General features: G+C 42.0%; 1 protein-coding gene and 3 long non-coding RNA genes across 4 annotated transcripts; 2 read left to right on the top strand and 2 right to left on the bottom strand.

Annotated features, from left to right (window-relative positions):
• Positions 1-3820: 3820 nt before the first annotated feature.
• LOC136508977 (uncharacterized) lies at positions 3821-4217 on the top strand. The gene is made up of 3 exons (XR_010772169.1): positions 3821-3923; positions 4008-4121; positions 4207-4217. It is a non-coding gene; the product is annotated as an uncharacterized lncRNA (long non-coding RNA).
• Positions 4218-10902: 6685 nt separating this feature from the next.
• On the bottom strand, positions 10903-12298 carry LOC136507868 (uncharacterized). The gene is made up of 3 exons (XR_010771759.1): positions 12269-12298; positions 11861-11926; positions 10903-11140 (listed from the first exon to the last, which is right to left on the bottom strand). It is a non-coding gene; the product is annotated as an uncharacterized lncRNA (long non-coding RNA).
• Positions 12299-22705: 10407 nt separating this feature from the next.
• LOC136506635 (uncharacterized) lies at positions 22706-23656 on the top strand. Its single transcript, XM_066501536.1, has 3 exons — positions 22706-22900; positions 22998-23187; positions 23278-23656. The coding sequence occupies exons 1-3, from the start codon at positions 22869-22871 to the stop codon at positions 23467-23469; spliced, it is 414 nt and encodes a 137-aa protein (XP_066357633.1). The 5' UTR covers positions 22706-22868; the 3' UTR covers positions 23470-23656.
• Positions 23657-28386: 4730 nt separating this feature from the next.
• Positions 28387-28876, bottom strand: LOC136508921 (uncharacterized). Its single transcript, XR_010772144.1, has 3 exons — positions 28730-28876; positions 28517-28589; positions 28387-28403 (listed from the first exon to the last, which is right to left on the bottom strand). It is a non-coding gene; the product is annotated as an uncharacterized lncRNA (long non-coding RNA).
• Positions 28877-60948: the final 32072 nt, after the last annotated feature.

Genomic DNA, 60948 nt, shown 5'->3' with positions numbered 1-60948 from the left:
CAATGTGTTCACCCACCCCTTGCTTTTTTTAATGCTTGCTCCACCGGCAGCATCTTGCCATGAGTGCAGGTTCATTTGCTTGGTGCGATCTAAATAGTGCTAAATTGTGTTTGCTTGTGTGCTGATCTTACAAATTTCATCAGGCTAATTAGAATATGTGTTCATTTTTGCAACAAAAGATTTGTGGCTTAAAATGTGATTTATACGGTTCAACTATACTCAGTTGTACTGCACACCTTAGCCTGACATATGAATGATTGATTGCCTTTGTCTTCAGCTTTGAGCTGAACTCAGTTACCTGGCTAGCTTGGAGCCAAGCAACGACTTGCACATCTGTAGAAGTAGCAGCTTGATTCAGCTTCACTTGCCAGAACTCATTCTGATATCGATTATTCATTAACTCATCGTATCATCAGATTTAGATGCTTTCTATTTATATTTTCTACACATAGCATTTGTTGATGATTTCTTTCTCATCTGTTCACATGCAGCAGGGTCAAGAATTGGTGAATCGATGGGCCTTGGGCAGCAACAGGAAGCTGAAGAGCTGGAACTTCAGCGCTGCATTTTTGCAGCCAACAAACGAGAGCGACGGGCGTTGGCGTCGGCATTAGTGTCACGCTGCCGGATGCTACTGCTACCGAGAGAGCGCAAAATGTATCTGTGGGATGCTACTGCACCCAAGCTGGCCATGGAGCTCTAGGATGGACGTTGCACTGCTGGAAACTCGAATTATTCTATGGGTGATGAATTTTTCTATGCGTTTTTTCGGCACACATAGAAAAATTATGATTTTCTGTCGGTTTTAAAATATCCCAACAGAAAAATACGAAAACCCACAGAATAATTGTATAATTTTTCTGTGCGTGACAATACACATGGAAAAAATCAGCACTCACAGAAAAATGCAACTTATTCTGTCGGTTCTTTAAAAACACACAGAAAAAATATATACACGCACAGAAAAAATATTATTATTCTGTCGGTTATTTTAAAACGCACAGGAAAAACATACGCATGCACGGAAAAATTCATACGACCAGGACCCCTCCTTCTTCTTACCCCAGCGCCCCCTCCCCCTCCCTTCTTCTTCCTCCGCACCCGCGTCTTCCTCAGCATCCGAACCCCAGCGCCCCCTCCCTCTCCCTTCTTCCTCCGCACCCGGACCCCAGCGCCCCCTCCCTTCTTCTTCCCCGGCACCCGGCCCCCAGCGCCCCTCCCCTTCTTCTCCCCTTCTTCCCTGGCGCCGCCCTTCCCCGGCCTTCTTCTCCGGCGCCGCCCCTCCCTCTCCCGGATCCGGCCCTCCCTCTCCCGGATCCGGCTAGTGGAGGCCGGTGGCTGCCGGATCTGGGCTCTAGTGGTGGCTGGCGGCGGGAGGCGTGGCGGCAGGCTTCGTGGTGCTGGCGTGGTGGTGGTGGTCCCCGGCGCCGCCCCTCCCCGGCCTTCTTCTTCCCCGGCGCCGACCCTCCCCGACCTTCTTCCCCAGTGCCGCCCCTCCCTCTCCCGGATCCGGCCCTCCCTCTCCCAGGTCTGGCCGGTGGCGGCCGGATCTGGGCTCTGGGCTCTGGCGGTGGAGGCTGGTGGCGGCCTTTTTTTTAATTCCATACTTTGCACAACATTGCAAATCTGATTACACTCATTTCCAATCTGGTTGATCACATTCTGGATATAGGCTTGTTGTGTGCTCCAATGGTAAGATATCGACTCCATGTAGTTTGAAGTTTTTTAGTGTCAAATTCGTATTGAAGGCTAAGATCACCGTCAAAATTGGCAATTATCCCATCATATTGTCAATCTCATTTTAGAATTAGATGTGGTATGTAATGTGCAGTCAATATGAATTCTTTATTTCTCCAATATCACATGATTGTCGTCCTACATGCATTTTTTTCTACTGCCTATAGTTAGCCACTTTATAGCTGCTCCGAAAATGTTGGTTGAATTTTTAGAGCTGCACATGAATGATTGTTCCATTATATATCCTGATATGGGCTGCAGTAGCAAGTTCCATGCATAAAAGTTGTCAAGTGTTAGCTAAAACAGCACTGAAAAAATATTTGGTTTGATAAGATTTGGGAGGCTAGCATGTTGTTTAACTATTTATTTGCATGAATCTTAATTCATTGTTTACACATGTCTTTAGGACCATTTTAGTGTTTTGCACAACACTATAGATATGCTTTAGAGTTTCAGGAGTATACTTATTTCAAGTTCCATACTAATCTGGCTTCGAAAACTGTTTTTAGTGTACATTTCTTGTTAAGTATGTACAGCTGTTAGGCTTCACTGATTGATGCAGTCCTTTAATCATCGAACAGATAAGCGAGTGGGGAAAGTTGGATATCAATATTTTTTTATCATGTGCTGCAGACACAACAATAAAGCGATAGGCTGCTGGTGGCAGAAAGCACCACACTGCTAGGTACCCCACCATCTCCACCTTCAAAATTACAGATATCCTGTATTGGGCAGTAGTGGTATTGGTGCGTCTGAAATAGTTGCTAGTCACATATATTCTAACAACCGGTTTTGTGGTCTTCTAAGTGAATAATATATGCGTTGTAGAAGGCTAGGCTTTAGTGTTTTATTAGGAGTGTGCTTCTTTCCAATTCCATATTTTTTTACTTTGTGCAACACTGCAAATCAAGAGCTGAGTTACAAAACTGATTTTTATTGTACAGTTCTTTAAGTATGCACTATTGTCATTCAGCAAGTCAGATCATGGAATGCAGTCCTGACTTATCAAAATGTTTGTTTGCAATCAATGCTCCAAAAATAACCGTCATGTTGGTTCTTACTTTTTGTTGGTCATTGCAGTCCTGACTATAGTGGCTTGGTAAGATTATTCTGTGCACTTCATTTTTGCTCTAGTTGACTTGTATATCATCTGATTGTAGGTGCACTATTAATTTTTTTGCATAATTTTGTAAGTATGGATCAGATTGTTTTGGGTAATTTATTTATCCTTCAATAAAGTGCTAGAACATTCAATTTTATTTGCATAACCTTGCTGGTTATTTGTTCTTAAGTTATTGCACAACAATTAGCAGTTGTCATCTTTCAGCAACGGAATTGTTTGGATTAGTACGAGGTGCTAGAGCACCACAATAATCAGTATTCAATTGTTAGGATTAATATGAGCATGCTTGGGATTGATGGCTTTTTTGCTGTTGTTTTTTCCTTCCCCGAGTATGCATGCCTGCTTGGCTGCTTCTACTATAATATTTTCAGCATTCAAATATCTTTTGACAGTCTCGTGCCGCGCTGCTCTCCCCTTCCCTAACTATGCCTTGTGACTTTTTTTGTTTTGTACTACTCTTGAGTGGCTGTGATGAATCAAGTTTCCATTAGAGAACTTCTATACTTTAGCACCTTATGAGCTGGTACTTGGGATATTTTGTTCTGTTTGCTGCTTAACTAGGATGGCTTGTACCAGTACAAGCAACCAGTTCTGTGGCCAGTTCAATTCCCATTAGAGAGAGAGAATTAAATTAAGCTCTAGGAAAAATTATTGTCTTGTAACAGTTATTTCTCAATCTATCTTGGGTTAGCGTTTCACATTACTTAATTCTCTGTTGTACTGAAATGCTATGTATGTGTAGTCATTTCCAATTCCATCTCCAGCATTCCAAGCATTGCCTGATGGTGGCATCACATTGTTATAGGAGGAATCATGATCAGCATTTGTCTTCTTCCGTTTGTAAGTGCTTGGCTGCTCCTCCCATTGGCAGTTACCATCTGCCTTCTTTTTGCCCCTGGCATTTCCCCACGTGTTCTGATCTACATTCAAACTCTGCCCATTCCAGTTGCTAGGACGAGGTGGAGAGGTACCTCAGCGGCTTCACCAAGCTGGAGGACAACCGCTACTCCATAAAGATCTTCTTTGAGATCCGCAAGCAGAAGTACCTCGAGGCCCTTGATAGGTGACCGACTCATCACTACGCTACTCTTGGTCCCTTGTTGTTCTCAAGGTTGTTTTTTTGCTGAATTTGTTGTCGGTGTCACAGGCATGATAGGGCCAAGGCTGTGGAGATTCTCGTGAAGGATCTGAAGGTGTTCGCCTCCTTCAATGAGGAGCTGTTCAAGGAGATAACACAGCTGCTGGCCTTGGAGAATTTTAGGTACGGTAACTTTCCTTTTAGAAGCATAATGTTTAGTGCATTGGGCCGGTGCATCCAGATGTGATTGTGTATTGATGATCTATAGGCAAAATGAGCAGATGTGATTTTTATGGTTTAATTTTGATATGTTTAATAACAATTGGGATTTCTCTACTTGTTATACCTACAAGTCTAACAGTGCTTCCAGAAGCACATTTCGTGCATGTAAAAGGTGAGGCTAACTGGGCTTTATTTCTTTGTTTCTAATGGCTTTCAGTTTGAACTGGCAACATCAGCTCTGCAAGAACCCCAGACCAAACCCTGTCATCAAGACACTCTTTACTGATCACTCTTGTGCTGCTCCTGCCAATGGAGCAAGAGCACCTCCACCTACCAATGGTCCGCTATTGGTCCGCTTGTTGGATCCATCCCTAAGTCAGCTGGATTTCCACCAATGGGTGCTCATGCTGTAAGTATTATCACAAGCAGGCCATTTAACTTATCCTGACTATTGATTGCTTATACTGGTTCAATGTTGCAGCCACACCAATGGGGATCTTCATGCTGCAAACATTGACAACAATCAAGGTTCCGACAACAATAGCAATCATGCATCGATAATGTGATGGTTGTGTTTAGTTGCAAAACATGGATGTGATAGTGGTTTCTTCTTTTGTAGAGTTGTGCTTTTGCACATTAACTAGTAGTGGCTCTAATCTGTTAGCTTTAGTTTTAGCTATAATATGACTCAATGATACATGCTGGTACTTTACTCATCTTGACTGAGACTTGAACTGTTGAGATGAGATGGTAATGCTTTTGAATGTATTGATGCCGGACCATTTGAACATCATTTATATGTAGCCCGGATGCCATTAATGAATGTGCTGAACATTTGGATCTTTATATGTATGCTATCTATTATGTTGTGATGAAATTATAGTATAGACAGTCCATATTTAATATGTTGTTTCTACTGTTCTGTTTTTATATAATTATTGTATCCAATATGCTGCATGGTTAAGTGTTTTTTTCTGTCGGTGCTCTGTTATTTTTCTGTGCGTTAACCGAGACCGACAGAAAAATAAAAAAATTCCTGTGAGTTAACATAATTTTTCTGTGCGTGTAACACCCATAGAAAAATCATTTTTTTGTCGGGCTTTTCTTTTTCTGTGAGGATCAACGCACACAACATTTAAATTTAATCTGGGCTAACGTAATTTTTCTGTGCGTGTAACACCCACAGAAAAATTGTTTCTGACGGCGAACACACAGAACAATTGAATTTTTCTGTCATTATATTTCTGTGGGTATTTTTCTGAGGATACACCATCAGAAAAATATTTTTTTGACGGTATTCGTATTTTTCTGTGTGTTTTCGCACACACAAAAAAATGAGAGATTCCAGTAGTGATCATATATTCAGATACTGTATGTATGTACGTGTATCTCCGATCCAGTCATATATATGTGGCGCCTGGCGGCCGAGACAACGACACAACACACAGGCACACGGATTCATCCATATCCATCTCTTTTTTTTTAAAAAAAAAGAGATTTTACTAGGCTTCTAACCAAAGGCGCGTTTAGTTTCGAAAATTTTTGGCTTTTGGCTACTGTAGCACTTTCGTTTGTATTTGGCAAAAATTATCCAATTATAGACTATTTAGGCTTAAAAGATCCGTCTCGTCAATTACAGGTAAAGTGTGCAATTAGTTATTCTTTTTACCTACATTTAATGCTCCATACATGTGCCGCAAGATTTGATGTGACGGAAAATCTTGAAAATTTTTAGTTTTTGGGTGGGATCTAAACAGGGCCTAAGAAACACAATATAAAGGTCGTTCGTACAGACTGGGGTTACCGGTTCCAACTCAAAAGCAAAAGCAACACGCTTCAACCCCTGGAGAACAGAAACCTGACAAACACAAAGGTTCTGAAAAAAACAGCAAACATAACAGCCCAGCTATTACATGACTACAATGTCAGAACAGAAGCCTAGCTAGATGCTGTTCCTTCTTCCCCATCCAGCAGGTTAAGCACTGCACCAGCTCCCTCATCGCCGCGTGTTCGGCTGGGGCTGGCTAGCTGACTGGCTGGGCTGGGCTGGCCAGCCCCCTCACATGGATATTGTTCACATGAACCAGTCAGCAGTACTTTTCTTTTATATAAACGAACCAGCCACGATACGAACCAGCCAACCGAACAGGCTGCTTGTCGGCCTTCTTTTGTAAATCTATCCAAATCTGCATCATCCGTATCCATCTCTGCATCTGTGCAAAGATGAACATGGTATACTTCGACGCGCAGCCGTACGTGCAAAAAAACGCTCCCGCGGGACGGAGATAGCAGGACAGAGCAGGCAGGCTGGCTAGGCTAACACATGCACAGGCATGCATGCGGATGGACGGAGAACGTGTACGCGTTCACATCCCAGGCAGGGCAGGCCAGCCAGCCAGAGCCAGCATGCGTGCCCTACCAGTTGGCCAAGAAAGCCCGGTGCCAGTGGCGTTGGTCGCCGCTGGCCTGCATCCCGACGGCCGGAATTGACCGGCACGGGCTCCTACTCTCTTATGTTGCAAATATATGTTTTAAGTGTTTCAGATGTTTTAGAGGTACGTTACAGTTGTTTCATATGGATATTACAAAAGTAGGTCGGGGATGTTACACATGTTGCATACGTTGCAAGTGTTTCAGCGACATGTTGCAAGAGTTTGTTCAAAATGTTTCGCCTGTTCCATACGTATGTTGCAAGTGTTTTAATCTGGATGTTGCATATGTTTCACACGTATGTTGCAACAGTATGTTCGAAATGTTTCATCTGTTTCAGTATTTCGTTGCAGCAAGTGTTTCCATGTTGTAAGTTGCAAGTGTTCTATCTGGACGTTGCATATGTTTTTACACATATATTGCAAGTGTATATTTCAGATGTTTCATCTGTTCTAGAAGTATGTTGTATTCAAGCGTTTTATGTTGCATGTGTTTCATGCTGTCTGGAGAACCAGGGGACGCGGGGAGTGATGGTGGCATGGCACAGGCGCCGAGGAATGGGGTATGACGATCCGATGGCTAGCCGACGTGGCGCGCGGCGTGTTGGGGCCGGCTGTCAGGGGACGAGGCGAGGTGCAAACGGATGGGACGGGTCGAATCAAGGTGACGGGGCGGATTGCGAGCGAGTCGTACGGACGCAACGACGGCGCGATGCGTATACGGGCAAGACGAATTAGCGGACATGGGGCAGGCTGTGCAGGCACGCACATATGCCGTCTGACGGTCTGAGCGCCAGCACGTCCCTAGAGACTTGGTTATTTCGGCCGTACATGCGTGCGTGCAAGGGACTCGGACAAATTAGAGGTAACAAAGTGCGCGCGTGCCCCCATTTGCCACCAATGCTCGATCGGATCTCGACGAGATAGACGGTTAGGGCAGTCCCAATGGTGTATTGATGATGGTTTCTATCCTCATTAAATGTCTTGCCACGTAGGCAAAACGCTGACATGGCAACGTAATTAATGAAGAAAGAGAGCAAAAATCCTAGAAATTGTTTCCTCATGAAGAAATCAGGTCTTCTCTTGACCCAATACACCAAGAAACCATGAAATCGTCATTGGGGGAGAAACCACAAGTTTTTAGGGGTCTCGTGCCGCACTCCCATTGGAGGAAGAAGATAGAGTTGGGAGAGAGAAAGATAAAATAATTATTACTCATAGAAACCATGGGTTGGAAAGCAATAGTTTTTTGGTGCGGTATCCTATGTTATAGAAATTACTAGTTTTTTTTCATTGGAACTGCCCTTAGTCGTCGTGGTGGTGACCTCATTGACCTGGTGCTGGTGGGGTGGGGGAAACCGTACGTACACAATTACTATGTCTTAATTTCTTCTTAATTCCCTTCGTTCCGCCATTCTTCCCTAATTTTCTTCCTCCACCACGAGCAAAATATGCGCGCACAAATAAAGCAGACAGACCGTCCGCATGCATGCAGAGGAAGAAATTCGGTCGACACAGCAAGCAAACAACTCTCAGAGCATGTATAATAGCTAGCTATAAGCTAGCTAAATGCTGAGGTGGAGGAGAGAGCAGAGGAAAGAGATGAGAAGTGGACTGTAAGGTTACAGTCGACTTAGGCACAAGAACCAAGAAACTTTGTGAGAGAGATAAGTGTGCCATATATTAATAGTGAAGAGCTAACTATTATATGAGTGGGCTGAGGGAAAGCTGCAAAAAAGCCTTACAGCCAGCAGCCGGCTGTATTATTATTCTTGCTCTGAGAATCGAATTTTCATTTTTCATATGCTTGCAGTGCCGGCCAAGCAATCAACTCGATTTTTACATGGAAGAAAAAAGTCATCATAAGCTTCTAGAGATCCATGCCTGGTATCTAGAGATCTTTTCAGCAACTATTTGGTCTTCAAGTGCATGTGGTTAATTAAGAAAGGCATTCCCCTTTATCATGCAAATTAAGTTGAACTATGTATTATGTATATAAACCATTCCAAAACAAAATAGGAAAAAGGCAACATGGTACTCCCACAGTCCTGAAAAGACTTAATGTCAAACTATCTATGATTTATTTGACCAAGCTTATACAAAATAAACATTAGCATTATATTACCAAATAACCAATATTGGATTTGTCATGCATGGACATATTTTCATCGCATACATATTTGTGTCATAAGTATTGATATCTTCTCTATAAATTTAGTAAAGCTTTTAAAAAAACTTTGACTTAGGATAAAACTAAAACATCAAGTGTGTTTTTTTTTTGGAAAGGGGGAGTATTTTATTTGGGCGTCAGTGAGTGATGCCATGCCGGGCGCCGGCGCCGCACAAGAAAAAAAAGAGCAATGGCACACAAACTAAACGTGGCTTGGTGAATGTATCAAAGACAAGATTAAGGTAGGAGTATCGTGGGTTAATTTGGCCGTCCGTCGCCGTCCCCATCCACATTCTCGATCGTCGGTCCGCAAAGCACGCATGGTGCCGGCCGGCCGGCGGCGAAGCGATGAACATGTGTTGCTCCAAGAACATGTGCATAGTACTCTGCAATGGATATCACAGGAGTCGAGTGGATCACGCACAATCGGCTGATCAAACCGAGTATGCGTGAGATGAGATGACGGGAGGTGATGGTGAACTGACAATATAGTTGGCGGCGGCCATGATGGCTAAGAAGCGATGTGGGATGGTCTCCCTCGGCATCACGTGCCCGGCCTAGCCACACAATACAGTCGAGGAGGTAGAGGCTGGTTTAGTTGATGTCTATGTTGAAGTAGATACGTGTGAGGTCGACAAGTAGTGACTCAACTTAGATCAGCCATCAGAAAAAAAAGACATGAACCTATTCCTGTCCCTGAACATGATCCTCCTCCCCGTCATCTCCAACACCAGCTTCAGCACGGCGTGGCAGTCGGCGCACACCAGGAGGTTCTTGACGATCTTGATCGCCGTCCCAGGCGGCGTGCTAATGAGCTTGAATGCTAGGGCGAGCTTCTCGCCGACACAGGCCCACGAGGAGGAGAAGCTCCACGGCTCTATCGTGGGGGCCAATTTCCACGCCGAGGTGACAGGGCTTCGTGGGCTAGGATAGAATCTAGCCCATGGATGATCAGGCCACAAAGCTGGTTAGGAAGGGCCGAACCGAACAAAGACGCCCTCAAGAATGTGTGACAAATGTTCCTACAGTAGAAGAGAAGTGCAGCTTTTAAGTGTTGCCGGCTGCGTACCTGATCTATTGTCAAAGGGTCACCCTCTAGAAGACGACTTTGTAATCAGTTAAAAAATGGTCGCCCATGTATCCTGGCACTATCGCTGATGGGCAAGGGAGTCGGAATTTTAAGTTTTGAAATCCTAGTTCGTTTCACGGATGATATCCTCAAATTTGACGTTGGTGATATCACCGGGCACAAGTATGGCTGCTTTCTCCTCACTCCAATTCTCACTTTTTAAGAGCCTGCATGTAATTTGTTTGACATGTACGGCAGGGGGCTCCCCGTTCATGACATTATATGAACTGCTGCCAAAAGAAGGAAAAGGTCGTTCGTCGGGCTGTGGCACTACAAGGTTTTACCCCTGATGCAACGGCCTAAAAGCGTTGCAATATATCAAAAATAGTTGCGATAGACAAAATTACAACACTTTTTTTTTGTTAGCAGGCGTTGCCATAGTAACCGTGCCAAAAGGTTTGCCCAACGACTCATTTTGGTGTTGTAGTAGTTTTTCCCCTATTACAACACCAAGGAGTATTGTTGCAACGCCATATAGTGTTGCAACCCATAGTATAGGCAAACATCGTGGGTGTTGCAATAGTTACCCAGTGTTGCCAGAAATACCTATTGCCACGTACCCAAAACGTGGCAATAGGTGCACTAGCAACGACAATGGGTGTTGCAATAAACCTTATTGCCACGCATCAATAGCATTGCAATAGATGGACCCTCTATTGCCATGCTATCTCGGTGATTGCTATAGGTGGAACCCTCTATTGCCACGATAAATATTTGGTTGCTAGAGGTAGCCTCTCTATTGCCACACTAAACATTGTGGTTGCTATAGGTGTGTCCGTCTATTGCCACGATAAATATTTGGTTGCTAGAGGTTGTCTTTCTATTGCCACACTAAACATTATGGTTGCTATAGATGCAACCGTCTATTGTCACGATAAATGTTTGCTGCTATATCGCATATTGCAACGCCAAATTATTATGTCGATAGTCCATATTGCAACGCCTTATTTGCTTCAAACAATAATTGCATGCCGAACAATATATGATGAAAGAAACATTTAGACATCTATTAATCCAAAATATGCTTTGTTCGTACAACTAAAACACATAAGGTATCCGACTCATAGTAGCTAGTTTGAACACATCAAAATGTAATAAGCTATGTCTAGCACTGTAGCAAAGGTTGGCTTGGCATTGACCATCCCATCACTTGTGCGCTCCACTCAAACTCTATCTTGCTCCGACCAGTACTTGTACCTGCCGCTGTGGTAGCTACGAGTTGTGTTTGTGGCGGGCTGCTATCTTGGTTTTCCTGCAAATCAATAGATGGAGGGAAAATTAGGCCCCATACTAAGGACTATCATATGACAACATTAAACACTCTTCAGTTCTCAAACTACAAACATTGACTTTGAGGATACAAGAAATACAATGATCTCTACATTGTATGAGCAATATTGTGAACCAATTTTTAAGCATCTTGTACATGTTACGCTGCTACCTAGAAAATGATATACCACACTACTCAAGTGCATCTTGTACTAGTAACCTTATAACATGGCAGGTAACTATCCTTGGCACTTTTACCATGAGCTTTCAAAATATTGATGCTCTGAAGATAAGATAAAACCCATAGTTACAAGCTAAATTTATGAAAGAACTCAACAATAAGAATAATTAACACCAAACCTAGGAGATTAAAGAGAACAATAATACATGTTTAAAAGTTGTTGTCCATGCACTACTAAGCAACCAATCATCAAGGTCTGACCCAGCATGGGCAGAAGGACCACCTAGGTGGTCCAAAGCAGTTCATGCTATAGTTAACATCAAACATCCTAATTGAATGTTTTGGTAGAGCACATTGTCCAGACAATAATATGGCAACAAGTACCACTACACAGTATGTAAGCAGTGGAAAAGTAAATTGATCAATAGGATATCCCAGAGATATCTTATTCACAACATAACAAATCCATATGATAGAATAGATTTGGTGGAACAGTGTTGTAACCAAACATCATTGACTCACCTTGATTGGATACTTCACTTCTCCCTTGGCATTTGTAATCTTCACACCTTGAACTGCCTCAACAACCTAAGAAATAAAAGTCAGGATGACTTACATCAACTAGTTCAAAGCAATGCCAATAGAAAGGCAGTGAAACCATAGCAGTTAGCTACTGGGATTAATTCTGTGAGGCAGAAACCATAACAGCACATTATTACTGATCTCAAGAGAATTATAAGAGCACAAATGCAGATAACCACTAAAGGCATGTACTTACTTTATGTTAAATAAATACAACTAAAACAGTCCTGTGACTAAAGCATTTTACAGTTAGTATTCACACACGCAAAATTAAAGCAATACCAACAAGGAAAATGAACCAACAAAAGAATCTCCTAAACTAAATGCTAAATGACCGTAGGAACTTACCATAGCAGCAAAGAAATCACTGTCAGTAGTGATCAATTTTGAAGACATGCTAGTTTTTGCAGAATTGATCAGGGAGTCTTTTCCAAGTTTATCAACCGGAAAATGTAGATAAATATTCAAATCAGTATACCAATAGGCATGGGATGGGACAACATTCTTCTAAAAATTTCTTAGGAGACAACATTTTCTTACCTTGACTGCCAACTTTTCCTCAACATATTTGTAGGCTTGACGCATAGCAAGCTGGTAGAATGTGAAGGAAAACATTCCAAAATGTCAACTACAGTAATCCTACCACTGAAATGACCATTGAACATTCAAATGCTACTACGGCTTGTAGGATCGAAAACTCACCCTGTAGCCACTGATTATATAGGTTGGATGGATCTTATTCTTCACAAGATCATTGCCTCTCTGAAACAGAACAGTGTGAGTGTATCTGAAAACTGGTTGGGAAATTGACAAGAGTGGGAAAAGGAAAAAGGAAAACATCTATTACCTTCAGCAACTCTGCTGCTATGATGACAACTAAAGTTGTTCCATCTCCTACTCAACAGTCTGTTTCATAGATTCAATGCAGCCCACTGAACTCGACAGTCCCATGTACATTCAGATCACAATTGAGGGGAATGTGATCTCACCATTGTCCCATGTTTCCTTGGCAATGTTAATCTAGCCATCATCATTCCATGAATGCAATCAAGTTGACACTGTCTAGAGAGACTCAGTATTAACAGTAGTACAATCCAAACAAAAAAAGAAACAGAGATTACTGGATGCCATCTCACCTACAAGGTGTCCTAACAAGACCATTTAAATTGTTACAATCAGGAACCATAATCTGTAATATCAGTTACTACATAGATAGATATATTACCATTTAAAGTAGCCTAATTGCAAATAGTGTTATGTGTGGACACAAAAACTTAAATTGTACATCCAATTCTTTCCGGACTAGCAAATGATGATTTATATGTGTGCAAAAACCTAAAGTATTTATAATCAAGTGATGTTGAGCCAATATTGGTGTGTGGCGAACCTGGCACACGGTGGTTCCGCGAAGCTCTTCGTGGTGGTGGCTTTGTCACGCGGGCTCGGGATGCGGCTGGTCTAAGGCAGAAATAGAAGGCCGCCATGGCGTGGATCTGGTCGAGGGAGAGCAAATGCGGCGGCCACCAGGTGGTGAAGTCTTGATCTATCGGTCAGGGTAGGGAGAGGATCAGAGGAAGGGGTGAGGCCATGAGGGCGCCCATCGTTCGAAGAGGTTGGGATTTGGGGCGGCGGCCGGAGAGGAAGGGGATGAGGGGCTCCCATCCACCCAAGAGGCAGAAGTGGGGGCATGGGTGGTGGACTAGAAAGGAGCGATTTTGATGGAGGGCAGAGAGGGAGGGATTGAACTTACAAAAGCTGAGTTCATCCTTGTTGTTCTGTCCATCAGCATCTTCCGCTAACTGTGCACCAGATCCTAGACCACCAGTGCCACTGAAGAGGATGTAGGTGGAGGTGAAGGTCAGAGGGAACGGGATGAGGGAGATGTCTGTCCTGGTCGGCGGTGAGGAAGGAGGTTCGGCGGCTGTACGGTTGTAGAGTGCCCGCGACCGCGAGGACAGAGCGGGTTTAGGGGCCATGGCCAAACCACTGCTCCCGCCATACCGCCACCTCCTTTGCCGCCGGGGACAACAAATTGCCGCCGGGGCCTATTGTTTCGCTCGCTCACCGCTGCCGCCTTGCAAGTCTTGCACAGGGGGTCGGCGCCTCGCAAGATCGAGGACGGATGGATTGGTGTGCGGCAGGGGGAGCTTAGGGGCGGCGGCAGGTGAGTGGGCGTGGTGGAGGGATGACGAGATGGGCCGGATAAGGCTTTGGGTTTCTATTCATATGTGGCCTACTGTTGTAATGGACTCTTTTCCAAATTTTCACAAGACGAGATAGCGGGAGTTCTCCTGCCCAATTCTCTAGTATACAATTTTAGAATTTTGAGACCAAATTTGTGTATTCTTATATTTAAATTTTATTACGCGCTGCTCCTGCTGCCATTGCCGCTGATGCCTTCCCTGGATCTGCAGCCATAGGATTTGGCCAGAGGAGCGCGGAGATGTGTTTTGGGCTGGGCCAGCAGGAATCAAAGGCGGGTGGTGAAATTTGACTGAAATTTTTTAAAGGGTATACAAGTTATTTTCACCCGCTCAATGTTTTATGATAAAAAAATCACTATTTTTGAAAAATATAAAATATTTAGAACATTAGAATTTTAGCATTCAAAATTATATATATAGATATAGACTTGCTCAGTATATATATAAAAAGTCTATGGGGGCATGAGCATGACAAGTATAAAGATTACACTTATATCAGTAAATAAATAGATAAAAATTCAAACTAGAAAAAATTATATTAAAATATCAAATATGAGGTTCATGTTCCCTAAAAGACAAAAATCATGTTTTCAACTTTTCTGTATGATTTTTTCGTATTAGACCTAAAATTGTCATTTCCCTATGAACTTTTCTAATGTGGGTTTGAATTTCAACTTTTACATGTGAGTACATATTTATATACACTATGGATGTGCTAAGTTTCAAAAAAAATTTGAACGCCCGAAATATGTTTTTTGAATTGGTTTCCATGTTTCCACCTAGTTTGTGGTAGGACAAGTGGCATGGAAATACACCTATGAGTGAACAACATCCTTGCTTATATTGTTGAACAACTATGCATCGATGATTTGGACACCTCGCCGCCTATATATCATACCAATATGGATAGGATCGGCCAAATACGATGAGGATGAGGCCTGCCAAAACTAGGGTACGTCGTTAGATGTGGCGGACAAGAAACCTACGAGGAAGATTTGAACGTCGGCTCCTATAGATTGTTTGTTATACTTTCCATGTAACCAATTAGAAAACATATATGTAAACCGATTGGATCTTGTAACCCTATCCAACTAGACTATAGAAGGCAGGGTAGGGAACCCTCGATCTGAACATTGCAAGCTACAATCAGCGCCCCTGTAACTTGAGCATACGAGACAAAAAGATCTACCTCAAACTAGACGTATAGGGTACCATGTACCCGAACCAGTATAAACCCTTGTGCCATCGTGTGGTACACATCTGATTTCTTGTACGTAATACGCTGATCCGTATTGACAGAGCTAATACTTCTGATACTATGTCTCTAGCTAGAAAAAACCAGCATGATTTATTATTTCAAACGGAAGGAGCAGTTCAAATGTGAAGTAATTCCCATAAATACATTGTAATTACTCAAAATGTACCTTATTGCCAAAATATTGAAGTTATTTAAAAATATATGAAATAAAAGTTTTGTTATTTTCATATAGGAATTAGTGCTTTTAGTTAGAAGTCAAATGGAGCACATGACTATCTTAGTTACACTTTTTTTGAAATGTTATGAAGATGAATTTCAGTCCACCATGAAATTTCAAAAATTTCAAATAAGATTTGGATTATTAAATTTTGGAAAATGTAAAGTACTTTTCTAGATACACAACTTTGCTATGTATTTAGATATACACTATGTCTAGATCCATACTAACATCAATGTATTAAAAAAGTAAAAAACATCTTATAATTTAGAACAGAAGGAGTAACAATGTTACTAGAGTGTGCAGTCCATCTATCCTCTCTAGTCCTCATTTTTTACATGTGGGATCTGTATGTCAGTTTGTGGACTGTGATGACACCGCACCAAGTTTAAAGACTGGCGAATAGAGTGGGTTAGGCAGATGAGACTCAAACCAAGTTTAGGGGTTCAGAATGACACCAGTGTCGATAGTGCCCTGCGGCTGTTGAATGGGATGGCGGTGTAGTCTGCGCCTATCAGGCTCTTTCTGGCTAACATATTCTAAAACTGGCACCCAGATCATGACAAGTGTAGCTCTCGAGCCCTGGCTGTTTCGCAGAGTTAGGCGGAGTGTTAGTCGGACTATCGAGTCCTCGACCCGGGACTTAACATACCAATGTTAAGACTTGCCAATGCTCTTAGAGCATATCTAAGAGTTTTGTAAAATAAATAACTCCCAAAAGTCCCCTCTAATAATTTGGGTAAGAGAGCTTATTAATTAAAAATAAAAAGTTATGAAATACCCTCTCTAACTCGTAAGAGGTGATTAATAATAAAGTCTAACCCTTTTGCTTGAAAGTATAGTATAACCTTTGATTCACATATTTGTTTATGTAGTTTCAAAAAAAAAATTAGTTGTCTTTTTTTGTTCGATAGTATCTTTTCAAACTTTAAAACAAATTAAATAGAGGACCTATAAATTGGAAACCTATGTAAAATTTAGTTACCAGGTGATATTGGTTTTCAGTTCACTGACTGGGAAATAAATATTACACCGCTGGTAAGTTGACTACGAACAAGATAATTACATGACCACAAAAAAAAAACAATTTCCCAGTGTTTGTCGCCCATCTACAAGGAAATTCACTTTTTTCTGTTGGCTTACATATTTTCTGTCAGTTTTTTACACGTAGAAAATTTACAAAAAAGAATTAGTCCACAGGACCCTTGGCGGGTCGAGCGTGGGTGCAAAACAGAGGACCTGAACCCCATCTCCCATGTTGGAAAAAATTCCTCCCGCGAGGACTTCGCCTCCGCGCACCTGCCTCTGCCTTTTAAAAAAATTGCTGGCCGAGAAAAAAGTAAAAAACCTCCTGCACACCCTCCCCCAAGCATCCGCTCCTCCCCTGTTCGACCTCCGTCACCGCTCACCCTTCCCCCGCCTGGACCTCCACACCGCCCACTACACTCCTCGGGTCAGGTGGCCAGCCACTGCCTTTACGCCGTCGGCATCTAGCCCGTCACCTCCATGATGTCGGCCACCGTTGCCTCCACATCTCCAAGGGCTGCGTGCTTCCTGCATCATTACCAACTGCCGACTGTCGCCTCCAAGCCTCCACGGGTCCAGGCGCGCCTCCTCTTCAGGGACGAGCCCCACATCTAGGGTTTGTGCTACCCGCAGTCACCTCCTGTTTGGAGAATCACGGCGCCCCCAATGCTCCGGTTGTCTACCATACACCAAGGTAATTGCACGTCTCCAGCCCTCCCTCGAACCCTCCCCTTCCGTGCAATAACGCATTTGCAGAGACAGTGCATAAATTTTAGATCTAGCAGTTAGTCCTTTCCTTGGTTATACTTTGAAGACAGGTGTGGTGCATCGTTCAGTCAATAACATATCATTCTGAATATATTGTGGCAAAATGGAACACATTTGCAATTTCTGAATGCAGAAGTTGGCTAGAAATCCACAAAAGAAGAAGAAATTTACATTTAGAAATTGATTTGAGCATGTCACTAGCTACAAAATTGTTCCTTTTCTATACAGAAAGGACTAGTGTTTATGAAAATAACAAGTCTAATAAACTCTTAACATGATGAAATCCATACCCTTGTGCGGTATAATATTACTGCAGAATCGAACCAAGTTCAGATAATCCATTTTATCGTGTATGTATGATTTTTAGTTTATGCATTTTCCCTGTTTAATTGGTGCTTAGAATTCATAAACACAAGCCCATTATATGATTCCATTCAATATGGTTTCAAGATGATGCATTAACTTTTAATCTTATGCAACTTTTATGTTAGGTCTGTTAGGGAGCTGTAATTATGTATATGTTGATAAGTTCTGTCACTGCTCATACGTGCCTTCACGTATTCTCTATTTGTAATGTTAATTTGGTTTCTAGGATAACTAAGTTTATGCATGTTAACCTGACTTTCTGCTGTTGATGTGATAATGTTAAATGCCACAATGTTCCCTTCTGTTATTGCTCACCAACTGCACAATTTTTTTAAGGAGTCCAACTGCATAATTTTTATATGGAAATCAATCGGCTTTGTATTGTTGTGTTTGAATGACACATTTATGTCCTGCTATCTGATAGAATTTTATATTCTTTTTGTTGGTCTCTTAAATTCGAAAGATGACAAACCACCAAGGCTGTGGAGAATATTAACCTTACTTAACGGTTCTGTATTCTCTAGTATTCCTTTCTTGTTTTTTTTGCTAGGTACCAGGTTTTCTTTTCTACTGTAATTTATTTCAATGTTAACTTGTTACAGTAATTTTCACAAAAAAGGAGCAGCATATTTTATTGTCTCTCTCCTTGGTGGGGTGAGGTCATAGCTATGTGATTTAATATATTATTTCCCTTACCATTACTTCCAGCCACCTGAAAGAGATGTCATTTGTCTTTGAGAAGTCCAAATTTTTTATCAGGTATTCCTTTTTTGCCTCCATTTTTTTAGTACAAGTGAAAATTAGACCTTTAGGGCCTGTTTGGTTTACAGGATTTTCAAAGGAATTATAAAGGAATCAGAATCCTATAGTTTAAAACACTGTAGCGGCGTTTGGAATAGAGGATTCGTGAGTTCCTTTCCAGAGGAAAGGCTCCTGCATACGCTCGTTTCAAAGGAAAAAAAGAATCCACTCAGATCTCTGGTTTTGATTTTCTTCAGCTGCGCAGTGTTACTTGCTGCGTTTTTCCTGTGTTATGGATTCCTGCGTTCCAAACACCCCTTCTAGTTATTTCTCGCGTTTTTTCTTTCCTCTGTTTTACCACTACACACTCACCTCATTCCTGCGTTTTTTTCTATTCCCGTGTTTTTTATTCCTGCGTTCCAAACCGGCCCTTACTTGCAGAATGATAGTTATTCATTAAGAAGAGGACCATGGCCACTATTATGGATCTACTACTTGCTTGAACTATCTCCTATCGACAATAATTTAACTACTTATAGCCTACTCTAGCAATTCTGTAACTTATGATTTTTCTAGAAAATTCTGTAACTTGTAGGATTCACAAATCAGCCAGCCACATAGATGTTCAGATATCTTGACACTTTAGGAGATCAGGAGTGATATATATGAATGCCACACTTACAAAATTGTGGTGTTGTTTCTATGCAGGATGAGTGATGAAATGAACAAAGATTGCCAAGATCCTTTAATAAGAGTTCTATCTGAAGATTTGGAAACATGGGTTTCTAGTACTACTTTAGACATGATTGGAGCTTTTCTATTTTCAAGGCGGTGTAGAATGGAAAGTGACCATATTTGGACCCTTGCAACGTTGATATAGGCTTTTAGCAACACATATATGGGTTGCAAAAGGGAGTTTCATCTTTTAGTGGTAATGTAGGATAATACCTTCGACTTGGCTTTTAGCAACACTTTAGAGGATCGCCCAAGGTGTGTTTGGCAGATACGACAATGGAAGCCGAAGTGGTAGAGGAAGCTCGTCTCCTAGTTGGGACTTTTGTGCCACAATTTGAAGCTAGTTTTTTGGACCTCACCTAGTAGTTTAAAAGATGAGTTTAGATTGGAACACCTGATATGGTTTTTTAGAAGTATTTTGTGATGCCAACAAAAAAAATATCTGATGTACTAGGAGATATACAATCATGAGCAAGCAACACAGTTATGATATTTTGTGACTATACTACTATGGATTGCTTTGATGAATTATATGGCATGTACATGGCGTTGATGACTTTCGCCGAAGCTTCCTGATGATGGGCATTGGCCTCTCCTGATGATGGTTGCCAGCCTAGCCTCCCACGATGCCGGGCGAAGGCTGATGGCTGCGTGCTCACCCTCCAGATGACAATGAGCGACGGCGTTTCACATGATCATCTAGGGTGTGGGGTTTCTTGCAAGATCAATGTAGCCTGAACTGCGATCGAGCGAACAAACGATGCTCACGTAATGCTGCTGTCACTGAAAGGCTCACCAAATATATTATCTATAGCAACACAAAACTGTAGCAATAGTAACATGATATTGCGTCCATTTAGAGTTGCAAAAGTACCTAACAATTGCAACGCCACTGAAGATGATTACAACCCCAAAAACCGTGGCAATAGAAACATGCCATTGCATCCATTCGGAAATCTTGTCGAACACACCTCAGTAGCCCTGTGGTAGATGAGTGTTTGCTTGTACTTTAGTTCCTAGGATCAAATCCTCTGTGGAACATTTTTTTTGTCAATACAATACATTATTCAGAAATGCGTGGAGCATTTTGTCTATTGCAACCATTTTTGGTATATTGCAACACTTTTAGACCGTTGCTATAAGGGTAGTCTAATGCGTGGAGCATTTTGTATATTGCAACCAATTTTGTATATTACAACACTTTTAGGCCGTTGCATCAGCGGTAGCCTATAGCAACACAAAAAAGCTGTGGCAATATTAACATGATATTGCGACCATTTAGGATTGTAGTTGTAATAAGTACTTAACAATTGCAACGCCACAAAAAATTATTACAACCCTAGAAAATTGTGGCAATAGGAATATGCTATTGCATCCATTTGGAAATCTTGTTGCAATAACCACCCTAGCAATTGCAACACCATGGAACATTATTGCAACCCATAATAACCGTGGCAATAGTTACAAGCAAAAGCAACCAAATTCAATATAGTTGCAATAACACCATGTAATTGCAACGAAAACCAATACTATTGCAACTTAAAAATGCCATTGCAATAATGCCAACTAATTGCAACATAATTCTTAAATGGTTGCAGTAGCACAAGCCTGTTGCAACGACAAACCACACATATTACAACAAATTTAGTCCGTTGCATTATAGGCACATATTGCAATCATTTTTTGAAAAGATTGCAATACGACCCACCTATGGCAACCAAATTAGTGGTGTTACAATCATGTGGCGTGACATTAGAGGTAGAACCTTGTAGTGTCCCCCCCACAACCCCCCCCCCCCACACACACACACATCATTTCTGCATGTGTTCGTCGAGCCTGTTGTCTGTGGAGTTTGCTTTGTCTCGATGTTTTTGGTTGAGATTCATCGTGGGAAGTCAAAGCTGCTATGTCGCTTTTGCGCCAATGCTCAGCAACGATTACGCTTGGTGGGGCACCATTTGTGTGTTTATCGATAAGTGCTATCGTCCGTGGTATTGTACAGGTGTATCACATATTTGTATGAATATTTTTTCTACTTAATTTAGCGGCAGATCTCCTACCCTTCCGTTCAAAAAAAAGATGCAAAAGGCATTTTCAGAGGCAAGCAATTATTGGACCTGTCTCTAATTTCATAGTAGCAGCAATCGTCCAAAGAAATGCAGGACGATCTGGATTTTTAAAATTTGTCAATAAATGTAAGGGCTTCTGGCTAGCCTAATCCACCTAAGGTCTTGTTGGATACGTATGTATTCATCTCAATCCACATGTGTTGAAGTGGATTAGAGTGAAATTAAACTAAATTTCATCCATTCCATTCCAACACATGTGGATTAAAGTAAATACGCATACATTCAAACCGGGCCTAAATGAATAGAAAGTCGGCAGTGGGCACTCGGCACTCGGCACTCGATGCCAAACACGGTCTGTTTTTGTATTTTGGTCCCTTTTGAAAACATTTTTTACAAAAAGACCTACGCCAAAACGTTTGCTGAAAATAGACCATTTTTAGGCGTCTTAGAACATGACGCCGATGTATGAGGATCGGCGTCGACTGCCACGATGTTGAGGTCTTGCCACGTCACGGACGACCCCGGTCGATGGCGACACGGTGGCGCGTGGGGTCCGACACGTCGGCGTCGTGTCAGCCAACGCCACGGGCCCAACCTCGGCGCGGCGGGACAACACGCCGAGCTATTGGCACCATCCGGCGCGTGGCCTAGGCGGCCCAACAACGCATCGTGGTCCAATAGCTCGGCGCGGGGTCACTTAACGCCGAGCCACCAGACTCGGCGCGGCCCGATTCAACGCCGAGGTCTAGTCCCTTGAAGCCACGCTGAGGCCCCCTTCTTCTTCCTCCCTCCATTCTGAAGACCGCCGGCTCTCTGTCTCCCAAATCCCCCACGGCCCCCACGAAACTCTAACCCCCAAATGCGACCCTAGGTGCCCGGATCTCGTCTCCCGAAGCTTCCTCGAGGTAATGGTCCCTCCCCTCCTCCAATCTATCCGCGTAGATGTGCTTGCATTGTCTCTAATCATGTGGAATCATGGGTGTATGGTGTTTTGGTATATGTGTGTTTGCATTTGCAAAATGTATGGCTTAGGATGATTGAGTGCATTGTTGTTTAACTGTTTTATGTGCTGAACATGTTAGGTTAGTTTGGTTTCTAGTTATTTTGGTCATTAGGGTTCTTTGTTTATTGTAGGTGTCATTAGGGTTAGTTATTTGTTGGTCATTAGGGTTAGTATGTATTTTAGTTATTTGTTGGTCATTACATTTCAATTTTTTATGACCAAGGCGTTTTGCCAAGGTACTCCTCTTTCCCCTCTTTCATTTCATCCATTTAGATTCGGTTGTTTTTTAACTTGGCATTATAGGTTTGGTTCATGTTCATGTCATTCGTGCAATGTTTGGTGGTTCAAATGATTGAATGACCCAAATGTATGATTGTTGTTGTTGTTGTTGTATATGTTCTGGTTTATAATCATTGAGTTAAATTTTGTGTTTGTTGGGATTCAAATTTGCTTAGGGTTTGTAATGAAAAGCTTATTTGGGAGGTATGGTGATTTAGTGTTAGTAGCTTTACATTCGTTGCAAGGTACTTTGGATTGATTTTTTTTCTACGTAATGTTAGGATGCCAAGGCGTGGTAAAGCTCGTATTCCAAGGTAATCCCAATGTTTATTCATTATTTGTGCAACAAATAGAAAACCCTAGGTTTAGGTTTGGTTCTCCGTTAATATGACTAAATTCTTTCAATTGTAGCTATGGTCGCCAGAGGGCAAATCCCTACGACCTAAAGCCTCTCCCTGAAGGTGTTCCTCGACCAATGTGCTTTTGTGGTGATCCTTGCAAGGTAGACATCTCTGAAGATGAGGAAACATATAGACAGAGGTACTGGATGTGTCCCAATTATGCATGGGAACCTACAAAGCAACAGCGCCGTGCATCGTTTGTGAGGAATTTTTATTGTGTGTTAATTAATTTCTTGTGATATTAAGTATTGCTTATTTATTTGTTTTGTAACAATTTGTTTTTCTTGCAGACCGTTCCACCACTGTGTGACTTTGAGCAGTGGATTGACACTGAGATCAAGGAGTCGGACAAGCAGCATCTAGAAGGCCTGAAGGAGTGGGATGCGGAGGTTAAGGAGAGGTTTGAGCAGAGACGCAGACAGGAGGCTATAGAAAAGGAGCATAAGGAAGAGGAGGAAAGGAGGCGTGTTGCTGCGTACTAGGGCGGAGAGGGAGAAGAAGCTTGAGCGTGTGCGCCGAGCGAAGGCAGCGATGGAGGAGAATCCCGATGCCCAGAGGAAGGGAAAGTGGCCTCGTTGCACTCAGTAGGTATTTGGTTTATTCATGAGCGATGTCGTGTAGCCCTGGACTTTTTTTACTATGTTGTAATGCACTCTGCTTTTATTTCAGATGAACTTATTCCCTGGACTTTTTTTATTATGTTGTAATGCTACTATGCTTTTATTTCAGATGGTCTTATGCCCTGTACTTCGTTAACTATCCTAGGACTGTAGTGCTACTGTTTGTATCACTGAAAAGGCTACTTGTGCTGTTGCAGTCACTGAAAGGGCTACAAGTACTGTTGTAGTCAATGAAAAGTCTATTTGAAAACTCACTGAAAAGCCTAGATTCGTTTACTGTTGTATCCGTATACGCAATGAATTAATATCAGAGTGATGTACTGCATTTAGATGAAGTGACAAAACACAGGTGTAGCCTTTTCAGATGAAATGACCAGTCATGGTTGTAGGCTTTTCAGATGAAGCATCTAGCCTTTGCAGATTCAATAAATGAGTACGCACACAAGTTTTTTGTCAAGTAGCATTCATGGTGAACCTGCCTTCATCTCTATATATAGTGCTCCATGTCTTGCTCCACATCCACACAACTTGTTTTCTGGTTTAGTTTTAGCAAATGTCGAGCGGAGGTTCCTCGAGTGGAAAGGGTTTCGGCGGAGGGAGAGGAAAGGGGGTGAGGAAGGGACCTCCGATTGTGTGGGAGGGTTCTCTGGGTCCTGATTCTTTTGAAGAACCAATAGAGGAATTTCCTTTGGAGAGGAAGAGTGACTTCACCCGTGAGAGACCTCTTAGATCATACGACAAGCGCATTGAAGATTGGCCAAAATGCCGCCACGGTTTGGATTGCGTTGTGCAGATGTACAACGACTGTGACGGTGGAGGCCGTCGTTTCTTCAGATGCCCGCGAGGATTTGTATTTCCTTTGAACTCTCTCCTTTTTTAGATTTGCATTTGGTTTGTAGTAGTACTTATTGGTAGATGGGTTTTCAGGATTCAAGCTGTCCAGATAACTGTGGCTTCACTAGATGGGTCGACCCTCCTCCTATCTATCCCCATCAACAGTACATCACATATCTACAGGGACGCATCTTTGCACCTAGAGTATGGCCCTGGAAGTGGTAACAGGGACAAGTCGGACGACGACAACAGCAATGATGCAGAGGAGGCACTATGCAATAATCCGTACTGCGAGTGCCCGTACCATAAGAAGGACGGGCCTCCTTCTCCACCGCCACCGCCGCCGTCAGCTGGAGGATACTATGGGGAAGGCGCAACTCAGTTCAATATGTGGCAGCATTATTAGGACCAACCTTTGTTAGTCAATCCGAATGTGGAATGCTTGTATGAGTTGTTCTTTTCAATCTCCTAAGGCATGCTAGGTTTAGTTTGCAACATGCCATTGTTAGTTTTCATGTGAGTGTGTAATCGTAGTACCTTTGCAACGTCTGTATCACTTGTTTCTTTCAATCCCCTAAGGCATGCTAGGTTTAGTTTGCGACATGCCATTGTTAGTTTTGATGTGAGTGTAATCGTTGTGCATTCGCTATTTCATAAATTGCAGTTTACCTATCTCTAAGTTTCATGTACTATGGTTGATTCCCAAACTGAAAAAAAGATTTGACTCTCTCTAAAAATAGGGGATTGAAATCGAACCAACCTTCGGTTTTTCCTGCAGGAACAAACATACAAACATAAATATAGCATGTCCACTCTTATTAGTATAACTCGTGTTAGTAGAAGAGGAATCGTTGAGAAAGATTTTTCATTTGAATCATGCAAATAGGATTTCAACCTATACCAAAGGTTTGGAAGACCTCTGTCTTTAATACTTTATTCATTCTTTTTTATGATTTATAGGCTCGGCGTCAAGTCGGACGACGCCGAGGTAGATGACCAAGGCGTTGATTCGGCCCACGCCAACCCTAGGGTTTGGCTCGGCCGTTTACGTGAAGTGTTGGGCTGAGGCTCGGCGTCAAGTCGGCCCACGCCAACCCTAGGGATCACCATGGCCCGCACTAGGTTTGGGCCGAACCTCGGCGCTGAGTCGGCCCACGCCGAGATTAAAGGCTCGGCGTCAATTTACGGAACGCCGAGCTTGGGCACCTCGTCGCTTCAAGGCAAAGGATTCCAGTATGCACCAGGGGTCAGCGTCAATTGACTAAACGCCAAGGTGCCCACACTCGGTGTGTGTTCAATTGACGCCGAGCTCCTGGGTTCACCAAAAAACAGTTAACTGAGCATACACATAACACATAATACACAAAATACATGAGCATACAGAATTTCACATAACAAATGACCACACCGACATACACATTCATTCAACATCCATACATACATAAGGTCCAACACATTCAACATCCAACATAGTCCAACACATTCAACATCCAACATAGTCCATACATATGCTTCATCAATCATCCAACATAGTCCAAACATAGTACAAGGTCCATACATAGTGCATTACATAAGGTCCAATGCATACATAGTCCATGCACAAAATATAGCATATGAAGTCTTTGGATCTTTTAGCTCGCTCCTTGTACCTTAACGTGGACGGCGAGCGTAACGCTTTCCCCTCCCAAACGGATAGGTACCTGGAGTGTACCTGTCCACTGGTCTGAGCATCCTCTGTGGACGTCTAGAACCGGAGGGGCCTTGAGTTCCTTGGGGTGCATCTCTAAGCTGGGACATGCCAATCTCATCATACTCATGATCATAGTACTCTCCCTGTCCTTCATCATCTTCATCATCATAAGGACCATGTCCTTGACCACCCTCTGCACTAGTTGCTGCACCATGTGAAGAAGAAGTCCTGCCAACATGTGCACCATGTGAAGATGAAGTCCCTCCAACATGTGCAGTAGAAGGTCCAGCACCAAGCTGTTGTGGGACTACCACATTCGGGGAACGTCTACATCCAAGGCGTGCAGCTACCTTTCAGAGGCGATGCATGGCACGCTGCATTTTGAAAGCACTATTAGTAAGTGGGGTTGGTCGCAAAACTATATAAAGATGTAACATCAACTGAATGAGAGGAGACTACCTGAATGTGCTGTCGTAACATGGAGGCCTCATTAGGATCGCCCACAGGAATCATCAATGCCCTTCCTTGCTCGGCCACTGTCCTCATTATCTCCGTGCTCTATGCAACAAAAACAAGAATTTAAGTCTCCATCACAGTAAAGACCTCAGAGATGGAAATAGTTGTATCACTTATAGCTCTGGCTAACGCAGGGGCGATCTCAACTTGCCTGCCTTCTCGGGTAGCTTGGTCATATGGGTTGTTGCCCTCATCCTCGCTCGCAATGTCAGCAATGTCTTGCTCCGTCCAAGCGGGCCTCAATTGAAGCCTTGTTCGTTGACCAAACCAAACAAGGTAATCATCGAATGCCTTGTCACGATGGACGACGTGGATGCCCATGTTGTTCTGCTCCATCAACATCCACTCATCAATGTAGCGCTAGGTGCTCCAGCTGCTAGTTGGTGATCTTCTTATTTTTTTGTCTGCTGAACCTACAAATTTTACACCATAGCGGCAATATGAAGGCCTACTCAATGATTCATTCATGTGAAACAAACAAAATATTGCATGTTACGTACTTGTGGAGCTGCCAACCGGTGGAGAAATCCTCGGGTGGAGAAGGCTGCAGCCTACCAAACTGTCGTGCTACACGGTGAGGGAGATGGTACTCCACTGCATAGAAACAAATAAGGGGGGTCCTCATCGTCCATACGTCCTCGTCTGCCATGCACAAGGAGCTCAAGTTGAGATCCGTGACTTGCCTCCACCGATATGGGCGCCATTGAAACCTGTACACAACGTCGTCATCAACTAGTCGACGCTCAATTTGTGCACATATCCTCGATTAGGCCAAAAGGGTGGGAAACTTACATGCTGTGGCAAAAGGGTGTCCAGCTCGTTGGTGAAGCTGATGTACGCGTGGCGTGACATGTGGTAAGTTCCGTGGGCTCGCTCATAGAGGTGTGCCATGGTAGGGGCGACAACTGCTGTCTCCTTGAGGAAACCAAGGTTGTGGGGGATCAAGCTGATGAGGTCTCCCAACTGGAAGCCTCTCCCACATCCAAATCTACAAAAAAGAGTGGAAACTTGCATGTTAATCACTTTTGTTAAGAAAAAACATTGAATTGTAGTGGAAACTTGTACAACTTTGCTTTATTACCTGCAACAGTGTGATGCACCCTGACATTGTAGTGTGCGTGCCTCTAGGACGGCGGCAAGCCTCGCAAAGCTGACGGTACAGGAAGGCAAGTATAGCCAAGCCCCAACTCCTATTGCCGGCATCCTCCCAGTTCCAAAGGCAAGGGATGTACATCCAGGACGTCGTGTCTCCAGTGCCGTCAGGGAAGAGAACCGTACCAAACATGTGCAGGACGTAGGCCCGATAGTAGTATGTCATGGTCTGGGCGTCTACGTTGGGTGGGCACTCCCGAAACTGCTGACGAAGCCACCTCAGGGACACCCCACTGCTACGCCGTTTCTTGCCAGCCTCAACTGCCGCTAGGGGACGTCCCAAGAAGTGCTCAACCCACTACTGCCATCCTTCAGACTCCGTGTCTCCTATCACTGGGAATCCTTGGATTTTGACTCCAAGGATCATGGCAACATCCTCGAGAGTGACCATCATCTCCCCGCACGGTAGGTGAAAGCTGTGTGTCTCCGGACGCCACCGATCTATCAACGCCGTCAGCGCCGCTGGGTTGAAAGGTGGCGTGCCTCGACGACAAACACGAGCAACGGTAGCAAGGTTCGCCAGCTTCAGGAGGGGCGTGTACCTCTCGTTGTAGACCATGGTCGTAGAGGCCTCATGTGTCATTGGCCTCAGCACATTCAAAACCTGCAAAAAAAGACAAGCATGAAAAAGTATTAGTTCATGTCACTTTATAAAGAGCATGGACTATAGAGCAAAAGATGAACAATGCACTGTTTCATACAAATTATTGAATATACCTCTCCGTTCTCGATCCTCCGAGCCCGGTGGTGCTCATCGAACCTTGGATCAAGAAGGGGGAACCGATCCATCCTGCAACTTAAGCAATGCTGAAGCATTAGTATAAGTTAAAGCATGTGTATGTGGTACGAAGTAACATAAAAATAAAAAAAACAAAAGTAAACCAATGTACTATTACACAAAGCAATTCAAGTAGCTAGCTTGGCGGATACCTGTTGTCTAAGTAGTTCAGGACATTTTCTCTTATTGTGGCCCGTCTTATGGCAACCAGAGCAACGGCTCTTTTGGGTGTCCTCTACAAAATGTCTCCCAACCTTACTCGTGGTTGATCTACCTTTCGTGGCTCGGTCCATGTCCATCCTGAACTGCTTCCGCCGCCTAGGTCCTCTACTCTTCCAGAGTAAACCATGATCAGCCACATACTTGGGGCCATCATCAGTAGGCCATTGACTCTCGTCAAGAAATGGCTCGAACTGAGGATTCCAGGTGCTCATTAGGTTCCTCAAAGAGAACTTCGCGGCCATACGGGGAGGGACCTCAGCGTCAACACATCTAAGGCGACAGGCTATAATCATGTGGGAGCAAGGCCTATGGTATATGATCGGTTTTCCACATGTACACTTGTTCTCATTGATCACTACTTTATGTTTTTGAGCACCCTGGTCTTCACCACCAATGTTAGTTCCACCACCCTCTAGAATCTCATATCCATGGTTGATCAGATCAAAACATGAACCCTTCTGTCGTTTAGACTTTTTCTTTGAGAAAGCTAGTTCCTGAGATGCTAAAAGTGGCCAAGCTTTGCCTGCTGTCCATAGAGACCTCGCATGCTTCTTCCTTGAAACGAACCAAGAATTCAACTTGTAGAAGGTGAATGAGGCAATAGCAGTCACAGGCAGACCACGACAACCTCTTAGAAGGCTGTTGAACATCTCTGCCATGTTACTAGTCATGAAGCCCCATCTCCAACCACCGGTGTCATATGCAAGTGACCACTTATCCTTCGACGCCATCAACTCGCTCAAGAATTGCCTGCCATCAACATTTGTGGCTAACTTCAGGGCATCTAGCTTGTCTTTGAATAATTGAACCTCTTGCTGTCTGCAAACCTCCTCAAATAATTTGAAGTTGTCCTTTGTGTGATCATGCCTTATAAGATTCTGAGCAAGGTGTCTGGTGCACCCCCGGTGATGTATTTGGCCGTAACCAGGAATCTCTTGTTCTACGGCATTCAGAATGCCAGCATGCCTATCGGATATCACACAAACATCACGTCCCAGACCAATTACCACTTGTCTTACTAGCCTGAGAAACCAACACCAACTATCCATATCCTCCTTCCGAACAATCGCAAAGGCCAATGACACAAGCTGGTCTTCTGCATCTGTCCCAATACAAATAATCATTGTGCCTTCAAATTTCCCTGTAAGAAAGGTCCTGTCAATTGAGATGACGGGCCTGCAATGCTTGAATGCTTCGATGCTCTGCCCGAATGCCCAAAACGCCCTTCCAAATACCTGGCTACCATTCCTTGTTTCACCCTTCTTAGGTAAATACTCGAAGTGCATCCCAGGATTTACAACCCTCATTGCGTTCAACATTACAGGGAGGCGCTCATAAGCTTCTTCCCAATTTCCAAATATTATTTCCAGTGCACGCTGCTTTGCCCTCCATGCTTTTCCATACTTGACATAGTAATTGTATCATTGGAAGATGATCTCAACCAACGCAGGACACCGTAATGGTTGGCATATGCTTCACCATGGGGCATAACTACCTTGCAATGAACCTAGAATTGAGCTGCAGATGGTTCTCTTCTACCTCAGCAGTGGCACAAACATGTGGTTGCTTCACTGAGGTAATCTTCCATTTGCCTGCCTTCGTCTTCCTAGCACATACTCTCCAACCACACTGTTGTTCTTCACAAGCAATAGTGTACCTCTTCTCCTTGAATGAATTGATGACCCTAAAAGGTCGGTTGTGTACAATGGAGTACTCTTGCAACCATGATTTCAACTCATCCATGGTAGCAAACAATATGCCCTTCCGTATGATGAGGCAACCGCTAACATCAGGCACTATTGTATCACTTGGCCCACCATCAGCTACTGCCCTATGACCATGGCTAAGGTCCTCGAAATCACCAACTAGTGGATCTCTCCAAGGCAAGACCCTAGATAATATCTCTATTTCCCTAAAATTGAGACGACCAACAGGGCGATCGTCATTAGAGTCTTCGACTATCTCCCCTACGAAGGATTTATCATCTCCAGCTATCTCCATGTCAAAACGGTTCGTAGCCCTAGCATCACCAAAGTCTTCTTCACCACTAAGATCATCTTCGTTGCTAAGCTCATCCTCAATAGAAAAGTCTCCGCTAGCGTCGTCCAAACCTTCTTCTGCATCACCAATTACATAATCATCATCCTCTTCATAACTATCATGATTGCCCTCACCATCGGCAACCGGATTCTCCTCCTCATCTCCACCGTAGCCTAGTTGTGTGACAAGTATTTCTTCTTCAGATAAAGGACCATAACCTATGTGAGCGGGGGAAGATGGGCATGCTTCGAAGCTATCATTTCCTAAGCCAGACTCCTTACTTACTACTAAATCCAAAAATTGCACTTCTGAGGCCAATACAACTGCCTTGTAATAATTCCATTCAGACTCGCTTGTAATTTTGAGCAACCGCTTGATCCGAGGACCCTTCGACGACCCAACATCTATGACACCTTCAAACTGAACATGCATGTCTCCTTCATTCCAGCCTAACTTAACCTTCACTCGCTTCACTAACTGGGTCAAAGATGGTGTTTCAGAAAAAATCAACAACTCCTCACACATGTCCAGAAATTCCAAACTATCATCTCTTGTCCTAACAATACGGCCTCCATGATGCAACCTCACTAATTTATCCATCTACAGCCATCACACAACAAGTAGTGTCACATATCAATATATCATGCGAGTTTCAATCCAATAAGTAGAAACTAAAATATATCATTTCGTCTTTTTCAACCCCAACAACATAATCATTTCTAGTCATAAAAAATTGAAATATAATGACCAACAAATAACTAAAATACATACTAACCCTAATGACACCTACAATAAACAAAGAACCCTAATGACCAAAATAACTAGAAACCAAACTAACCTAACATGTTCAGCACATAAAACAGTTAAACAACAATGCACTCAATCATCCTAAGTCATACATTTTGCAAATACAAACACACATATAACAAAACACCATACACCCATGATTCCACATGATTAGAGACAATGCAAGCACATCTACGCGGATAGATTGGAGGAGGGGAGGGACCATTACCTCGAGGAAGCTTCGGGAGACGAGATCCTGGCACCTAGGGTCGATTTTGGGGCCTAGGGTTTCGTGGCGACGTGGGGGAGAAGAACAGAGAGGAGAGCCGGCGGTTTCAGAATGGAGGGAGGAAGAAGAAGGGGGCCTCGGCGCGGCTTCAAGGGACCAGACCTCGGTGTTGAGTCGGGCCGCGCCGAGTCTGATGGCTCGGCGTTAAGTGACCCCGCGTCGAGCTATTGGGCCACGATGCGTTGTTGGGCCGCCTGCGCCGCGCGCCGGATGGTGCCAATAGCTCGGCGCGTTGTCCCGCCGCGCCGAGGTTGAGCCCGTGGCGTTGGCTGACACGACGCCGACGTGTCGGACCCCACGTGCCACCGTGTCGCCGTCGACCGGGGTCGTCCGTGATGTGGCAAGACCTCGGCGTCGTGTCAGTCGACGCCGACCCTCATACCTCGGCGTCATGTTCTAAGACGCCTAAAAATGGTCTATTTTCAGCAAACATTTTGGTGTAGGTCTTTTTGTAAAAAATGTTTTCAAAAAGGACCAAAATACAAAAATTTCACTGCCAAACACTAAGGAGGATAGGTATGCTGCGCCGGCGCCGCGGCTGTCCTGAAACGTGCACAACCACAGCGTGTGGTGTGGCATCTGGCTGCTGGCATTCCACGTAGATATAGCAGCTGGCCTGGCCTGCATCCTGCTAGCTAGGAGTAGTCGGCTACGACAAGGACAGGCCACCTCATCCGTGCCAGTAGTACGTACACCAAGGGAGCACTTTACTGTACCTGTACTAGTACTGCATTTTCATGTTTTTTTTATGAGGGCTTATTTAGCCCTTGTTTAGTTCTAGGAATTTGGATTTTGGGACTACTGTAGCACGTTCGTTTTTATTTGGCAAATAGTGTTCAAACATGGACTAATTAGGCTCAAAACGTTCGTCTCGCAATTTCCCACCAAACTGTGCAATTAGTTTTTCTTTTCGTCTACATTTAATGCTCCATGCACGGGCCGCAAACATTCGATGTGATAGGTACTGTAGCAACTTTTTGGAAGTTGGGGTGGAACTAAACAAGGGCTTAGTTTCAAAATATTTTCCCAAAAAGTGCTACAGTATCCATCACATCGAATCTTGCGATATGTGCATGGAGCATTAAATGTAGACGAAAAAAACTAATTACACAGTTTGGTTGGAAATCACGAGACAAACATTTTGAACCTAATTAATCCATGATTGAATACTAATTGCTAAATAAAAATAAAAATACTACATTAATCAAATTTCCAAATTTCACCCGACTAAACAAGGCCGACAAACACTGCATTTTCATGGTGCCATGGTGGATCGGTGGTCGGCCGGGCCTTTGACTTGGTGACTTGGCCGGCCCGTTGGCCCCTTGACCGCGCGCACCCCCATCCAATAATCCAAGTGATAAGGCTACACACCCACACGAGTACACGTTTATAATTAAAAAAAGGACAAGAGATTCTCTGGTGCCATAGAAATCTCAACTTTTAGATAAATGGCAATGGCATTTAGTAAATCAGATGCCCAAACAAATAACCCCGTAGGCCCAAACTTTTTTTTTTGCACGGTTACACAATTTTCTTGCATACTTGCACTTTTGTTCGCTTGAACTTATCAGTCTGGCTTATCATGTCATGGTACATTGTTTTTCTCTCACAATAAATCAGCCAACTGTACTTTTCAGCCTGGCTTTTCAGTGAACAAAACACTCATATAGCAATGTAATACTACTATTTTTTCCATCTGAGGTTTGTTATCTGAAACTTTGGTCAGGGTCAGCTATTTGGATATCTAAACAGCATAAAGTAAAAAACAAAACTTAGTTAAAAAGTTGTACATCTCATTAAACCTACAATTCTCAGTCATAAATAAGTTTATCATCTCTACATCTGAGTAAAAGTGATGAATTTCCTAAATAAGGTAAGGTCAACTTATGAACACAACAAAGCATTAGTGCCAACTCCGAATAAACACCGATCGATAACCTTTGGAGGAAGGGGGGATATTATTGTAATGTATATAGGGTATGTTTGGTTGATAGCCACACTTCATCTTATGTAAGTTTGATCAAGTTAACGAGTAGTGTGTGGTTGGCAACTAAGGCAAGATTCTTTTGGACTCCATATGTCCTAGAGTAAATAAGTGTGACAAGATTTCCTTAGGCATGATAAAGTATGGCCTGGAATTTCTAGCCACACCTACCTACCTAAGGTTAGTTGGGGCAAATTGTGGCTGGGAACCAAATTGTGGCCGGGAACTAAAAAGTGTGAGAAGATTCCCTGTAATGTGCCATCCGTATGATATGCAAGTCGTGGTGGAAAAATATGTGTCAATTCTAATAATATTACTGGTAGAGATGGGTCAACTGGAATGAGTGTTTTGTAGTATCCCTTAAAGGAAGTCATTCTATTTTGTTCTATAAGTCAAACCATCTTAGTTTATATATACCAAAAAATATCAATTATTTATCATATCAAAAGAGTATTATAAATTCAGCATGAAACATATTTTCATAGTATACATATATATTTAGTGTCATAAATATTGATACGATCTTCTTTAGCTATATGCTTTATCAAATTTAGAGTGGTTTGACTTAGAACAAACTACAATGACTTTCTTTTAGGGATGGAGTAGCTATTTTCATCCGTGATTGCTGTGTCTTTATTAGTGTTGTCATCGCCTACGTAAGATCGTTGCTTGGATTATAGTACTAAATTTATAGTGCCTGAGTCACTGATGGTGGCGCACCACTTCAAATTAAAAAAAAAAAAATCATACCTATTTAACACTTACTACTGACCCCAGTGATACCACCGACCGTCAGCAAAACATGTCATCTTGATTCTTTGACGACTTGCCTGCACGGCAAGAATCGAGATCAAATTTGTGGCTACTATACAGTGGCGTACGGATAAGAAATCAACCAGAAGAGATGTAAGATGTTCAATGAAGAAGAAAATGACATGCTCTACACTTTGTAGCATATGTATATACACACGTGTGCTTACCAATATAAAATTATAGTTGCACTAATTTGGTTGTTTGCTCACGCTTCTCAGCTTTGGTGTCCTTCACCCTGTTCGCTTGTTGGTTTCAGCCAGCCCAAACCAGCCAGCCAACAGTGTTTTCCTCTCACAACAAAGCAGCACCAGCCAGCCCAAACCAGTCCAGAAACCAACCAACGAACAGGCCGCTTGTGTTCAGTCGTTTGAGGAAAGGGAAAAGACTCATTTCTGCTGTTAGGAAAAAGACTTGCTTGTATTGGTTGGTTGGCAATAATGTCGTCTTTAAAAAAAATGGTTAATACAAGTTTTGAAGCAGATTTGTCTTTGTATGCGCCCAACCATTTTCATTCTAGTGCTAGCTAGTACTCCGTCCATCCTAAAAAGAATATCAAAAGTTCACATGAAAAAATATTGACATTTGTGTCTCAATTTCGTTTACTATAAAAATATATTTATAGTGAATAACGATAGTTATTTAACATATAAATGTTAGTATTTTTAATAGATTTGGTCAAACTTAAATTTATTTGACTTTGTTGAGAAGTGAGAGTTACATTCTGTCTAAGATGTGGGGAGTACGTTTCAATTCTTTTTGTTCTTACTAGGTAACATGATCGTGCGTTGCTACGGGATAATTAACAATTTATACTAAAAACACACTGATCGCATAATAAGATAACAATACTGTAAAAATTAAATACCAACGTTAAAGTGACATTTAATCCAAAAAGCAAAGTTTATGAATTTAACACAGTCACAGAGTGAGCGGCGTCGCAGGCTTACAAACTCTACTTTATAGACCTTTCTATGATGCGGCTAAGATAATGTTTTATATTGGCAGGAAGAAATCTCCAATATCCATTTCTTTCATTGTAATCCATTTATCTAGACAATGTTTGAGGTGAGGGCACAGTTATAATTTTTAGTAGCTTTGCGATATTGTCCAAAGCTATGAGATGATTGATGTCTTGTAATGATCCTTCCAGAGATTGGATCGAATCCAACCTAGAGACTCAGAACCCTGCATCTTTTCCTGGATGGGCTTCACTTCGGATGCGCCGGTAGCAATATCAACGATCTCCAATCGATTGACTAAGTCGTATGGATCCTCATACAATGGCTCAGACATGTAGATTTTGTTCTCCTTGTACTTAGATATACTTGTTCCACTAAAACTTTCATTGAAATGTTTAGACACGAACAGTGTCTGGTCACCGATGTCCCTCACCCTGGACCACTACGGCGTACGGTCGTGGAGGTTGCACTTGTAGATCGCGCTGTTGTAGGTGAAGCTCTGTGTCTCGTGGAACGTGCTCATCATGGCACCCACAATGTGCAGCTCACTGTTTGATTCTAGGTAGCTACGGTGGCAGAGCCCCATAGGTGGCGACAGCGATGGCAGCAGCGTCACGATTGGAGTAGCGCCGGCGGCGTTGCTGCTGTAGGCAAAGATTTCTCCAGTGCAGTCGATCGCCAAGAACTTGTCTTGGCATTGGACGATAGACCCCACGAAGAACTTCAGTTTGGTGTCGAGCAGCGTCCATGCGCTGTCGACTCCAACCCGACAGAACACGACCTCTGTGTAGCACCCAAGCATAGGCATGGCCATGCACTCGCAGTCGGCGGCGTCAGGCGGCGCTGAGAGCATGATCTCATGGAAGAACACGCCCCTCATGTCTTCTAGCTTGATGGCTCTGCCTGCGGCATCCGCATCCCCGTAGTCGTTGGTGGGATGGAGGACCACCGGCCGTGGACCCTAGACACATGTTCTGATGAGGACGCCACCGCGATGTGTTCGCTTGCTTGTGGGAGCTCAATGAGGGGGGACACAAGCACTGGTGAATGGATTCAGTAGCGTCATGGATGCTGCCTCATCCTTGAGCGCCACCCACCCACACGAGGAGCCGCATGCCACCTTGCCGCGCACATTGGGCAGCGTCTTGGACAAGACCTTCTCCGAGACACAGTAGAAGCCGACGCGGTCCGAGTCGTGGTCGAACGGGAGCAGCAGGAGCGGCCCGAAGGTCGCGAACGGGACGGCGGCGTGCCATGGGGAGCAAGCAGATCGGAGGGACGCCGCGTCGTGGCCTGACGCGAGACGCTGCCCGATGGACTTGAGGAGATCCTCTGGTAGGCCGGATCTCCAGTCAGGGAGAGGTAGGGACATTCTCTTGGGATTGGGAGGCTGAGCCATGGAAGACAAATGACATCAACTATGGTTCACGCAAGAAATGGTGTCTGGTGTCTACTGTCGCGATGGACCATAAATTAGGAAACGGGGATATAGGGAAAGGATTCAAAATGAACAGACCCAGGGGTAATTTCAGCAAGAAACAGCAAGCGTAGGCGATAGAACACGTGAGCGTGAAACCAAATGAAAGGAGGAAAAAGCTGTCCCTTTTGCAAATACAAAGAGGGGAAGTAATTAAATATAGTCTGATTTAGCAAGATTCTCAGAAATGCAAAGAGGTTCCTTTTGTTTTAATTCTCTTTCCTTTTGTCTTAATTCTCTTTCCTTTTGCTCGTTGCCATGTATGCTGGTGTTTGTAAACATGCAATGTGTATATGGATAGCATAATAATTTTCTACTTCCTATTTTGCCCTGATTCCTCTATCACATGCCAGGCAATATTCAATCAAGGAGACGCAGCATGCGGGAGATGTCGTGGAATCACAGGCGTGGGCAGACGGACGAATCAAAACAAATGTCGTACCAAAAAATATCCACACTTTGTTCTTTTCAATTGTAGGAGATATATAGAATCATAGGGAGATAATAAGACGATGCTGCTGCTATTTTCAGACACTGCCTGCAAAATGTGCTTGTTTTGTAACTCGAATGCCACCCGGCAACCGCTCTGCTATTCATTTGTGTACTCCTAGTGTCTCTATATCTTACCAAAGATATTGTCGTACGTATACATGTTAACTATCTTACTATTACTAATTAGAGACCCCAACGGAGGCACCACGTTAATTCCCACCAGATGCACTAGGAAAAAAATAAATTCTAGAAATTCTCACAATAATCAGAAACATCTAGCCTTCGATTTGGTAGACTCTAATTATCCTCACCGATAATAGCCATTTGATCCATCGTAGTTTTATTAAAAATTACCCACCACTGCCATTATGAAAAATACATAAAGTAACCCCTAATTTTTCATGTAAATTATCCACCTCTGCCATTACAAAAGATAATTCAAAATACCCTTAAATTTACATCTAAATTACCCACCTTGGCCATTATGAAACATAATTTAAAATAACATCCTAACAATGCATCGAAATTACCCAACTTTATCATTGTGAAAGATAATTTAATCCTCTAACTTTTTTGTATCTAAATTACCCAAATCTACCATTACGAAAGATAATTTAAAATAACTCCTAATAAATTTATAAATTATCCACCTTTATCAATATGAAAGATAATGCAAAGTAATATTCTAAGTTAGCATTTAACATACCCATATATGTCATCGCGAAAGATAATATAAGGTATTACCTTTATATTTGTATGTACCTTAGCTATTACAAAAAATAAACAAAAATCTCTACAATCTACATGTAAATAGTAATATATATTATTAAAAAAATAAATCAATATCCGCAAAGTACGATACATATATATATTTCTAATTTATAGACTTCTATAATTGTGAAATAAAATAATTATAATGCTATATTTCACCATGTATATCAAATAAACATGTATACATTAGGATAAATATTTATTTTTAACAACTTATGAAACATGGAAAATATTCACTTAATAAACCACGTAGTAATAACACTTTATATTAGTAGTCCAAGATAAAAAGTTTTATAAGTTTTTATTTTAAATATGTTTATATATTTTTACTAAAACATTATGTCATATCAATATTATTAATTTAATTTTATGCATACTATGGTATATAAATAATACTACACACATATAATACTATGATATAACAAATTCAACATGTTTAGTGTCGGGATGCAAGCCGAGTTTCAACTTATTTGGAAAACAATACTATTAGGACCTAGACTCTTTTTAATGAAAAAAGTTTTTTTTGAATAAAAGCCAAAGAATACTAGAAGTTTTAATTAACATGTGAAAAAATTGGAACAACTTGATTAAAAGTTAAAAGATAACTATAGATTTGCTAAGTCATAAAAAAGATTCTATCAAGAGTTTATATATCTTAAGACTAGGTTTCACCTAAATACATATCACATTAGGAAAAAAGACAAATACAAGAAATTCTAACTAGAGGCCCCCACAAGAGCTTGCATGTTAATCATCATAAGACTTGATAGAAAAATAAAAGATAGATCCTAGAAATTCTTATAAAAATTAGAAACATCTTACCATTAGTTAGATATAACCTAATCACCATTGATAATAATAATAGCTATTGGATCTATTCTGTTTTTATAAATAATTCTCCACTTCTGCTATTGTGTAAAACAATATAAATTGACTCATGACTCTAATTTATATTGCCCACATATGTCGTTAAGAAACATGATCTAAAGTAGACCTAAATTTGCATTTATGTACTAACGTCCTCTTATTACGATCGATAATTTACATTACTCAATTTTTATCTCATTGTCATAAAAATTAAATACCCCTCAAATTTACATCTAAATTATCAAGTTCTCCTACTACAAAAAATGTTTAGATAACGAATAGAGTATATATATGTTTCTACATTACCCCACCTCTATCAATATTAAAATTGGATTAAAGTAAATATTTACGTCGTTCCAACATAAATGAGCAATAAAATATATATGTTATGTTGCATCACATAAAAAATGTTTTCTTAACAACTCATATGCTGATGATACTAAATTATTTAAACCATATAACCATAACTGCAGTTTATATGGATTGTTACTTTAGATATATTTATGTGATTTATCTAAAATGTTTGACATGTCTATATTGATAATATAACCATAACTGTAATTCCTTGATAGGAAAATTCAATCTTCTTGAGAAGTGTGGGAAAACATATAACCATGATAAGAATAATTTAGAGTAAAAAGTCGATCATTATAAGGTATAAGTATTAACTTTATCTTGAGGTTAGCACGACTACTCCTGTCTGAGATCTCACTTCAAGTTCTATGACTTATCTTAAGCGATATGGTGCATGTTTCAAATAATGATATGCTACTGTACTACTTAAGAACATACTCTATGGCCTAAAATCCTTTTTCAAAATGTGCAAAAAATGGGAATTAGTGAAAGATACAATAAGCACAAGAGTTGCAACTTAACTTGAAGAGATAAAAAATCCATAGCAGTTGATAAGAATAAAATTTGAAAAATCAAAATTTAGATTCATGGCTTCATAAGATACATGATGCAACAAGAGCCACCATGATTAATGATAAGGTTTCAAAATAATTTCATATTTAAAATATATAGAGGTGCCATGCAAAGGAAAAAATTGAATATGGATAAAAATATATAGGTCCTGTTCGCTTGTCTTAAAATCTGTACTTTTTGGCTTGTTTTTTCGGCCAGAACAGTATTTTTCTCTCACAATAAATCAGCTGGAACAGTGTTTCGGCTTGTTTTTTCAGCGAAGCGAACGGAGCCATATAGATTAGTTCCTTAAAAATAGTAGTTAATAAGTTCATGATAACTAGATATAGACTATAAAGTATCTATTATGTTAGAAAATAAACAAAGAGAAAAAATATTCAATTCAATATAAGTAATTCTTTATTAGTCAGATGTAACTCTCTCTCTATTACAAATTATAAGACGTCTTGAATTTTCTAAATACATAGCTTTTGTTATACACTTAAATGTTCTGTTTAGATACATGATAAAAACAATATAACTAGAAAAGTCAAAATATCTTATAGTTTAGAATGAAGTGATTTTTAAATAGTACCTAATATTTATATCTCCTATAGCACGGGTTGATGGACTAGTTTGCATGCTAAAGCATACTACTATATATACAACCTCTAGCAACAAGATTTTTCTTTTTGAGAATTACACAGTATAACGTAGATGCCCACAACACGCACGCACATTCGCCCCGATGAACACACGTACACAAACTCTACCCCTATGAGCACTTTCGAAGGACTGAGCCGACAGATCTCGAGATTCATGAAGTCACCATAGGCGCCTCGCTGTCAACGGGGACGTTGCCTACCATTGAAAGCATAGAGCTGTTAAATCCTAAAATAAATCCAGGAAAATACGAGCACCCGTGCCAAGTTAAGGACTTAGAACCCAGGTGGGCAGGTTTCATCACAAGGAATCCAATCAGATCAGTTCGCCTATAGCAACCAGATTTGGTCAAACCTGACTGATACTTTTTTCAGAACTTTCAAGTATTTACATGTGTACATATATATTGAAAAGTACTTATAAAATTTCAAAAAAAAATTAAGAATATATTCTAGAATATATTAACAGTAAAGACGATATGCATTGAAAACTATGCAAAGTTGAATGAATGTGTCAATTATTTTTTGACTAGATGAGCTACCACCATGGCCTCATCCACTAAGGCCTTGTTTAGATTCGGGTTAGAAATCAGTATTTGGTACTGTAGCATTTCGTTTGTATTTAACAATTATTGTCCAATCATGGTCTAACTAGGCTCAAAAGATTCGTCTCGTAATTTACAATCAAACTGTGTAATTAATTATTTTTTTATCTACATTTAATACTCTATGCATGTGTCCAAAGATTTGATGTGATGGAGAGAGGGTGAAAAAACTTGCAATCTAAACAAGGCCTAAAGTCAAGTAGCCTGGCTGGAAAGCAAAGAAGCTCTCATTTCTCAGTTGGGTGCCGTCCATTTGAGCAGGCTCGCGTGTTGCCTGCCGTTGACCTTTTCGTCATCATCAGTAAATTAAAAGGATCATGCGGAGCACATTCCAAAATTTAAGCCGCCATTGTTTAACCTGCAAGCAACCATGCATGCCTGCAGAGTCCAGTTTTGAGTTGTACTATTCTGTTTTTTTACCGCTGTGGAATAATAATCTCTGTCAGCACTCAGCAGGCACACAGCTCCAGGTCATGCATGTGTGCTGATCTTCATAGTTGGGGCAGATAGGCAGAAAAAATGGCCATTGCCAGACTCTGAACAGTGATTGGTCAGATACTAGGTAGGAGTACAGTAATTGAGATAGCTAGCACTAGCAGACTAGCATTGACAATGATAAATAAATATATTATCTGTGTGTAGTGATCGCTCAGATCCTGCATCCTGGAACAATGGGCAAGGATCGGGGCCAGATATATAGGCCGATTCGCTTCAGGGGCTACCATCTCTGGCCGGCTACGAACAGTGATCGGTCGTGTGCACACTATATATATATATATATATATATATATTCAGTAGCCGGCTACAAAATAAGATATTCTGTAGCCACCTCCATTTATGATAATTTTTTATACTAATTTACGATAATGTCAATACATATTTACGATAGTTAGGTTACTATAATACATAGGGATATTTACCATAACATTATAGTAAACCACTTAGTAAGGAGTTACTATAATCTCGTAAATTAACATAGTAATTATCGTAACTCAAAGTGGCTACAGAATAAGTTATTTTATAGCCAGCTACAGGGTAGTAGTATATTCAGTAGCCAGCTATAAAATAAGTTATTCTGTAGCCACCTCCATTTACGATAATTTTATATACTAATTTACGATAATGTCAATATATATTTACGATAGTTGAGTTACTATAACACATGGGGATATTTACCATAACGTTATAGTAAACCACTTAGTAAGGAGTTACTATAATCTCATAAATTAACATAGTAATTGTCGTAACTCATGCGTGCGCTGCTGGACAGATACTGCGTCGGCTTTTTGCCACCTGCTAATGTTCCATGCATCTAGATTCCTCTAATGAGGATGACCTTTCCGTCCGTGCAGCTTCACCGCACAAGGAAGCCAGACGTACACGTACCTAACCTAGCTAACCGATGCGCTCATGCTTGCTCGATTCCTGCACAAGGATAAGATATGATATGATGCATGCGCTCGCGTCTCCGTCTTGGTAGACCGATAATTCGTCTTCGCTTCAGTGTTAATGTATGTACCTTGTTGACCAATGCAACATGCGTGACTGCTGCCGCTGCTGGGTGCTGGATCCTTGTTGTACGTAGTATGTAGGATCGGAGTAGAAGATGCCATTGCCAACTTGAGTCAAGCAGAGATAATGGACACAACTCGATCACCGCCGATGCTCTAGACCGATGCTTCACTATGATCGTCTGGCTGATTTAAAGTACGACAAGTATTTTGTGTTTTCAGTCAAATCGCCTAATTCTGACGATCTTAATTAATATAGATTCTTAGCGGAGGAATTACTCCCTCTGTTCCAAATTATAAGTCATTTTGATTTTTTTGGTACATTAATCTTGCTTGTATCTAGATATAACATATGCCTAAATATGTAGCAAAATCTATGTTCCATAAAGTAAAAAACGACTTATAATTTGGAACATGGGGAGTAGTGTGTATTGTAAGGCACGAAGGGGGGAAATGATGTCTATCCCTTTGCCAATGCAACTAATGTTCATTAGAGTTGTTGGTTACCGCTTAAAGGAAGAAGCTCAGCAACTCAAATGTGTACCAGTGATCTTATAGTGAGTCCTGTCGATCATCTTTTTGTGATTGTTGGCCATGTCTAGGTAGATGATTAGATGAATAGATGGTCAAGGACAACATACATCCTATTGTATTTTTATTTCATTTTTATAGTAATGACTAAGTGATGTACCATGCATATATATATCTTACTACAGATGCCAGGATTTTTATTTAAACAAAACTTCTTTCATCTAAAAAAATGTTAGAGTTGTTAAAAGGTTATGACAACTAGAAATAGGACGAGACAGGCTTAGGAACTAATCTTTCATCTTCATATGCGGCCGATCCATAACAGGCAAAAGAAAACCTCTATTTTGAGGTTAGCTTTCTTCCTGGTTTAGTGTTTTTTTATTCAAACAACAAAAGCATAGCTGATCTTTTGTCCTACAATCTAACTCTCAAACATGCATGCTAGAAAGCTGATATGTTGCTGAGAGAGAGGTTAGCCAAGTTGGTTTCTTTCTCTTCCTTTTGCAATTGAACTAAGAAACCATAATTGCCCGTATGAAGATCCCAAATTGGGTGAACGTAGAATGGCTTCAGTGGACTTTCCAGAAATTAAAATAATGAGATATGGGCAAAACGCAAAAGTCAAATAGTTTGATCGGGTCGACCAGATCAGACCCCATTATAAGTGAATGGATAATAATATATACACTACTAGAGAACAGACTTTAGAACGATGTCCCAATTTAGCATTAGCCTCGGCATTTTTTGCCCCTGGGACTAAAGGACCCTTTAGTCCCGGTTGGTAATACCAACCGGGACTAAAGGTCCCTGCCCAACGGTCGTCCGCGGGGCAGGGATCTTTAGTCCTGGCTGGTATTACCAACCGGGACTAAAGGTTTACCTTTAGTCCCGGTTGGTAATACCAGCCGGGACTAAAGCTTTTAGTCCCGGTTTGGGTTATTCCCCGGGAATAAAGATTAATATTTAGTCCCGGTTTGGACCCCTAACCGGGACTAATTATCCCGGCCTATAATTCTGCTCAATTCTTCCTCCCCGAGCCCGAGCCATTCCATTATTCAAACTCACTGCCTCTTTTCTTCAGCTTGCTGTTGTTCTTGCACTCTCCCCCTCCATTGGTGTTGCTCTTCGATTTTGGAGGTAACAAACTTAATCCTCTTATGTTTTATCAGTAGCTTATCTCATTTTGCAATGTAGATGCATGTGTAACTTTATATGTTGGACTTTATTATGATTTTATATGTCATTTTTAGCTCAAAATCACATGATGATTTGCATATATGTTTGGATAAACAAAAGTTAAATTAGTTCATCAAAATCACGCCTCGCTCGTCCTCGCTGGAGCACGCGCCATTCTCGTCCCCGGTGGCTTACGTGATCTTAGAATTAATTTTTCCATGAAATGAAAAACTTAGAAAATTGTTAGAAAATTGTAGAAAATCCGTACTAGTTGAACTTGCGGACCGTGTTCATCTCGGCGAGCATGTTCTCTGCCGAGCGGTAACGGACGTCAAGGAGGAGCTTTGATTCTACGAGGGAGAGCGGCAATGGTCGTGGAAGACCGTGTTCCCTTTCTCGTAGAATCGGAGCTCTTCCTTGGCCAAGTACGGTGCCGTCCGGTGGAGAAATGCTCGCCGAGATGATCACGTAAGCAAGGTCAACTAGTACGGATGGTTATTTATTGAAACATGTTTTTGAGCTATAATTTGATGGATATTTGAAAATATGAAATTTACACTAGTTTGCAAAAATAAGTATAGAAAGTAGATGACAACTGTTACTGGATCCTCGGCCTCTCGTTCGGTTGCGAAACGACTGAGGCCAGAACTCCCTCTCATTATCTGCGGCAAGTGTAAGCAGAAGATTGTGATGGAGTACCGAGTCAAGAGACAGGGACCCAACAAAGGTCGTGTTTTCTACAAGTGCCCGGATCGCGATGTGAGTTTCTTACGCATTTTATAATTATGGCTAATTGACCTGCTTTTCTTGAATATTTTTGACTAAATATTTTTTGGCTTTAATTTCAGTGGGAGGGCAATGGATGCGATGGTTGGTACTGGGAGGAAGATTATGCTACATACGTGCAGAATTTGGGTGCGCTTGAGGTAGCGGATGCTGCTAATGAGGCAGTGAGCCAGCAGGAGAAGCTTATTGATATTCAACAGAAGAATGATTTGTCTGTTTTAGTTGCGTACGATCACAAAATAATTATGTTACTGAAGTGCATTGTAGTTTTAGTTTGTTTAGTGATAGTTGGGATTGCTTACGTTGTAGCCAGGCTTAGTTAATTAATCAACCGTGTGTGTGTCATTTATGTTGTGTAATAAAATACTTAATTATGTTCAAGGTTTTCATAATTTGTCGTGTAATACAGATTATGTCACGCCATTGGATGTACAATGCCGATCGCCGCTCCCAAGACTTTATAGAGGGCTTGTACTATTTCTTAGGTGTGGCCGAGGCAAATAAGCGGGATGGTTTCATATGCTGTCCATGTGCCCTATGTAAGAATTTAAAGGAATATTCAAGCTCAATGAGTCTTCATTCACATTTGCTTAAGTCAGGTTTCATGTCAAACTATATATGTTGGACTAAGCATGGAGAAAGCAGGGTCATGATGGAAGAAGGTGAAGGAGAAGATTTAGACATTGATGACATTATTGCTCAGTATGGTGCCTTTGATGATACTACAATGGGGGGAGATGAAGAAGAGGTAGCGATAGAAGATGATCTCGGTGATGCTCTTGGCGATGCCATTCGTGATGCACAACAAGAATGGGAAAGTGAAAAAGAGAAAGTTAAGTTGGAGCGCATGCTTGAGGATCATAGGAAGTTGCTATACCCGACGGCCGAAGAGGGGCAAAAAAAGCTGGGTACAACACTGGAATTGCTACAGTGGAAGGCAAAGAATGGTGTATCCGATAAGGCATTTGGGAATTTATTAAACCTCATAAAGAAGATGCTTCCGAAGCCAAATGAATTGCCCACCACTACGTACGAAGCAAAAAAGGTTGTCTGCCCTTTGGGATTAAAAATCCAGAAGATACATGCATGTCCTAATGACTGTATCCTCTACCATGGCAATGAATACGAGAATTTGGATGAATGCCCGGTATGTAAAGCATCGCGGTATAAGATCAGGCGCGATGATCCTGGTGACGTCGAGGGTGAACAACGTCCTAGAAAGAAAATCCCTGCCAAGGTTATGTGGTATGCTCCTATAATACCACGCTTAAAACGTTTGTTCAGAAATAAAGACCACGCAAAGTTGTTGCGGTGGTATAAAGAAGACCGTAAGGTAGACAATATGCTGAGACACCCAGCTGATGGGTCCCAGTGGAGAGCGATAGATAGAGAATTTTCAGAGTTTGCAAATGAGGTTAGAAACTTAAGGTTCGCCTTAAGTACAGATGGTATGAATCCTTTTGGACAGCAGAGCACTAGTCATAGCACTTGGCCAGTTACTCTATGTATCTACAACCTTCCTCCATGGTTATGCATGAAGCGGAAGTTCATTATGATGCCGATCCTCATCCAAGGTCCGAGGCAACCTGGCAACGATATTGATGTATATCTGAAGCCATTAGTTGAAGAACTTCTAGTTTTATGGAACAAACCAGGTGTACGTGTCTGGGATGAGTACAAACAAGAACACTTTGACCTATGAGCAATATTATTCGTAACCATCAATGATTGGCCTGCTTTAAGTAATCTTTCAGGTCAGACAAACAAAGGATATAATGCATGCACACATTGTTTTGATGACCTTGACAGTATATATTTGAAAAGATGTCGAAAGGTCGTGTACCTTGGCCATCGTCGATTCCTTCCTTTGAACCACCAAGTAAGAAAGAAAGGGAAGCATTTTAAAGGTAAGCCAGACCACCGGAAGAAGCCTCATAACCGAACCGGGGAAGATGTACTCGCAATGGTCAAGGATGTGAAAGTAGTATTTGGAAAGGGACAAGGCAGTGAATCTGTTCCCAAAGATGCTAATGGACATGCACCCATGTGGAAGAAGAAGTCCATCTTTTGGGAGCTACCCTATTGGCAAGTCCTAGAGGTCCGCAACGCAATCGACGTGATGCACCTGACAAAGAATCTTTGTGTGAACCTGTTAGGATTCATGGGTGTGTACGGGAAGCCAAAGGATTCACTTGAAGCACGCCAGGACTTGTAGTGCATGAAAGAACGAGACAACCTTCATCCAGAGAAGACAGGTGATGGACGTCATTACTTAAGTCCTGCTAGCTACACGCTTAGCAAAGAAGAGAGGGACAGCATGTTTGAATGTCTAAGCAGCATCAAGGTCCCATCGGGATTCTCCTCCAATATAAAGGGTATAATAAATGTGCCAGATAAAAAATTCCTAAACTTAAAGTCCCACGACTGCCACGTGCTTATGACGCAATTGCTTCCAGTTGCTTTAAGAGGAATTCTACCTCCACATGTACGTCTAGCCACCGTGAAGCTATGTGCATTTCTCAATGCAATTTCTCAGAAGGCAATCAATCCAGTGGAACTAGCTACTCTACAGAACGATGTGGTTCAATGTCTTGTCAGCTTTGAGTTGGTGTTCCCTCCATCCTTCTTTAATATCATGACACACATCCTAGTTCATTTGGTGAAGGAGATTAGTATTCTTGGACCTGTGTTCTTACATAACATGTTCCCCTTCGAGAGGTTTATGGGAGTCTTGAAGAAATATGTGAAAGTCCGTTCTAAGCCTGAAGGAAGCATCGCCCAGGGCTATGGAACAGAGGAGGTCATTGAGTTCTGTGTTGACTTTATTCCTGACATTGCTCCGATTGGCGTTCCCGAATCACGACATGAGGGGAGACTCAGTGGTAAAGGAACTTTAGGGAAGAAAACATATATTGGCATGGAAGACGATTATTTCAATAAAGCACACTACACAGTTCTTCAGAACTCGTCATTGGTGCATCCGTACATCGAGATACATAAGGAGTTCTTACGATCCAAGTTTCCAGGGAAGACTGAAGCTTGGATTAGGCGTCAGCACATGAAAAGTTTCAGTGGTTGGTTGCGAAAAGAATGTCAAGGCGATGACAATATTGATGAGCAACTGTATTTGTTGGCTAGGCAGCCATCGTGGCATATCCTCACGTACCAAGGGTACGAGATAAATGGGAATACATTTTACACAGTTGCCCAAGATAAAAGGAGCACCAATCAAAATAGTGGTGTTCGCATAGATGGCACAGATCCAAATGGGAATATACAAACATATTATGGCCGCATAGAAGAGATATGGGAACTAGACTACGCACCTAATTTTAAAGTCCCTTTGTTCTGGTGCCAATGGGTGAAGCCGACCGGAGGAGGGGTAACAGTCGACAAAGAGTATGGAATGACAACAGTGGACCTCAACAATATTGGATACAAAGAGGAACCATTCGTCCTTGCTGCCGATGTGAGTCAGGTGTTCTATGTGAAAGACATGTCTACAAAATCAAAGAGAGGAAAAAACGAAGACATCAACTCAATGATCAATGAGCCAAAGCGCCACATAATTCTTTCTGGGAAAATAAATATAGTAGGAATTGAAGACAAGTCAGACATGTCAGAAGATTACGAAAGAAATGTCTGAATTCCACCCTTCATAGTGAAGAAAGATCCAAGCATCATGTTAAATGATGAAGACACTCCATGGTTACGACAAGATCATAACCAAGGGTCATACGTCAAGAAGAAATTCACTGTTGTGCCCGCATGATACAACGATGCATGTTTAATATATTATGTTTTAGAGACGGATATTATGTAATATGTTTTTGGAACCCTAGATTGTCTAAAATTGAAAAGTTTTAAATACCAAGTTTGTTCATATCATCAATATCTACAATCCTTATATAGACCATTTTTTCATTTGAGAAAGCTTGAACAAAATGTAGTTCAATTTTCACAAGTGTGTGACATAGTTTTAGAAAGTCTATAAGAGATTAGGAAAATTGTGACTAGTGTTTGATAAAAATTTCTCAAATGGGAAAATGAGCTATGTAACAATTGTAGATCTTGCTGAGATGATCAAACTTGGTATTCAGAGTTTTTTCATCTGAGGTCATTTAGTGTCTCATTTGAGCAAGTTTGACCAAGTCAAATTTGGTCAAATGAAAAAACAACACTTTGACCCTAGTATTATGGACTCTAAATGACTTCGAATTGAAAAGTTTTGAATACCAAGTTTGTTAATTTTGGTCGAATTGAAAAAACAACAATCCTTATATAGGCCATTTTTTCATTTGAAAAAGTTGTACAACAAAAAATACTATATTTTCTTTATTTTTATAGGTTTAACAAAAATTTCCTGTCAATTTTGGTCAAAAACCGAGGAAAAATTGAAACATTGACATTACAATAATGTGATAATAAATTTCCTATCGAATAATATTAGTTTTATTAATTTTAAGTTACAAATATATTTTTGCATTAACAAAATACTTAGTATTAGTAACATTTATATTCTATATTCATAAAAGAAATTAAAAACTATAGGTTACAAAATTTTCCTATTTACAATAAATAATTAGTTAATCAATAGAATTTTTTAAAATAAATATTGCAAAGTATTGAAGTTGCTATGGAATTAATTGATTAACCTAGTATTAAACAAAATCAAAATCCCAGGTCTTTCCAATTACGCTGGCGGGTTGCCAAAATTTTCAGGCCTTCAGTCCCGGCCCAGACCAAGAACCGGGACTAAAGGGTGAGTGGCAATTTCGGTGCCCGCCCAAAATACTTTTAGTCCCGGCTAGTAACACCAACCGGGACTAAAAACCCTTTAGTCCCGGCTTGTAAGGCGAGCCGGGACTAAAGGGTTGGGCCTTTAGTCCCGGAATACCAGCCGGGACTAAAGGGTTTTTAGTCCCGGTTGGTGTTACTAGCCGGGACTAAAGGGTCCCGGCCTATATATATCGAACGGTTTCATCTTCTACCTTTCGATCTACACGTCGATCATCGCCGCCGCCACCGCCATCTTCGATCTCGCCTCAGCCCCGCCCGGCCGTACATCGAGCTCGTCTCTGCCGCGCCGCCGTCGTCTTCTACCCCCGCCCGGCCTCGCCATCCGCCCGGCCGCATCCCGTCTCTGCCCGCACCCGAGCCCCCTCCGTCGACCGCTTCCCGCGCGCCCGGCGGCCTCGTCGTCGAGCCCCGCTGTCTCCGCCGTACGTCGTCCTCGCGCGATCGAGGTGCTCAGCTCGGCCCCGCGCGTGGCCGGCCAGCACGCCCTGCCGGCCCGCGCCATCCGCCTCGATCCCCAGCCTGCTAGAGCTAGCTTGCTCTCGGCCGGCCAATATTAGATTAAAATGTTAGATTTAATTAGTAGTTTTTGATATATGTTAGATTTAAATGTATTAAAATTTAATTAGTACTTTATTTAGATAGTTTTTTTAGATAGTTTTTTATTATAGTATTTGATATATGTTAGATTAAAATGTATTAAATTTTAATTAGTACTTATTTAGATAGTTTTTTTTAGATAGTTTTTTATTATAGTTTTTGATATATGTTAGATTAAAATGTATTATCTATTACTAGTTTATCTAATTTCATGTTAGATTTATTTAATTGGATTTAGTAATTATATATTCTATCTCTCTATATATATATATCTAGAGAGAGATTCTATATGTATACATATGGTACTTAATTAATTATTTCTATATGTATATATACATGTACATATTTTCATGTGTTGAGAGAGAGAGAAAATTGTATCTAGAGAGACATTCTATGTGTTATCACATGCATATCTAGAGATATAGACATATGCACTTATTTCTATGTGTTGAGAGAGAGAGAAAATATATTGTATCATTCTATGTGTATATATATACATGTACTTATTTCCATGTTTTTGGATCGAAAGTGTTTTTGATTCGATTCCAAAGCCTATACCTTATTATTGTTTATCCTTATGAAATATTATGTGTTATTATATTTAATTGGATTTAGTAATTCTATATGTGTTATCACATGTACTTATGTTATGTACCATAATAATTCTATCTATGTGTTATCTTGAAGATACAAATGGCTGCTCCGGATGATAACTTGAGTGATGACATAATGGCGGATATTATCAACGCCGGCACCAATGTGGATGTAGATGACACGAGTCAGTACTTTGCTGATTATGAGGATATCCTGAATATACCGGTGGTTGAAGATCAACAAATTGTCGCGCAAGAAAATACTGGCGAGGTATATTCGATTATCTATCATCTCTTATAGATGCATGCGTACGTATATTTGTTGTTAATCGTTGTGTTTCTACTCATGTAGCCGGTCTCTGGATCTACATCAACCACCGACAAAAGTAGGAAAGTCCGAGGGCCAAAAAAGCCATTAGAGGGCCGTTTCATAATATCAGAATTCGACACCGACACCGGCAAACCATTGGGACCACATGCTCAGACATATGTCAATCAATGTGGGTTCATTGTAAGGGATAGGATCCCAGTTAGTGCTCGTGAATGGAAGCAGAAGATATCCGCTCCTAATGTTAGTTTTGTATCTGATCGTGATAAGAACCTAGCTTGGAGAGATATCACTCAGCATTTCACATTACAAGCAGATGATGCTTTGAAGGAGCTAGTGAGGGATTGGACAATGAAGAAGATGGCAACATTGTTCCAGAGTTGGAAGAAGACATTGTATAAAAAGTTTATCTTGAAGAATGCTACGCCGAATTTCAATGCTAAGGCGTTTGTCAAGTTGGAGTCCCATTGGGATGCCTTCGTAGAATACAAGACATCTCAAGACAGTGAGGAACGTGTGATGAGGAATCGGCAGAATGCCCGACAGAAGCAATACCATCATCGCATGGGATCAGGTGGTTATAGGAGTGCTATTCCCAAGTGGCAGAACCTAGAAGCAGAGATTACTGCCAAGGGAATCATACCTGAAACAATAGAAAAGAACTGGCCTCAACGCGCGAAGAATTGGTTCTACGCTCATGGGGGAAGCCTAGACCCAGACACTGGCAAGCTAATTTTCGGCCAAAAAATTGAGAGAGCAACACAGAGACTAGCTCGTGCTAGGGAAGAAGCTGATAGTGGTGTTTTCAAGCCCAACAGAGAGAAGGATGAATTGACATATGCCCTAGAGAATCCCGAACACGGTGGTCGAACAAGAGGCTATGGGGCGGTTCCGTGGCTACACGCATTCCCAGCAGACAAGGATACCTACAGAAGCCGCCAGAGAAAGAAGGATGAGGAGGCAGAACGAATTCGTGCATTGGAGCAATTTGTTGATGAGTCACGACAAGCATTGCTTGAATCACGTGAACGAGAAAAATCTCTTGAGGCAAGAATGCAGGAGGAGATCAAGAGGCAAGTGCAGCTAGCAATGAGTCAAATGCAATCGCAATCAACGCCGGGAGTCACCATTAGCCCCGTTGGTCAGATGAAAAGCAGTTGTGCTTCTACGGAGCTGCCAGTTATTCAAGACGACGCTGGGTTGCGCTTCCCTGTTGATGACATTACCGAGCCTCTAACAAAATGTGAGCTGCACATTCCAGATGGTAATGCATCAATCATGGTAGCTGTCGGGGTTGTATCTCCAATAGACCGAACGAAGACACCAAGAATCCATGGGTCAGTTATTCAACCTGGATATGCTAGCGTCTCGGTCGATAGAGTGCTCAAAGGTTACAGCAATGTTCCTCTTGACATTGAAGGCGGTGATGGGGAGAAGACACTAGGAGAAACAGAGAAGACATTTATTCAATGGCGCAAACGCTTCATCATCATTCCTGGGGCGCCACCGCTTCCCCTACCTCACCCTAGGTACGAATGAAAGTGAATGAAATATTATTTTCCATTAATTTTCTATTGGCTTCAAAAATAATTGACACACAAATTGTTTTTATAGCAGGGTCTCTCCCCAGCCTAGCCTAATCATTCATTCCCCATCTCATCACAGCGTCGCGGGGGGCGAGACGACTTCATCCCCACGGCGATCGCCAACTCCTACACCGGTCCCATCGCCTCCACAACGATCTCCAACTCCTACACCGGCCCCACCGCCTCCACAACGATCTCCAACGTCTCCACGCCGGTCTCCACCAACACCGGCCTCATCGCCTCCACGCCGATCTCCAACACCGCCCCACCCCCTCCACAGCGACGCACTACAAAGACGTCTAAGGTCCCGGCGGCAAAGAAGACCCCAAGAAAAAGAGTTATTTCTCAAGAAATACTTCCTGAAAAGACTGATGAGCAAATAGCAGCTGAAGAAGACAAAAAAGTAAAAGATTTTTTTATAGATATCAAAAACAAGAGTCAAGCAAAGCTTAAGGAGAAGCCGTACTTTTACATACCATGAGATGTGCTGAGGCAGAAGGTCGATGCTCACAAGAAAAAGATGATTGAACTTCGTAAGCCTTCGCCACTATCAGACTATGACCGCTCCCTCGTGAAGTCACATGATGCAGATAAGAAAAGGAAAAGAGCATCAGGGAAGGATGTCCCACAGCTCGGACAACAGAAGCAACCAATGCAAAATCTTGTTGTTGCTAATGAATATGGTTCCAACATAGAAGTCTATCGACCAGACAACTCTGGAGAAGTGTCGGTTCAAGCCCTTAATGCTTTTTTTAAAGATACTGGTTTAACCTTGGATCAATTGACGGGCAAAGCTCCAATCCAGAACCTGGAAGTTGATACCTGGAAGACTTATAAATATGGCAAAAGTCTGTACAACCCTGCGGCTCTGAATGAATTGGGTACGCAAATGTACTTGCTCAACAAGTGGTACATGCAGGCGTGTGGCAGGGGTGAGCAGTGGATCTTTGTCAGATTTAGAGACCATCATTACTTCCGTGGCGATGACATCTTACATATTAGTTTCGAAGAATTGCATCAACTATTCCACTTGGACGCTCTGGACAAATCAATCATGAGCTCATTTTGTTTGTAAGTGATTCTTACTTTTATTTAATAAACTCACTTCCATGCGTACGTGTATATAATTATCCTCACATGTAACTTATATTTATATATAGATTCCAGATGTCAGAGCTCCAAAGAATACAAGACACCAGTGTTGGCTTCATTGATCCTTATATCGTATTCAAAACCGATATTATTGTCAAGGACTACTGGGTATCTGAAGCACAGACGAATATCATGAAGTTCTTCGTGAAGCAGCACGACAAGACAACAATACTTTTCCCGTACAACTTTGAGTAAGTGTTAATAATAATGTAGTCTACACATTTTATGTAATATCAATACAACTTATATGCATGTACGTGTGTGTATAAACCAATGCAGTTTTCACTGGATACTCATTGTCATTGAGTTAAACTCAAGTCGGTTACTAATCTTTGACTCGTTGAGAAAAGAACAGGCACTATACCAAGATATGATAGACATTATCCAGGGGTAATTTTGATCTCTCGCGCACAACTATTATTGAATAGACTTTGCCATAATTTATTAACGATCGTACATTATTGGTCGCACAGGGTTTGGAAAGAGTTTATTCGGCAACATCGCAAGGATTGCAAGGCACCACTTAATGTAGTTGAAATACCAGTAAGTTGTACTATATACACTTCCCCACGTGTTTAATTACTATATCGTACTTCAATTTACGTGTGAGATGATGAGAATAATCTTCTTCTCGTATAGTGGTGTTTGCGGCAGGAACCAGGTAATAACTTGTGTGGATACTACGTTTGTGAATTTATCACTGCGCACATAAGAAGAACTCCTGAAGATGTCCTCAGAGTACGTATATATCAATTTTTATTTATTTTTAAATGAATATATATACATATATGTGTATTAATACTTTTCCTTTTATTTCAAATGCAAGACTGAATGGTTGAAACGAAGGGTCATGCAAAAAGACCATCTGAAAGCAGTTCAAGAGTCAATAGCAGGATATCTTCTAGAAAAAGTGCTAAATCCCAACGGCGAGTTCTACTTTGATCTTAAGGAATAAATGATGTAAATTAAATGTTTATTGATATCGTTATTTTCGAGAACAAGACTATGAAAGTGTTGTATATATACATATATATATATATATATATATATCTATAATATATATAGTTTCATACTTTATTCGAATATAATAATGCTCAAGATGAGAATTAGATGTAATTATATGCATGCGTGTATTTATATTAGCAACGTAGAATACGTACATAAAAACATATTATATATTAAACAAATACGTGTAACTGAACTGAAAACAAATTAAACAAAAAAAAGAAAAAGAAAAGGAACCTTTAGTCCCGGTTGGGGTTACCAACCGGGACTAAAGGGTGAACCATTAGTCCCGGTTGGTAACCCCAACCGGGACTAAAGGGTGCGCCAGGTTCGCTCGGCTGGAGGGCCTTTAGTCCCGGTTGGTGTTACCAACCGGGACTAAAGGTCCCTCTTTAATCCCGGCTCGATGACCCGGGACTGAAGGTTCCACCTTTAGTCCCGGGATCGTTGTCCCGGCGCGGTAACCGGGACTAAAGGCTGTTACCGCCCGGGACAACAGGTCCATTCTGTAGTAGTGATAGCTGTTTCAGCCGAAATATCTTGTTTAATTCTACCATTTCTACTAGAGTACCTTTTTTTAAGTCGTTGGTTAGACTCGTCCAGCGAGTGGAGCAAATTGAGAGAGTGCCGTGGCCCGCTTATTTGAACGCCGGCACCGCTCATCAGAAATCCAGGCAAAGGCGGAGCTCCCCATGCGGCAGGGTGGGCAGCTGCCCCACCTATCGCCGCGTGGGAGCACCTAGTACCCCTGTCTTTTTCCTCAGGCGCGGCGTTCGAGCGGCGGCGTTTGGCCTCCGACGGCACGGCTGGACACCTGACTGGACTAGAACACATTGTTTGGAGAGGGTCCAGAGCCGCATGAGCGAAGGCCAAAGGCCGATCGAAGAATAGAGCCCACCAGCACAGCATCAAGGAATCACCTAGCTCTCGATCCCCAATCCCCCGACCCCGTCAGTTCATCACCGTGACGTGCATTAGGCCGCCGCCGCGCGGCCCTTAGCGCGCCGCGCAGCCTAGGCCAAGCTGCAGCACGCCCCTTTCTACGGCTGCCGCAGTGCTACTGCCAGTGCCGCCGCCCCTTGCCGCGACAGCCTTCAAGGTTGCAGGTTGCCGCTCACCCATGCCTATTCTCTCAGCGGCTCAGTGCTGCAGTGCAGGGGAAGGGCAGCAGCCAACTGGTTACGGAGGACGGGGTTGGAGATGGTGAAGGTGAGCAGGTGAGATTTTACTTGTATCGTGTAACTGAGATTAGTTTTTTAATAGTGGGATAGTGGTATGTCTCCTTATGGTAGTGTGTTTTTAGATGTATTATCACATATAATTATAATCAATTACATGCTAATTGCTTTGTTATTATTCAAATTTACAAGTTTTTTAGCTTTTGGATAATTGGATTTTGGACTCTTGTTTAGTTGATGTTTGTTGAATCAATAGATTATATTAAGTTCATAAGGAGAGGTACCGTCTTCAATTAATCTTTAAATTTGTCATATATGAGATATTCATGTGTGTTCGTAAGATGTGATTAAAATTTTGTGTCCGTTGTTCGCCCCAACTAAATTTCCAGGGGAGCTCCGCCACTGAATCCAGGTGCGGCCGCATTCTATTTCTGAGTAAGGGTGTGTTTAGTTGGGGAGGTGAAATTTTTTGGGTGTCACATCGGATGTGTCGGAAGGATGTCGGGAGGGGTTTTTTGATACTAATAAAAAAACAAATTACAGAACTCATCAGGAAACTGCGAGACGAATCTAATTATACTAATTAATCGGTCATTAGCACATGTGGGTTGCTGTAGCACTTAAGGCTTTTCATGGACTACTTAGGCTTAAAAGATTCGTCTCGCGATTTCACCGAGAACTGTGCAATTAGTTTTTTTTCGTCTACATTTAGTACTCCATGTATATGTCTAAACATACTCTTTTACTGTAGGAGACAAAAAAAATTTTGGAAACTACACATGGCCTTAACAAACAAGCACATGTTGGTTGCGGCCGGCCTGTCATATCTGATAAACAACACCAACACTATCCATCTCTGTCAATGAAAAAATAAGAAGCATGTGATGTGAGAATTGGGGCTGGGGCCTTGTTTAGCGGGGTAAAATTTGAAAATTTGGCTACTGTAGTATTTTCGTTTTTATTTAACAATTAGTATTCATGGAGGCTCAAAGCGTTCGTCTCGCGATTTTCAACCAAACTGTGCAATTAGTTTTTTTTGTCTACATTTAATGTTCCATACACATATCACAAGATTCGATGTGATAGCCTCTGTAGTATTTTTTGGGAAAACTTTTTGGACTAAACTAGACCTGGCTGAAGGAATCTTCTGCGTGCACGTGCGTATATGTCTCCATGCCCGCCACCACGCGCTACGGGGTTGCTGCAGAGTAACTGGCCACGTGTCGCCGCATGGTCATCGTTGCGCGCTTCTTTATCAGTGTCACAGCTTGCCCATTAGCTGGTCGACGTGACACGTGTCCCACCACTCTGACGTGCTTTTGGAGTGTTCCTTTCATCCTCATCACAAAATAAAAGCCTAGTCCGGGCATGATGGTTTTTTTTTTAATTTTAACACTTTTTCGAACTTAATTTCAAATCTAACACTCATGGTTTTTTTTAAACTAACTTTTTTTGTCGTGCCTATTGCCCTGGTGCGGTCAAATGCCTTTGCCGCGCCATGCATGGTGGCGCGGCAGAGGGCTGACGTGGCGGCGTCCAGAAATGCTGGCCGCTGACGTGGCAGGGCTCTGCCGCGCCACCGATCTTGGCGCGACAGTGCCGCGCCCGGATCCATGGCGCGGCAGAGCCAAATATAACCTCCGCCGCGGGCCTAGGCGTCGCTCCCGCTCCCGACCGTCGCCAAGCACGCCGGCCGCCGCGCCACGAACAGCGGTAGCCCGGGCCTCCATTGCCGCCTCCCTCCCTTCTCTTTCATTCCCCGGCCGCCTCCCTCTCTCGTCCTAGTTCAAGGTAATGACGCACATTTTATTTTCGTTTAAATGGTGGATATGATATTATGAATGTGAGTTAAGGTAAGTAGGAAAATTATGTTTGGGAACTATAGTGAAGATATTAGTATGAGTTTGTCAATGTTAAGGTTAATTATTTAGTTAGAAGTATGTTTGCCATGTATATTTTTATTGTTATAATTGTTGTTTATAATATTTTAGTTGCATTGCAAATGATTACATTTTACATTAATTTGCGTTGTTTTGATTGTTGTTTAATTTGAACCGTTTTATTAGCTGGAAGACATATTTCGGGAGCAGTTATGGCGAAAACGGGGTCGTCCTAGAGAAATGTACCCCAATGAGTGTAGCAAAGATGCCCCCGTCCCTCCTGAACTCCCTGTCCCTAACTGTGACTGTGGTTGTCCGACCGACGTGTTTCAATCGAGACATCCGGACACAGCAGCTCATTGCTTCCACACGTGCAGTCATTTTAATGTAAGTTATTGTTTCCGTATATTTTTCTTCTTCATTTGTATTACTAGGTTACTAATATTTTGTTGAATTTTTGTTGTGTAGGCCTATGAGAGGTGATTTTTCTTTCAGTGGATCGACGGTGTAGACAAGTTTGACCCTAGGTACCTCCATTTCGATGATTGGTGGAGAGAGCGACATCCACGAGAGCACTTCGAGCGGTGGGTTCCACCTCCCCCTAACCCCCTCCAATGACGGCTAAGGAGAAGCACTTAGCCGCAGTTAGACGACTCGAGGAACCTCCTCTTTGCCATTGCGGAGACCGAGCCATGATAAACCCTGACAATACGTTGGAGTTTGTATGTCCAAACAAGCATGAAGTAAGTGCAAAGTGTATGTGTTGAAATGTTGAGCTATATGTGTCATGTACTAATGTCACATTATTTAGGTGTATTCAATGGCGAAGTGTCGTTTCAAGGAGTGGTTGTATGGTCCTAAGAACAAATGGCCCGAAGAACCTCCAAAAGCAAAACAAAAGAAGAAAGAAAGGTTAATTTACAAAGCACCACCAGTCAAGTGCAAATGTGGTGTTAATTCTAACTATGGCCTAGTCCCTTCGAAGCTTGGAATATGCCATTATTGTGGCCATATGGTTGAGTACGAAGAGGTTCGTTATTTTTATGGTAAACATGAAATCGTATTTTGTTTCTTTTGCTAAGACATATATGATATAATATTTCTTTTGAACAGAGCATTATGAAATGCAGGTGGGAACATTACGATGGTCAAGCTAAGTTCTTGGATGAACTGAAGAAGAGGCAACTAATTGCAAGAAAGGGGGGATATGGACCTGACTACGTCAACCTATTCGTTAAACATCACAAAGAAAAGATGCGTGAGTTTGCTAGACAGCACGGTATTTGTAACCCGATTGATATTGGGCTTAACAAATGGGGATTGGAGAGACGGATGACGTTAGAGGAGGAGAGGGCAAGGAAGGAGGCAAGGGAGGAGACAAGAGTAAAGATGCATGTCTTGAACGAGCATGTTGCTGCATTATGTGCCAGTGAGTGCTTGAATGCCTATTTTCGTTGCCTGATTTTAAATGTAATATAATCACGTTGCTAACTGATTGCATTTTATACATGAAGGGACTGGTTGCAGCGAGGATCATGCCGCAGAGGTGGCTCGTGCAAGGTATGAGGAGAAGAAGTTAGATGAGCATAGATCGCGAGCTGGTCGCACCATTCAATCCTCGATTGTGTTGTCTGATGAGGGAGACGAGGATGAGGACGACACGGGTAGACTTAGTGAGCTAATTACTCTAGCAGAGGCGGGCTTGCAGGCGGTGGAGGATGAGGACGACACTAGCAGACTGAGCGAGCTTATCGCTCTAGCAGAGGCGGGCTTGCAGGCGAAGGAGGATGAGGACGACACTGGCAGACTGAGCGAGCTCATCGCTCTAGCAGAGGTGGGCTTACAGGCGGAGGAGGATGACGACGCGTTCTTCACTCAGGCCGCAGTGGCCGCAGATGAAGCGGAGGCCGCTTACTACAGGCGATAGGCAGGTCAGAGCAACGCAGGTGAGCCTAGCCACAGCAACAGGGTTGTGGTTGAGGATTGGTACTCGGACGATGAGTTGCTTACTCAGTATGTTTCTGACTGAGGGTTTTTTATTGCGCCGTCTGTTAGTTCCATGCTTTATTAATGATCAATGTAGCCATGTAGTAGAAATTCTATTGTGGTGTCTTATATTCCATTTGAACTACTGATGTATTGTACCCATGTATCATGTACTCGGATTACCCATGATCGATCTTAAGTGATCACATCTGTTTGTATCATGCGTTAAAAATTTCTAAAACGAACGTAATCATTTGTCACGCCATAGCCCATGACGCATCTGTGCTGTACAAAAGTACAAAACTACAAGCGGAGGTGGGCTTACAGGCGGAGGTGCTATACAAAACTACAAGTGTTGTACAAAACGAACATGAAGCAAATAAATG

Source organism: Miscanthus floridulus, chromosome 15, assembly GCF_019320115.1.
Source record: "Miscanthus floridulus cultivar M001 chromosome 15, ASM1932011v1, whole genome shotgun sequence".
In the NCBI taxonomy this organism is placed as follows: Eukaryota; Viridiplantae; Streptophyta; class Magnoliopsida; order Poales; family Poaceae; genus Miscanthus; species Miscanthus floridulus.
The sequence above is the reverse complement of the archived record's forward strand: the minus strand, read 5'-3'. Positions and strand labels throughout refer to the sequence as shown.

What these genes read in the sequence shown, in the direction of transcription:
- LOC136506635 (XM_066501536.1), top strand. Translation starts at nt 22,869, where the DNA reads ATGCCAAGGCGTGGTAAAGCTCGTATTCCAAG. An exon ending in GGTAAAGCTCGTATTCCAAG is followed by an intron (nt 22,901 to 22,997) that starts GTAATCCCAATG and finishes TTTCAATTGTAG; the next exon opens with CTATGGTCGCCAGAGGGCAA. An exon ending in AACAGCGCCGTGCATCGTTT is followed by an intron (nt 23,188 to 23,277) that starts GTGAGGAATTTT and finishes TTTTTCTTGCAG; the next exon opens with ACCGTTCCACCACTGTGTGA.